The sequence below is a fragment of the Typopeltis vanoorti genome, chromosome 9, assembly GCF_054136105.1.
Source record: "Typopeltis vanoorti isolate ZY-2024b chromosome 9, IOZ_Tvanoo_1.0, whole genome shotgun sequence".
In the NCBI taxonomy this organism is placed as follows: domain Eukaryota; kingdom Metazoa; phylum Arthropoda; class Arachnida; order Uropygi; family Thelyphonidae; genus Typopeltis; species Typopeltis vanoorti.
Genome location: NC_143557.1, coordinates 65,622,261 through 65,694,349, shown reverse-complemented (window position 1 = coordinate 65,694,349; position 72,089 = coordinate 65,622,261). Strand labels below are relative to the sequence as shown.

The 72,089-nt window shown below is 36.5% G+C and overlaps 1 protein-coding gene across 1 annotated transcript; it reads right to left on the bottom strand.

Annotated features, from left to right (window-relative positions):
- Window positions 1–13,074: 13,074 nt before the first annotated feature.
- On the bottom strand, window positions 13,075–67,031 carry LOC150103102 (tubulin beta chain). Its single transcript, XM_090397324.1, has 6 exons — window positions 66,840–67,031; window positions 54,895–55,003; window positions 40,224–40,334; window positions 26,219–26,463; window positions 17,623–18,259; window positions 13,075–13,393 (listed from the first exon to the last, which is right to left on the bottom strand). The coding sequence occupies exons 1-6, from the start codon at window positions 66,894–66,896 to the stop codon at window positions 13,218–13,220; spliced, it is 1,335 nt and encodes a 444-aa protein (XP_090253450.1). The 5' UTR covers window positions 66,897–67,031; the 3' UTR covers window positions 13,075–13,217.
- Window positions 67,032–72,089: the final 5,058 nt, after the last annotated feature.

The window sequence follows — 72,089 nt, the reverse complement described above, 5'->3', positions numbered from 1 at the left end:
TCAAATTACTGAAGGGTTTCTATAAAATTAATTCAGAAGATATTTTTGAGAACAGGGCTGGTTGTGGGAGGACTAGGAGACATCCATGGAAACTGGGGAAAAGTGTGGTTAGTAAAGGTGTTAGAGCTGGGTTCTTTACTTTTAGAGTAGTGAATGAGTGGAATGCGCTCCCTGAGTCTGTGGTGGATGCTGTGACAGTGAATGAGTTTAAGGCGAGGTATGATAGATACTGTATGAATGTCAAACAGTTGTGATGAATATGATTTGGGGCCTCCCTCGATGAGTCTAATGACTTCCTGGAGTTGCCCGTAATAATAGTAATAGTAATAGTAATTTTAAGCATCTCTTTTTTTTTTTTGTTTTTGAAGCTAATGAATTATCAATATTGCAATATTTCCTCAGTTATACCATTGTGTTGTTTTATGTATAATATCATGCAGCTCTTACTTTTTCAAATCATCTGTTGTTCATGTTCTATTTTTTAATCAACTGTTGTTGTCACTGAAGATAGCCTGTAATATTCAGGCCGAAATATATGGCCTTAAATAAATAGTATTACTTATCATTTGTGTTTTTTCGTGTTAATTCAAGAAACCTCTCATGGCACAAGTATCTCTTAAACAACTGTCTTGCCAATGCTTTTTGCATGCTGCTTCCATCGTGTATCTTTATTTTCTGCTGAAGTGTCCTTCATATATTTCTAGTTAGCACTACTTATTATTTTTTAAAAGACTAGCTATATAAACTGAAGGAGTTATATAAGTTTATTTAGCAGAAGCTATTACAAACATGTAAGCTTTACAGGATTTAAACCTAATCAACTACTTTTTAAGCCTTTGTAGTAAATAAGCAGTGGCTTTTATTGAACTGAGCTACTGATGCAAGCCTTTGTCCTGTTAATTTTTTGATTTAATCTTTATATGAGCAAACCATCTAGATTTGCATGAAATAGTAGCAAACAAATGGCTTATAAATAATACATTGTTTTAAACATAATGACAATAACATTCCTGTATAGCCCAGCAATTTGTTATTATTATTATCATGTGTGTATTTATCATACACACAACTCGTCATACATTCAGATTCTCTGCTGACACCACACTCGCAGGAATGGAATATATTGGAATTAATGTATTCCAATCATTCACAACTCTCCATGCAAAAATCATGCTCCTCACTCTCTCACCATTTTATGAAAACCTCCTCAATGTTAATCCTATAACAACCCCTTACCAACTTGTACATCTATATCACTCCTATCCACTAAACTCTGCAAATTGCATCGAATCAACCTTTCTTCATACTCAATATTCCAAACCAGACTACTACCTTAGTCAATTGCCTCTGGACTCTTTCCAATATCTCCTCATCCTTTTGAAAACCAAGTGACCAAATCTATGCACAGTAGTACATATGTGGCCTAATCTAGGCCTTATACGATGGAACCAGAATCTCCTTACTTCTACAAGTCAGTGTCCTCTTCATCCTTGCCAGGATTCATTGTGTTGTCCTCACAATTTCGGCAATATATTCTCTAAATTTTAGATCCATTAGATCCATCACCTCAAGATCTCTTATTTCCCCCCACCTCCAATAATATATCCCCACCAAGCACAAAAACTACATCCCATATTTTAAAACTTTACATTTCACAACATTGAAATGTCATCCTCACTTCTGTGCTCTGTCATTTAGTCTGTTCAAGTCCTCTGTATGGCCATAACGTGTGCTCTACACCTCATAGTTCTTCTGAACTTTGTGCCATCTGCAAACAATTGAATATCCCCATTTAAATCTTCCTAATATCATTAACATATATAGGTTAAACAGCAATCCCTTCTAAACCAGATCCCTAAGGCACACCACTAGTGACTCTTCTTCTTCTAAGATATTGCTCCCACCATACACAACTTTGTGATATCTGTGAAATAGCCAATCTTCAATCTAGTGCAGTAATCTGCTATCCAACCCCATCTGCTCTAGTTTGACTATCAACTTGTCTTGTGATAATCTATCAAAAGCCTTTACAAAATCTAAATATACCACTGTGTATCCATTTTCCATCTCCTTTATCCAATGCAGCTGTAACCTTATTGTAATAGGTAAGTAGATTACTAAAATACACTAACCACTTGGCCAGCCTGGCTGAGTGGTTAGCATATCTGCTCTCCAGCCAAAGGCTGCAGATTCGAATCCCCGTGGGCATGGAGTTTGTGATTGTCTATGGAAATACTAGTGGTGGTGGTGGTAGATGGCAGATTGAGTGGTGGAGACAGAGTTGTAGAGCAGGTACCCTCCCTCAATGAGTCTTTGGACTCCCTGGAGGTGTTAAATAATAATATAAACATGACCCCCCCTTTGGCAAATTTGTGCTGTCTATCAAAGATAACACCACTGTTGTTAACCCAATTCTGGTTCTCATTAGCCTCTTCAGCACTTTAACTATAACACCTGACACAGAATAGCCTATAATTTGATGCTTGTATGAAGCAGCATAATCTTGCCTTCCTTCCACTCCTTTATTATTATTCAGGCCTCCATGGAGTCAAAAGACCCTTCGTGGGAGGTCCTTCCTAAGAAACACAAAGTCTATCAAGACTCATCGAGGGGAGGTCCCCGCTAAGAAACACAAAGTCTATCATACCACTCCTTGAACTCATTGACCATTCTCGCTTTACCACTCCATCAGGCAATGCATTCCATGGTTCTTCCATGGTTCAACCACCCTCCATGCAAAGAAACCACTCCTCACCCTCTTGCTCACAGTTTCCTTTCGTAACTTCCAGGGATGGCCTCTTGTCATCACTCCTTCTTGCTGTTCAACCAAGCGAAAGAACTCTCCAGTGTCAACCCTGTAATCGCCTCTCAACAGTTTAAAAGTCTCGATCATATCACCTCTCCTTCTTCTATCCACCAAACTCTGCAGTCCACATTCCCTCAGCCGATCCTCATAACTATCATTGTACAATCCTTAAACCATCTTTGTTATCCACCTTTGTACCTTTTCCACGGTTAATTTATCCCCTTCAAATCCTGGGGACCAAATCTGAGAACAGTAGTCCAAGTGTGGTCTGATCAGGGTCTTATACAACAGAATGATAACCCTTTTATCTCTGCAGGTCAGTGTCCTCATAATTGCAGCAATCCTCTGTGTTACCTTCACCACCTTTGCAATATGTCCCCTAAATTTCAGGTTTCTATCAATCATCAATCCCAGATCTCTTTTCTCCCCTACTTCCTCCAGTATAACTTTACCTTCACCACCTTTGCAATATGTCCCCTAAATTTCAGGTTTCTATCAATCATCAATCCCAGATCTCTTTTCTCCCCTACTTCCTCCAGTATAACTCCTCCCATAGAGTATGCAGTGTCCCATCAATGTTTCCCAAACCTCGAGACCTTACATTTTGCTGCATTAAACTCATCATACATTCAAATTCTCTGCTGACACCACACTCACAGGAATGGAATATATTGGAATTAATGTATTCCAATCATTCACAACTCTCCATGCAAAAACATGCTCCTCACTCTCTCACCATTCTGACACCCCCATTCATTTTCCCATCTATCTAGCTTATTCAAATCCTCTTGCAGGGCTGCCGCATCTGCATTATTAATAATAATCCTTCCCAGCTTCGCATCATCTGCAAACAACTGATATCCCCTTGCAATCCACTGACAATGTCATTGGTATAAAGGTTAAACAATATAGGTCCCAGTACTGAGCCTTGTGGGACCCCACTTGTAATCCTCTGCTTCCTTGAAACTGTCCCACTATACGCAACTTTCTGATACCTATCGGACAGCCAATCCTGAATCCAGTTGACCAATCTGACATCCAGACCCATGTGCTGCAACTTAAATATCAGCTTATCATGTGGCACCCTTTCAAATGCCTTCGCCAAGTCTAAGAAAATTGCAGTATATGCCTTTCCCTCATCTAATGCTCTTGTAACTTTATTATAAAAGGCTAGCATATTGCTAAAACAAGAGCGTCCTTTCACAAATCCATGTTGATTCTCACAGATAACATTACCCTCATCTGCCCAGTGCTGTACACGGTCCCTCACTACTTTCTCCAAGATCTTAACAACTACTGATGACACACAGACTGGCCTATAATTAGACACTTCCAGTCTGTTACCACCCTTATGCAATGGCACTATCTTACCTTCCTTCCATTCCCTGGGCACCTTTCCCGCAGCCAGACTTTCATTGAAAAGCCAGGTCAAAGGCACTGTCAGTTCCCTAGCACATTCTCTCAAAACTCGTGGTGAAATACCATCCAGTCCCACAGCTTTACTGACATCCAGAGTACTCAGTATTTGATTTGAAACACACTCTCCTCCTGTACCTCTAAACCTCGAACCTACCCTATTCCTCTAGCATTAAAACTGACTCCTCCAGGATGAAATACTCCAATAAAGTGTTCATTGAACAATTCCACTATGTCCTCTGCATCAGTCACTCTATTTCCATTTTTATCCCACTATGTCCTCTGCATCAGTCACTCTATTTCCATTTTTATCCCACAATGTCATTCTTCCACAGTCATTTCTCCTCCTACTGGCCACATATCTGAAAAATTCCCTAGGATTTTCTTTGGATCATAGGGCTAATCTCCTCTCATATTCCAGTTTCGTCTTCCTTACCATACTAGTCACTCTTCTGGCCTGTGTCTTATATTCTTCATGCATCTTCTCTTCACTTGTCTCCTTATATCTCTTACACAACCTCTTTTTCACATGCAATTCCTGTTTAATATTGTTTGTCATCCACTTTACTCCAAATTATGTCCTCTTGTTCACTCGTAGTATACAACTTACCATTGCTGCTAACAAATATTCTTTCATAATTTCCCAAGCACTAATGATATTCCAGCCTTCCAATTCCTCTCTCCATGAAACTTCCCCAAGTTGACATCTTAGACTATTATAATCACCTGGCTTATAATTCCACATATGTTCCCGTCTCTTTGATACTCCTGCATGCCTATTCATTTTCCAAGTCAAAACCATATGGTCACTCTCTCCAACTGGTGGGAGAGATGTCATCTCAGTTATTATCAACTCTTCTGATGCTATCCAAAACTCTTGTTCCCTCTATTACATGTTGCCTAAGACATTTGTCCCTCAAGAATTCTAGAAATTCCATTCCCTTATTGCTACATGCATCTTCCTCTCCCCAGTATCATTTTTCTTGCACTTGCCAAACTCAACTGTCTAAACATTTCCTGGTCCCCACTCTCTGTACTCCTGGGTCTATAGCAACACCCCACTAAATATCCTGTCTTGCCCACCTCTACCTCACACCATATGCTTTCAAAATCATTAGTGTCACTACTTTCCAAAGTCTCCACTCTTAGAGGACATAGGTCATCACTTATCATAAGCAGTACTCCACCACCACGCTTTCTCTTCCTATCCTGCCAAAAAATGCTGTACCCAGCGACTTCTATTCCTGTTATTATATCCTCTTCTGTCAACCACATCTCAGTGATCCCAATAATTTTTGGCCAGGCTGATGCTATCTGCACCACCAATTCCTCTCCCTTATTCGGGATACTCCTGGCATTAGTATATAGCATATAAATGCCATTGTTTCTATACCCAGCATTATCCCCTCTAAACTCCACTGGGCTTAGTGTTACTTGATGTCATTCTCCTTCTCCCAAGTACCCATTCCCACAAGAGGCCACCCCTGCTACCATCCTCCCTGGGACACACTGACATTTTCAGAATGGCAATCTCTCCAGATGTCTATGTCCTTCCTCATTCAAATGTAAGTGGTCTCTTGCATACAATTCCTCTCTTTCCTCAAATGCACTCCAAGCATCCACATATTCCAGTCCTCTCTTGTCACACATTCTAGCTATTATATCATTCAATATTACTGCTTTGGCACTTAATCCAGTGTGAGACTCACATTATGTCTTGAATATGAATGGGATCACCATTACAAGATGCAAGACTGGTTATAGGGATAGAGGATATTGCACTTTATGTACAGGATGTTTCAAATTAAAGTATCTCTATTCAGAGCAATCTGTAAAGGGAACCAGTACATGAAATGCAATCAAATTTGGTAGGTATCCTAACCAGATCATGAGGAAGAGATTTTGAAGAAAAAAAAATAGTTCAAAAATAACTGATAAGGGAAAATGGCATTGTGAGTGGGAGAAAATTACATTAATGTGAACAGGATGCTACGTGATTGTGGAAGGATTCAGTCAATGACAAACGAAGTTATTCCATGATGTTTATTTTGCTCAGTTAATAAAATAATGTGATACCAAAAACATATCACATAGAGCTGACATGCTACAAGATCAGGATGATTCATGGAGGTGATAATCAGTGTGTCGGCCTTTATGCAGGACCAATAGCTGATACTGCCACATAAATCAGCCTATAATTTGATGATTGAGTTCTTTCACCTCCTTTATGAAGTGGTTCAATTTACCTTCCTTCCACTCCTTTAGAACTTGACTCAATGTAAGACTCATATTAAACAAATATGTCAACTCCCTGGCACATTCTGTATATGTGGTGATATATCATCAAGTCGCACAGCCTTATTAATATCAGGTTTGATCAATTCCTCCATATGTCTCTTGCTTACTTAGTCAGTGAGTCTCTCCTCCTCTTCATCCACTGCTCTCAAACTCTCCATGATGTCACATTCACAAGGATGAAAGACTTTTATGAACTGCTCATTAAATATCTCAACTATATACTTCAGAGCACTTGTCCTTATACCATCTTCTCCAATCACTGCCATCTTACCATAATCATTATTCTTTTTGCTAGCTACATATCGAAAGAACTCCCTAAGTTTTTTTGTTTTTTTTTAGTTCATTGGCTAAGTGCTGCTCATACTGCCCTCTTACCAACCAAGTCACCTTCCTTGCCTGTTCTTTGTACTTCTCATGGAATTAATTATTATCACTCATCTTATTTGCCTCCATGCCTTTTTTTTTTTTTTCTTATTGCATGCTTAATCTCTTCATTCCTCCATTTCACATCAATCTTATTTAACCTTCTGACCCTTGGAATACATTTAGACATTGTTTCTACTTGATAGTTGTTAAATAGCACCCAACTCCTCATTTCATTCTATATTTGCAAGCTGTCTCCTGCTCCTCATAATCACTATTCTTGTAGTTCCACATATATCCTTTCCTGATAGAAGTCCTCACATGGCTGGAAACCACCCAGGTAAATTACTTCATGGTCACTCTCACCAAATGGAGGGAGTATGACACCTCATTTATAATGACATCCTCTGATGATATGACCAAATCCAAGACCTCAGTCTTCATGTGCCCTCTGTTACATACCGTCTGAGGTAGTTATCCCTCAAAAACTAGAGAAATTTATTTTCTTTACTTCAAGTTGCTATCTCATCATCCCAAGATATATTGCCATTATTAAAATCACCCTTTTTTTTGCTTTGCTTATACATTTCATAGTCACTACCCTCCATGTTACCAGGTCTATAGCAACAACTACCAGAGTATTCCATTCTATTTACCTCTATCTCACACCACACCGCCTCAAAACCACTGGCACTATTCCCCCCCCTCAAAGCTCGACCTTGTATGGACATAACTCTTTTTCTATCATCAATAGCATTCTACCTCCCCTTTTTACCCTATCTTCATGACAAACAAAAGATTTTTTTTTTTTTTTTTTTAACTTTTGTGTCTAGTGTACTGTACTACTCAAAGTGACATAGGGCACAATTTAACACTTTTCCATGAATTGAGATGCAGTACAACCATTTAAGGAGTAATGAATTTATTCTTTAAAGGTTTTTATTTTATTTTATTTTTGAAACAGTAATTTTAAATGACAATGTATCTGATTTGATCAGCTGTTGTGTTTCAGTCTTCTAAAGCAGCGCTTTCCAAACTGTGGGACGCAGTCCCCTTGGGGGCCGTGAAATAATGAAAACAAATTTAAAATGTTTTAAGACTAAGTAGATTTTTATCTTAAAAGAAACGTATTTAATTTTTATTTATTATTTCTTTTTTGTTATTTTTTTATATTTTAATGGTAAAAAAATCACACATTGGTGCGGGTTCACAAATTTTGCTTCCTGCATATTTCGGTGCTTAATGAAATTAGTAAATATATACTTATTTATATAAGTTTCATTTCGAAGGAGAAACCTAAGAATTGCAGTTTCAAATATTTCACCTGATATTGACTTTTTGTGTAGCAGTATTGAAACACATCCAGCACATTAAATTGTTATTAAACTTCTTTTATGTTTTTAATTCTTTCTTTATTACTAATCGCTTTATGTGCTTGTACTGCAAATGTACAATAACAATATATCTATCTATATAAAAATATGAGATAATGTGCCATGTCAAATGAGTATGTAAGATGCTAAAAATGTAATATTTGCATTTGATTTTTTTTGCAATATTTGCTGTGTATATTTTGTATTGAATATAAATACAATAAATATTATAATAATATATGTCTATATTATGATTATTTTTCGGGGGGGGGGGGGCGTGAAATATTTTAATTTTTCCAAAGGGGACCCTGGCATCCAGAAGTTTGGGAAGCACTGTCTTAAACAACGTATCTGAGTTGAACTAATTCCATCGCCCTTTCCAGTAAGGAAATAACAAATATTCATAATGTTAAATTATGATTATTTTTACACAAGCACATATATATATTTGCCTTTTATTAGTCCATTTTGATAGAGATTTCACTGGCCTGTTAGCTGTTTTGAACTGATTGGTTCTCTTCAGAGACCAGGCAGAAACCTTAAGAGAGCGAAAACTCTCATTCAATATTAAGGAACTTGAAATGTATTTTTCGTAAGCAAACTCTCAGTCAGTGCATAAAAGTAATTACTAAAATAAATAAAGAGCCAAAAGGCTTCAGTTCGACAACAAAAAATTACATAAGCAAAGTGGATATTAGATCCAGCATTATTTCAAAGCTGAATGTAGAAACTATGAAAGTTTCATAATAAAAGGCAAGTATATAGACACTTGGGCAGCACCTGTCTTAAGTAGTCTAGACTAGGGCAACTTAGGGATGCTGAGGAATGTATTCCTGCAAGCTCTATGGTCGACTTCTGAAACTTTCATGGTTTCTACATTCAGCTTTGAAATAATGCTGGATCTAATATCCAGTTTGCTTATGTAATTTTGCATCACCGAACTGAAGCCTTTTGGTTCCTTTATTTTAGTAATTAAGAATCTGCTATTTGTTTTTTTTTTTGCTGGCTATCCTTTCTGATGATTTCATATTCTTTTTTCTTTCCTGGAACCATCACAGGTACAAATAAGTCTGTTAATTTCTCATCTTGAAAATGACCCCCCCCCCCATCATCTTTCTTAAATTGACCATTTGTATTTATTATTACTACCCCAAGACCTCATGGAGTCAAAGACTCATTTGGGAGGTCCTTTTATCACACACACAGCTCATCATACTGTTCCTCGAACACATTCAAACTCCTTGCAGACACCACACTCTCAGGCAAGGCATTCCAATCATTTACAACTCTGCACGAAAATAACCAGCCTCTCACTCCACTACTCACACCCTCTTTATACAGTTTCCAGGGATGACCTCTGGTTCTTCCACTATTTTGTGTAGAACTTCTCCAGCATTGATCCTATAACAACCCCTTACCAACTTGTAGGTCTCTATCAATATCTCTCCTCTTCCTCCTGTCCACCAGACTCTGCAAATTACATCTTTTCAATCTTTCCTCATACTCAACATTCCAGAGGTCAGAAACTACCTTAGTCAGTCGCCTTTGGACCCTTTCCAACATCTCTTCATCCTTCTGAAAACCAGGTGACCAAATCTGGGCACAATAGTCCATGTGTGGCCTAATCAAAGCCTTATACAACGGAACAAGAATCTCCCTACTTCTACACATCAGTGTCCTCCGCATCATTCCCAGAAGTCTTTGTGTTGTCTTCACAATTTTGGCGGTGTCCCTTAAATTTTAGATCCTTATCCACTATCACCCCCAGATCTCTTATTTCCTCCACTACCAACAATATATTCACCAAGCATAAATTCTGCATCCCATCTTTGTTTTCCAAATTTTAAAACCTTACATTTTGCAACATTGAACTCACATCCCCATTTCCGTGCCCAATCACTCAATTTATTCAAGTCTTCTTGTAAGGCTACAACATCTTCGCTACTGTTCATGGTTCGTCCCAACTTTGCATCATCTGCAAACAACTGAATATCCCCATCCAAATCTTCACCAACGTCGTTAATATACAAGTTAAACAGTAATGGTCCTAAAACAGACCCCCCGAGGCATTCCACTAGTAACTTTCCTTTTCCTCGATATCGCTCCTCATACACAACTTGTTGATCCCTATCAGATAGCCAGTCTCGAATCCAATGCACCAATCTAATATCCAACCCCATCTGCTCTAGTTTGACTATCAATTTATCATGAGGTACTCTATCAAAAGCCTTTGCGAAATCTAAGTCCATTACTGTGTATCCTTCTCCTCTGTCCAAGGAAGCAGTCACTTTATTGTAATAAGTAAGTAGATTACACATGACCTCCCTTTAGCAAATCCATCAAAAATAATACCATTGTTGTCAACCCAACTCTGGATCCTAGTTGGGATCACAAGCTTCTCCAACAACTTAACAACCTGACACACAGATAGACCTATAGTTTGATGCTTGAGTTCGATCACTTTATGAAGTGGCACAATCTTGCCCTCCTTCCACTCCTCAGGAACTTGACCAAGTGCAAGACTCGTATTAAAAAAAAATGTCAAGGCAGGTGTCAACTCCTTGGCACATTCCTTCAGAATACATTGTCATATATTATCAAGTCCCACAGCCTTATTAACATCTAGTTTACTCAACTCCCCATACACCTCTTGCTCACTTACAGTCAGTCTATCCTTCCTATCATCAACTGCTCTCAATCTCTCCATGAAGTCACATTCACAAGATTGAAAGACCTTTATGAAGTGCTCATTAAGTATCTCCACCCGACACATTCTGCAACAGCTGTCTTTATACCATTTTCTCCTATCAATGTCATCCTTCCATAATCATTCTTTCTTTTGCTGCTACATATTGAAAGAACTCCTTAGGATTCTTTTTGGCTTCATTAGCTAACTGCTGCTCATACCTCTCTTTAGCTACCCTCACCAACCAAAGTCACCCTCCTTGCCTGGTCTTTGTAGACCTCATGGAATTGGTTATTTCCACCTCCCTTATGCTGCCTCCACAATGCCCTTTTTCTCTGTATCGCATGCTTAATCTCTTTATTCATCCATTTCACACCTACCTTATTTAACCTTCTCACTCTTGGAATACATTTAAACATTACATCTACTAGATAGTTTTTGAAAATCCCCCAAGCTGCATTGATCTCTTTTTCAGCTAACTCCTCATTCCATGCTATACCTGCAAGCTGTCTCCTGAGCTCTTTATAATCACTCCCCCCCCCCCGTAGTTCCACATATACCCTTTTCTCACAGAGGTCCTCACACTTCTGGCAACCACCCAGGTAATCACCTCATGGTCACTCTCACCAATTGGTGGATGATTTGACACCTCATTTATAATTACTACATCCTCTGATGAGATGACTAAATCCAAGACCCTCAATCCTTGCGTGCCCTCTGTTACATACTGTTCGAAGTAGTTATCCCTCAAAAACTCAAGAAACTAATTTTCTTTACTTCCAGTTGCTATCGCATCATTCCAGTCTATATTGCCATAATTATAATAGCCCATAATGATTACCCTTTTCTAATTTGCTTACACATTTCATTATCACCACCATCCACATTACCTGGTCTATAAAAACATCCAACCAAGTATTTGAATCCATTCATTCACCTCTATCTCACACCATATGCCTCAAAAACCACTGGCATGATTTCCCTCTTGCATCTCTACTTTATATGAACATAACTCTTTCTCTATCATCAATAGCACCCCCCCTCCCTTTTTACTCCTTCTGTCCTCACGAAACACATCATACCCTTCCATCTCTATTCCTGTCAGGATGTCATCCTCTTCCAACCATGTCTCACTTATTCCGACAATCTTTGGGTGAACAGACGCAATTAGTGCAACCATTTCATCTGCCTTGTTTCTTATACTTCTAGCATTTGTATACAAACACAACAACTCATTTCTGGATCTACAGCTAGTTCCACTGATACCACTCACTCGATGTGATCTCTCCATGCTCGACTGGGGCCATTTCCCTTTCTGCTTATTCATTTTAAAACCCTTTTCAATTCCAACTGTTTCCTCTTGATCCCAGGGCATCCCAATCCCTTCCTGTCTACACATGCTTTCACCTCCTCTCAGAGCACCCACCTTTCTCACACTGTGTGCCTCTGTCCACCCTGGGCCTCCTCATTTTAGTATTGGATACTAAGACTGTTCTCTCCCTTCCCCAGTTACTTGCCTGAATAGAACCTACACATATTGCTTAGGTCTTGCCTAGGAAATCACAGGCAATGAATGTGACCATGTGTACCATCATATTAAACCCATAGAGAATACAGACTGTTCTGTTAAATTTCAAATTCTCAGTTTACTTGTTTGTGTAGTAGCCAGTAAGTACTGGACAATAGGGTAGAGGCTCTAGCTGATTCTACTTATTACAGGTTGTGGAATATCAAGCATATTCAACATTTTAATCAATGTTTTCACAACGTAATCATTGTTCATAAAATTCGTGTAATTATATTCAGCTCATTGCTTAGCTATGCATTAAAAAATAAAATAAAATAAAATAAAACCAGAATACATTTTACCTTGAAACTGCTAATTAAAACCTTTAACACAATCTTCATATAGAGTAACAGGGATTGACATGTGACATGCATAATAAATAGGTTGTTTTTGTATAATGGGATTAAGGTGATAAAAATCAGATTTGTCAAATAAATTTATCCTAAAGACAAGAAAAAATAGGATAGTTATGTAAGGAAGCAACAAGACTATTTTAGTAATCCGTTTCCTTCTTAATTTTAGGTGCTTAATTTCTTCTAAAATAGAACCAAAGTATAAGCAAGACTCGATAACAAAAAACATTTTTATTGAAGAACAGGAACATTAACAAATGGTCAAAAACTGTTTATAAATTAAAGATTATGTATGTATTTATATATATATATGCACTATCTGGTGCAGAATATGAAATTTTAAGGCTTTGTATCCTTAGGCAGCTTGAGCTTCTTCTTCATCAAATTCTCCTTCTTCCTCTGCTGTCGCTTCTTGATACTGCTGATATTCAGAGACGAGATCATTCATATTAGATTCTGCTTCTGTAAATTCCATTTCATCCATTCCTTCTCCAGTGTACCAGTGCAAGAAAGCTTTTCGACGGAACATGGCTTAAAAAAAATAATTTCATTTACTTATTTTTAAAACAGATCTTACTCCTTAAAGTTAAAGGGATTTATAATTATCTTGAACTCAAGTTATTTACCAAGTTTCAACAATGAACTTATGATAGTAGTTTTCAAACTACATATAGGATGCAAGACTTTTTTTTTTCTTGGGGGGGGGGGGTTTGCAAAGTAATGGGGTAGTATTATGATGCATATTTTTAAAATCTTTCTTCAATCTTATATAAAAAAATTCTTTGATCAAAACTTTTTTGTAAAATTTACTTCAATTTGGTGTTTTGGCTGAGCTGCAAACTAAATATTTAGTATTAGTTTATTCTGACAATTCATGTTTTTTTCTCATCCCTACACTCTACCATAGCAGTTTTGTTGTCCATTTCTGCATTAATTTGCATCTTCACTAGATATTGTGCCTAAATGGTCAGTGTTTTAATTGTTCTTTAAATGCTCCTTCCCATACTGTTTTTTTTTTTTTTAATTACTGATTTTCTTACCAAATTTGTTTCGAATTTATTAATTTTAATGAAAGAATCTTGGAGACTTACATTCCATTTTTTTTAAGAGTACAATATCCATGTAGTATACTCTTGATATCAGGTCTAATGCTACTTTCTTTCATAATGTGATCCAATAGATGATGAATAACAGTAGCAATGTATTCCTTTGTTTCACACCTGATTTCACATAAAATCATTTTCCTGCAACTCTTTCAATTCTAACTGCTGACATACAATTTAAATGTAGACTGTATAATTGATCTGTCGCCCTTTACACTATCTAACTGTAGCATTCTAAACAGATTTCCTCTTGGCATTCTTGTCATATGCCTTTTCCAGATCTACAGAACTTAACAGATTGTTAAATCAATGTCAAACATGGTGTTAAAATTCTTACAATTTCCCAAATAGTTTCTTAAACTGAAGATCTGATCCTGCAGCCTCTGCTTGGCCTGAACCCAGCTTATAATCACTAAAGCGGATAAGGGAAATGCTACTGTGGTTCTAAACCAAACAGACTACACAGATAAGTCTGCCTCTTCACTTTTAGATCAGTCTACCTCCCTCCCTACAGAATATGATCCCACCAGCTCCCAAATCAGAACACTTCATAGGCTCCTTAGAAGGAGCCTATGAAGTGTTCTGATTTACCTCTTGGCCTGTGGATGTGACTAACAGACTAAAACCTTTTACCTCCCCCCCAATATATGGACTACCAAAAATCCATAGACAGAATATACCATTACGTCCCATTGTGGATGGTATTCCCCTATATACAAATTAGCCAAACATTAAGTCAAAGTGCTCACACAATATACTAGCAACAGAACTTCACACAAAAAAACTCAGCCCACTTTAAAGCCAGTATAGAAAACTGGCTATAGAAAACACTCTAACACACTGGCATAATCGTCAGTTTTGATGTCTCCTCCTTATTCACCAATGTCCCACTCAAAGATACCCTAGACCTCATCCAAGCCAAATTTCCTCCCTATATCTCAGCCCTATTTCAGTTCACCATGAACTGAAATTTCGTTTGAAAAGAAAATTCTACAAACAGATAGAAGGGGACAGCCATGGGTTCTTCACCCCTGGCCAACCTCTTTATGGAGACCTTTGAAGAAAAAGCATTAAACTCTGCCCCCCACAAACACACTGTTTGGCTATGCTATGCAGATGATGTGTTCACTATTTGGCTGCACTCCACAATTTCTCAACATACTTAAACAATCAACACCCCAGGATCCAGTTTACCTTGGTAAAGGAAACACATAAGAAAACAGTCTCCCTTTCCTAGACACTGATTACATGGCAGTCTGATGGATCCCTGGCCTTCTCTGTTTACAGAATACCTACACATACAGGTAGATACATTCACCAGCAGTCACCCCCCCCCCAACAACATGGGATTATAAAAATCCTATATAACAGGGCAAAATTAATCAGTTCAGATAATGCCCTAACCACTGAGCTTGAACAATATTCTTAATACCTTCTTAGCCAATGGCTACAACCCCCAAAAATATTAAAACCAATTAGCCACAACCCCCTCCCTCCCCTTACAACAGAGATTACTCTAAATCTATCACCATTCCTTAAATCTGGGGTACACCCGAAAAACTAACAAAAATCCTAAGAAAATGACCTCACAACTAGTTATAAACCACATAAGAAATTGGCATCTCTTATCTGCTCCACCAAAGACCAGTCACTTTCCCTAGTATACTCCTACCTGGAGTATACCAGGTCCCCTGCAGTCGCGAACTGTCTTACTACAGCCAACCAAACAGGCAGGACAGCCAATATCAGGGTATCTGAACACAAGGACTACAGCCCCCCAAAAATATTAAAACCAGTTAGCCACAACCCCTCCCTCCCTTCACAACAGAGATTACTCTAAATCTATCACCACTGACTTCAATTGCCTTTTTTTCAGCCTTATTTGCTTACTGTTAGTGCCTGCATGCACATATCATCTTTTTGTGATCCCTGAAGATGGCAAAGTAACATTACCAAAATATAGGAAGATATTGATTAAAGTTTTTAATTAGTATTCTAGTATACGTTTTCTTTCCCTAAAATCTTTATCTACAAGAATAACAATTAGATTTGTTATTATAAGGCATCTGTAGAGCCTGAAGCTTTCTTCTGTTTCTTTGGCTGCTGTGCAATCATCATTCCATTATGGCTTAGGAAAACATTGAAACTGACCAGATGTTTTAGGAATTACAGTTCTGGCTGCTCCTATAGTATACTGTGTTACATGATTCATTGCATCACTGAAGCAAGATGAGCAAGCAAAGGTATGAGGAACTCACTCAACTAAACTTGATGTTAAGACAATTTATAATGTGACATTCTCACAAAACATGAACTATTCCAGCCAATTAACAGCTCTTTGATATACATTTTTACTGAAGTCTTGCATTAAATCAAGTTCCAGAAGGAGTGGAAAGAGGGCCAAATTGTTCTGCTTCATAAAGGAAGTGATAAGTCCAAGGCTTAAAATGTGTGTGTGAGAGAGAGTCAGGATCAAGATTCTGAATTCAGTTGACAACAGGTGACATTCTTAGCAATCTGTTCTTATAACAAGATGAAAAACTGCAATTAAATTGGAATAGATGGGATTGGATAGGAGATTAACATACTGTATTGGAGATGTAGACAACTTGGTGATACCTATCAGACAACCAAAGGGAGAAGGGTGATATCCCAGAAGAGAAAGTCACTAGCAGTATGTCCCTGTTTTGGGACTACTGCTGTTTAACTTGTTTGTTAATGATATTGAGAGAGGTCTGAATGGTGATATGCAGTTTGCAAAATGTGCAAAGTTGGAGAGAACTATAACAGATGTTGTGGCATTGCAAGTGGACTGGAATGCACTGGCTGAATGGGAAAGTGGGATTATCAGTTTAATGTTGCAAAGCATAATGTGTTAAAATTTTGGAAGCAAAGATGCAAAGTATACAAATGGTTGGGAATATCAGAGTAAGTAGAAGAGATGAGGGAGAAGTTATATTTCATTCAAACACAAAATTATAAAGACATTTTTTAATATTTGTGTTAATAAATTACAAATATGTAAAACAATTTTTTAAAAATTAAGTACATTTTTAGTTATCCAAATCCAATATATACATATAGTAGAAACAAAAGTCAATTTTCAATGACAAAAAAAAAGTTTAATCAGATGAATGAAACTTAGCAAAGAGTTACGGCCACATAGCTGGAATGTGATTGTGCTGTCAACCACATGTGACCCTAGTGGAGGTAGTCAATACATTCCAGGAGACAAGACACATTTTACTTAAAACTTCCTTTACATTTTTTAGATATTGAAAAATTAAATATAGAATAGACCTATACTTATCTGTAGCAAAAATACAAAAGTAAAAAAAAAAAAAAAAAAAAGTACTTGTATCCCCCAAAGACCTTTTGTATCAAATTTTGGGAAACACAGATTTATATGATTAACTATCTCAAAAATACGTTTTTAAAATGTTCTGCCAATTTACAATGATTTTTGAGTTATTACACCCAAGCAAGTTTAAAGTTATTGCTAAGCAGGAAATTATAAAAGGAAAGAAAGTAACATTATGCAATTTTGAATGAATTGCTGACACAGTATAACTTAACTAATATCAACTTAAAGAATACCACTTTCAAAAACCACTAAAAGAAAAAAATTTAAAAAGGCTAAAATAAAAATTTCCTTACCAGTGAACTGTTCAGAAATTCTTTTAAAAAGCTCTTGGATAGCAGTACTATTACCAATAAAAGTGGCAGACATTTTTAAACCACGAGGAGGAATATCACAAACTGCTGTTTTAACATTATTAGGGATCCATTCAACAAAGTAACTACTGTTCTTGTTTTGTACGTTTAACATCTGTTCATCAACTTCTTTCATGCTCATTCGACCACGGAAAACAGCAGCAACTGTTAGGTAACGTCCATGTCTAGGATCACAAGCTGCCATCATGTTTTTGGCATCAAACATTTGCTGTGTTAACTCAGGTACTGTTAATGCTCTATATTGCTGACTGCCACGAGAAGTAAGAGGAGCAAAACCAGGCATGAAGAAGTGCAGGCGTGGAAAGGGAACCATATTTACAGCTAATTTTCTGAGATCTGCATTTAACTGACCAGGAAACCTCAAGCATGTTGTTACACCAGACATTGTTGCTGATACCAAGTGGTTCAGATCTCCATAAGTTGGGGTTGTCAGTTTCAGTGTGCGAAAGCAGATATCATAAAGAGCTTCATTATCAATGCAGTATGTTTCATCTGTGTTTTCCACAAGCTGATGAACAGAAAGTGTAGCATTGTATGGTTCTACAACAGTATCAGAAACCTAGAACAGAAGATAATTGAAGTTAAAAAAAAAAAAATTATAACTTAACAGAGCAAACATAATTTCAAACATGAAAACACCATTAAATCACAGAATATTAGGTATAACTTTGTACACATTTCCTGAAGAGAAACACCAATTTCTTTAAATTCCTAGCATTCTAATCTAAGATTAGATTTAGTTTAATTTGAAAAACTATAACAGACATAATTGACTCTACATTAATGTCTGTTTGCTATAGATTTATACAAGTATAATATATCTATAGGAAGCCTTAGGCATTAATGTAGAGTGATATATAGAGTAGATTTATATGAATATAATATATAACAAGCTTCAGTAGCTCAGTCGGTATAGACAAAGCACTTAGGTCAGAAAGACCTGGGTTCGATTCTAGTCCATGATGCAAGGAACCTTTATCGGGTCTCTTTCGACTAAAGGCAAGTTAACAGTTCTCATATGGAGGTGGAGGGTTTTTTCTCCCAGTAACTCGGATTTTTTATCCCTCAAATCAGGCAAACCATTACCGTGAACACACAAGGCTACAGTCATAAATACTTACAGCGAGGAAGGCAACAGACCTTGCTTCATAATTATCTCCCTAGTAATCAGCTGCAACCCTCTCAAAGAGAGAAAAACCACAGGATTAGGCTCTCCACATAGCCTTTAAAGGAATGCAGAGAACCGACCAGGGCTTCTGACCTAATCTCCAATCCTCACTTTCTTGTGGTGCACCCCGTTATGTATCTACCTGGATAATCAACAAACGAGGATGGACTGGCAGTTTGGGATTTAGTGACCAAATTGTATTCTTACTGGCTTAAACCACAATATAAAATGATGGTACAACAAGACAGAATTTCATGCCAGCTGGGGCGTCGCCGATTAAACAAGCCCCCCATCACCACCATTGTTTTTGCTAAGGAACCAACAAAACGTCAACTACTGGAAAAAATCATGAAACACATCCCAATTCAACATCAGTACTATCAACATAAGAAGCCTGAACGGTAAAGAAAAGGAGCTAGCTGAGGAATTGGATAAGTACCAGATCGACATAACAGGAATGACTGAAACTGGTGAGATCTTTCTGAGCAATAAATACAAAAGGTTATACTCAGGCAATAACAATCAGGAAAAAAGAAGGAGTAGCAATAGTATTCAACCCTAAATACAAGGCTAATCATGAATGGCAAGCAATAAAGTGGAGTGATGGACAAATAGACAATAGGACTTATTTGTGCCTATGGTCCCACAGAAGGTTCTACTAAGACTTTAGAGAAAAACAACTAACACAATGAAAAAGGAAAAGTTATTGCTTGTTGGAGATCTGCATAGCAGAGTAGGAAATGGTTGTCAGACACACAAAAATATTTTGGGAAAATTTGAAGAAAAGAGCAAAGCTAATAATAATTGTTGTATATATATGCTCAGAACATGGACTAGTTATTACTAACACAATGTTCCAACATAAAAATGTGCACAAATTCACATGGAGAGAAGAGGCAAGGAATAAGAAAAGTCTCATTGACTATGTTATTGTTGATAGTCATGTTTTCTTCCTGGTGCAGGACACCAGAGTGTACAGAGGATTTGAAATTGGAAGTGATCACCATTTAGTCTTGAGCAGAATAAAATTAAATTTCATATTGAAAAGAAAAACAAGTACAAGAAGAAAAAGTTTTAAAGCAAATAAAAGTTGAGCAACTCTCAGATGAGAACTGTAGACTAAAATACACAAACATTATTCAAGAAAAAATGAAAGCGTTTGAGAACAAGAACCAAACCTTGGAGATTCATTGGAAAATACTGAAGAAAACATTGTTTGATTCAGCCAGAGAGGCATGTGAGGAGGTTGTCTGCAAGGATAGAAAAATCAGAACTCCATGGTGGACACAGGAAGTAACACACAGTGAAAGAAAAGAAGAAAACATATCAAATAATTCCTGGCAAATAAGTCAGCTTGTGCTCTTAGAGAATACAAAGACAAATGTAAGAAAGCGTGGTGCTTAAGGGTCAAAGCTGTATAACTGATAGGAGACCTCCACATAGCCTTTAAAGGAATGCGAAGAACCGACCAGAGCTTCTGACCTAATGTCCAATTCCACCTTCTCGTGGTGCACCCTGTTGGGTATCTACCTGGATACTGAACGAACGAGGATGGGCTGGCAATTTGGGATTTAGCCGACCGAATTGAATTCTTATTGGCTTAAACCAAAATACAAAATGATGGTACAACATGACAAAATTTCATGCCGGCTGGGGCGTCGCCCGATTAAACAAGGCCCTCGTTGTTTTCACCAGGGCGAACAGCGAAAAGTCAGCTATTGGAACAAATCTGAAAGCACACCTCAACTCAAAATCACCAGAGTTAAAGATCGGTACTATCAACATAAGAAGCCTGAATGGCAAAGAAGTGGAGCTAGCTGAAGAATTAGATAAGTACAAGATCGACATAATAGGGGTGACTGAAACAAAAAAGACAAAAACTGGTGAGATCTTTCTGAACAATAAATACAAAATGTTATACTCAGGAAATGACAATCAAGGAAAAGAAGGAGTAGCCATAGTATTCAACAGAAAATACGAGGCTAATCTTCTTGAATGGCAGGCAGTCTCAAGTAGAGTGATGTGGGCAAATATCAGAATGGGGAATTGGACAATGAGACTTATTTGTGCCTATGGTCCCACAGAAGGTTCTACAAAAGTAGAAGTGGAGGAATTTTTTAATGCTTTAGAAAAAGCAACTGACACAATGAAAAAGGAAAAGTTGGTCCTTTTTGGGGATCTAAATAGCAGAGTAGGAAGTGATTGTCAGACATACAAAAACATTTTGGGAAAATTTGGAAAAAAGAGCAAGGCTAATAATAATGGCAAATACCTGTTGGATTTCTGCTCAGGACATGGACTGGTTATTACTAACACCACGTTCCAACATAAAAATGTGCACAAATTCAAATGGAGAGAAGATACAAGGAATAAGAAAAGTCTCATTGACTATGTTATTGTTGATAGTGATGTTTTCTCCCTGGTGCAGGACACCAGAATGTACAAAGGATTTGAAATTGGAAGCGATCACTATTTAGTCTTGAACAGGATAAAATTGAATTTCATATTGAAAAGAATAACATGTAAGAAAGTTTTAAAGCGAATAAAAGTTGAGTAGCTCTCAGATGTGAACTGTAGACTAAATTACACAAAGATTATTGAAGAAAAACTGAGAGTTTGAGAACAGGAACCAAACCTTGGATATTCAGTGGCCAGCCTTGAAGAAAACCCTGATTGATTCAGCCAGAGAGGCATGTGGTGAGGTTGTCTGCAAAGATAGAAAAATCAGAACTCCATGGTGGATACAGGATGTTAAAGAGGATGTGAAGGAAAAGAAGAAAGCATATCAAAAGTTCCTGGCAAACAAGTCAGCTTTTGCTCTTAGAGAATACAGAGACAAATGTAAGAAAGCGAAACACTGTATAAAACTACCTGAACAAAAGTAATGGGAGGACTTTGGCAAGAACATAGAAAATAAATATCAAGAAGGTGGTAAGATATTCTGGAGGTTGTTGAAGAAGAAGCTTAGAAATGGAGGCATGAGTGCTGTAAAAGGAGTTAGAGATGATAAAGGTGACATGAAAACAGGAGAAAAAGATATCCTTGAAGTACGGAGTAATTACTTTGAAAAACTTCTAAAAGAAACAAGCAGTGATGATAGCACAGTGGTAAAAAACACTGACCATGCATGCAGTCAGGAATACATATCCATACTTGAAGTAGAAAAAAGCCATCAAAGGCTTGAAATGTGGAAAGGTTGCAGGAGCAGATGATATTCAACCAGAAATGCTGAAATATGGTGGTATAAAAGTCTTACAGTGGCTGCATTGCATAGTTCCGAAGGCTTGGACAGAGGGAGGAATTCCAGATGACTGGAGCAGAGCTCTCATAGTAACCATAAAGTGAAATAAAACTGAATGTGAGAATTACAAAAGGTATCTCTTTACTGAGCGTTCTTGGTACAATATATGTAAGTATTCTTGAGAAATGGTTGAGAAGGATTGTGGAAGAAAAGCTTGGTGAAGAACAAGCTGGATTCAGGCCAAACAGAGACTGTCAGGATCATATTTTCACTTTATGACAACTAGTTGAGAAATCATGGGAATATAACAAAAGATCTGTATTTAAGCTTTGTAGATCTAGAAAAGGCACATAACAAGATGCCAAGAGAAAAGCTATTCAAAATGCTACAGTTGTATGGTGTCAGTGGGGAATTATATCAAGCAATAATTAATCTTCGAGTTGTAAGTCAGCAATTAGAATTGAAGGAAGTACAGGATGATGCTTTAATGTTAAATTTGGTGTCAGACAAGGATGTATATTATCCCCTCTATTATTCATTATCTATATGGATCACAGTATGAAGGGAAGTGGTATTAAACCTAATAAACAAAGCTGGTATGGTACAAAGTCAACTGAATAAATTTATATGGAATAAGAGAGAAATTAGTCAAAACATTAAATTAGCTGTATACAAGAGTGTGTCCAAGCCAATTTTAACTTATGAATCAGAGCTGGGTTAGAAGTAAAATCACTTGACCAAAGACTAGACTACAAATACAAGTGTCCTGAGAAAGATTAGGGGCGTGAACAGATGGCATCAGTTGCAATATCATATTAAAAATTAGAATATTAGGAAGGAACTTGATATTATTAGCATCCAGGAATATGTTAGCAGAGCTAATCTCAGGTGGTATGGTCACTTAAACAGAATAGGAGAGGATAGATTAGAAAAAAAAAAAAAAAAAAAAAAAGTGTTCTCCACCAGGTTTGGCAGGAAGACCCAGATATAGGTGGATTTATATGGTAAAAAGTGCCTTAGGAGATAGAAATATAAGATCTGATAATGTTAGGGTCTTGACAGATTGATTTGGAGGACAATTGTAGATAGGAAGTTATTAATGAGGTAAAATTTTCAAGCAGTACTATCATATCCTGTACACCCCCCCCCCTCTTGAGGGTACAAGTCAGGAATTTGATTATGATAATATACCACAAAGAGAAGATCACAGGATAATGATATATCCATTTTACTGGAGTAGGATAAGATTGCACATTTGGTCATCTATTATTAATAGCCTTTTCAGAATCAGAACAGTAAGAATGAAGTTTGCTGAACTAAGAGCAAACAGCATAATTTTTAAGTGTTGATGATAATCAATATATCATCAACACTTAAAAATTATTGAGCAGTGTGAAATTGACTGGAGTCACCTTCCCCTTAATATGCTACACTTAACTGCTCTGTCAAAGCAAAGTGTCTTTTTTTAATATACCATTAATGATAGGACAGTTGATCCTATCTGCATAAGATAGGATGTTTTGCAGTGAAAACCCACCTCGTGAGACTAGCTAACTTCCTGTCTCTGGTAGTCCTTTTGTTCTCTTGTCCTACATAAGAACAAAAGGACTGTCAGACAAATCAATTTCATTTCAAATCAATTTTCCAACCAGAAGGATTATGGTTAATCTATGAAGAATCTCCATTCATATAGCATGTCTAAATTATGCAGTGTTGAGCAATCTTTGCCTACAAACATCAAAACCTGATATCTTTTCCTAATAAAACCCCCAATGGCATCCTCCATGACCACAATCCACCTCAACTGTCCCAACTACATCCTGCAGTAAGGTGTACGTCGATCTGAACACTTATGCAAAAATCATCCTGTGGTTTTTACTATGAGTGGTTTTTACACTCATGGTAAAAACCACTATGCTGCAAAGGAGGTGTGGAAAATGTACTACAGGAGTCCAATATTTAGTGGATGGAACTGTCATTAAAAAAATGAATATAATCTTTCATTTTCATAATATTAGGAAAATAAGGCCAGCAACAAGTTGACTTCAAATTTAAAGCTCCAATTAAAATTCTGAAGACTTTACCAAAGTAGCAAGAGCTGGAAATACCAAATTTGGAGTACACCTTTCTCTTTACACACAAAGAAGTTGCTTTGTATAATTCTGTATTCCATTTAATTTGAGAAATAATTAGTTTACATTTATATACTTTTTAGTTTGGATATTGGCTAATTTCTCTTATTTCACAAAAAATTACTCTAATGGCTCCCCACACATCAATCTTCCTTTGTTTCCTTATTCTATTAGTTCTCCATTCGGAATGCAAGCAATGTTTTCTGTTCCCATCTTATTTTTTTTTTTTTTTTTTCATTTTTATTACTGATTTTCATACCAATGAGTATGACATTTAACTGTATAAACATATGTACAAGGTAAACAGCTCAGCTGAATCAATTATTATTATTTTTATCAGGTTACCATTTTCCCATTATGTGATCCATATAGATAAATAAGAGTGGAGAGAGCAAACACTTGTTTTACACTGCACCTCTTTGAATGCTGATTTACAATTAAAAACTAGATAGAATTTGGTATAATGTCATTTATTCCATATAACTAGCATTTTGAACAGCATCTTTTAACTCTTTTCCATTTGTAAGCTTTTTTCAAAAGCCCTCCAGAACATTCCATGATTTCACGGTATTTATCTTCTATATTCTTATCAAAGTCTTTCCATGACTACAGTTTACTTTTACACTTCTCTGAAGTCTCTCAGGGCACCCGTTGACTTACTCATACTTAACTAGGAACTTTCAATATACTTTCTTTTTCCAGAAGTGCCTTCAATTTCTTGAATGCACTATGAAGTTTAGATTTTTCTACCCTAGCATACAAGTTCACCATACACCTACCTAGCTGAATCAAAAACTTAAATATTTGAGCATGGTTTATAGCTGAAAACTGCTGATTACAACTTATACATTTTCCTTTTCAAAATGATATAAATACCCATCATGTTCCACCACAACCACACTCTTTTAAGTCAACAGAGAATATACTTTGATCAGCTGAGTCCTAAACTGTAAACTCATTCAGTCAGTATCCAGGAAAATACTTAGCATGAAAAATGGTGAGAAAATGGACATTACATCAGAAGACTCAGTCAGTTCCTGCACATTTCTTAAATATTATATATGGAGATCTCCTGGTTTTCTAGCTTCAATCGTTCAGCATCCTCCCATAATACATGGATCTCTTCCTTTCAGATGTGTGCACTGCATAGTGACTCCTGTAATGCATAGTAAACTTTAGACCTTCAGCAAGATATCAGTGGAAGTTATATCTGTACATAAGCCTATTATAAAAAGATTTTTTTTTTTAAAACTCGATACTGTACCAAATTGATACAGTGGCGTAGCTGGAGCTTTTTCCACCCGGGGCAGTCTGAGTTTGCCGCCCCTCTCAATACACACCAAAAATATTACAAAAAGTCAAAACGACATAGGGAAAGAAATTAAAACACTATGTTTATGTTTATTTTAATTGTAAGTATAGTTGTTGAAAACGAATTATTAATTAAGTAATAAAATTACTAAGTTAACATAGTCCGCGCAGTTAGCCTAGTGGCTTTGCGCTTCGCAACCATATGCCTGGGGAAGGAGTGTCCTAGGTTCGATTCCCGTCCACGACGTGAGGAGCTTAAGGATCTTCCTCAGCCATAGCCAAGTTAGCTGGTCTTGGGCGTGGGCAGCAGGGTTTTTTCCGCCAGTTTATCTGGGGTTTTTCATCCCGCAAGCAGGCAAACCAGCCCCGTGAACACACAGGTTACAGTCATAAATACTTACGGCAAGGAAGGCAACGGGAAACCACCTTGCTCATAATCATCTCTTCCTAGAATGGTAGCTTATAGCTACCCTCCCGCGGCCGTATGGCAGATGGGAACCAGAAGAAGTTAACATAAATAGAAGAATTGTCGAAAAATAAAATTATGTCTCAAGTGAAAAATGCCGCCTGGGGCAGACCGCAACCCCCTAGCTACGCCACTGAATTGATAACAATTATTTTTTTGATTTATTAACGATAAATAAATACCCATCAGCAAATACGTACCTTAGGTGATGGAACAACACTAAAAGTATTCATAATTCTGTCTGGATATTCTTCACGAATTTTTGATATCAGAAGAGTTCCCATTCCTGAACCTGTTCCACCACCAAGAGAATGGGTGAGCTGAAATCCTTGTAGACAGTCACAGCCTTCTGCTTCTTTTCTTACTACATCCAGGACTGAATCCACAAGTTCTGCTCCTTCTGTATAATGCCCTTTGGCCCAATTATTTCCAGCTCCACTTTGCCCTGAAATAAATATTCAAGATATTTTATTGAAAGTTTATTTTCCACTTGGTTAGAGTATAATAAATTTAGTTTAATCCTTTATCCAAGTGTGAGCAAACAAAGTTTGCGCCTGAAAGTATCTTCAGGACTGGGTTAAGGTGGTACACACCAGGGCAACTCGTTGCAAAGGTGGAGCAAGCTACCAACACTCCTATCCTAGTATCTCCTATAATGCAAAACACATCTCCTTGCGGATATGGGTATTGTTATGCATTAAGGGAAGGGCCACTACCCAGACCGGTTTCGACCTTTATTGAGGTCTCTTCAGTGGGAGCCAGGCCCAAGTCGAGATATCAGGCAGAAGCATTTGCAGGTCATCTCCACCTATAGGAATTGCCAATTGGTGTGCCACCCTTTTTTAATAAATTACTCTGGATTTAGAGAAAGATGTCTCTTATTATACTCTAACCAAGTGGAAAATAAACTTTCAACATCTTTCTCTAAATCCAGAGTAATTTATTAAAAAAGGGTGGCACACCAATTGGCAATTCCTATAGGTGGAGATGACCTGCAAATGCTTCTGCCTGATATCTCGACTTGGGCCTGGCTCCCACTGAAGAGACCTCAATAAAGGTCGAAACCGGTCTGGGTAGTGGCCCTTCCCTTAATGCATAACAATACCCATATCCGCAAGGAGATGTGTTTTGCATTATAGGAGATACTAGGATAGGAGTGTTGGTAGCTTGCTCCACCTTTGCAACGAGTTGCCCTGGTGTGTACCACCTTAACCCAGTCCTGAAGATACTTTCAGGCGCAAACTTTGTTTGCTCACACTTGGATAAAGGATTAAACTAAATTTATTATACAAGATATTTTAGTTAGAACTAATGCAGTAAAGAACCTGTACTTGTTAAGCATGGCTTTGGCTAACTCATAAACACTTAAGTTTTTTTCTAAAGCTGACTATATTTTTAGAATTTTGTTTATAAACAAGTCAATGTGTGATGATTTGAAACAATCAAAAAAGCATTAATGCTAAAAAACTTTACCGTAAAAATGTAGAAGCATAAAAAAACATCACTGAAGAAAATTTTACTGTAATTAATATTTTTAGTTACTGAAATAAGAGCCAACAGGTTTCACTTCGGCGAAGTAAAATATTCAAAATTAAATGGATATTGAATACCACATTATTTCTTAGCTGAATAAGAAACTCAAAGATAGGAAATCTAATCTAAGAGTTTCGTGCCGAATATAGAAAACTATATAAAGTTCGGCGAAACCAAGCGTAAGCCAACACCTGGTAGTGCAATGCTGGGCAACTCGTAGTAAAGGTGGAGTAAGCTTCAATCACTGTCTTTATACATTTTCAAAACATACTGACTACAAACTGGTATTCACCACAAACCAAAAATTGGCAAATCTTCTAAAACCCAAATCTCGCACACACACACACACAAAGAAAGAAATATTAGAACACCAATAACATAGTCTACAAATTTCCCTGCCAAAAAGACTGTGATATCACCTACATGGGTTCTACCATCAGGTCTTTATGGGCAAGACTACAAGAACACTTCTGTGACTTTAACATCCATATTCCAGAACATTTAAACACTAAAAAATGCAACAACATCAAAAAGAAAAATAGAATACAAAGTACAGGGAAAACAGAAATAGCAGTTCACGCCCTTGAACAGAAACATACCCCACAAATCGACAAGGCCATCATAATAGACAGACAAGACAATGAAATAATGCTTAGAATATTGGAAACGACAGCCATAAAATGTGACGAGAACTCAATCAACGTCCACCGACCCTACATAATCTCCGAGTGTTGGAAGCTCCACAACATAAAAATTAGGTCACAAATCCGACCAATAGGCGATAACACAAACACGTCAAAGGCAGAAACACCAAGCTGACACGACATAGAATCCACTTCCTCCATGAGTTCAGACGACGACCCACATGGTTGAAACAGCTTGCACCCCATCAACTCTCTCCCCAGCCCCATTTTCCCATAAACCCTTCCCCTTCCTCTAAAAAACACTCCTTTTTCATCATTTTTTCCCCACTTTACAAAAAAGTGCCCCCCCCACCCTTAAAAATAACATATGTATATATTATATAAAAAAACATGGGTTTTTTCAAATTAATTCTCCCACATTGCCTATTCCCCTTCCCCTTTCAACACCATAACAGTAGAAGTATGCACACTGCAGAAAGAAGACAGGCAACAACATCCAAGAAAAGGTTATGTGCGAATTTTCTTCTATTATGCTATATATATTTATCTCTAAAATACATCTGCAATGCCCTAAGAATTCTTGAGTAAAAAGCCAATGACATTTAAAAAAGGGGCACTCCTAAACGAAAGCAGGCAAAATAGCCGTAATAATAATAGTTTTTAAGAGAAGTAACATGGGAGTTTTCCCAGAAATAATACCTATATTTTAATTAATGTTCGTAACTAGTCTAAGATTATTTCCTGCAGTGTTTAAAATAAAATTAAAACCAGTTACTAGCTGTCTTCATAATCAATAAGATTTTCCAAATCAGATATAAGTTTATAAAAATCTTTTCTAAAAATATCCTATTTAACATAAACCATTCAACTGCATCAAATGACCATTTTTTTTGCATTCTTTCAAAGTAGTTATTCTACACATTTATGAAACTCGTTAAGTTAATACACTTTCCAAGTGATGAAAATACAAATGGTTTTACTAAGTGAATCCTTCTGCAACTACTTTTCTGTCCTTCCCCCCTCTTCTTCATGTAGTTTGAGATACCTTTTAAGGGTATGTCAAAAACATACTTATAGATCTAGAGATCTAAACTTCCATTTTGAAGGTGCAGCAGTAAAAAATGGTTATGCCATAGGCCCGAATCTGTCAGTAATCAGCAATCAGGTTTCCAGTCGAATGGTGCCTCGAGAGTTGGAGTAGTGGATGTGAGAGACACTGTTGAAGCCACAATATGATAAGGGAGCTGGTCATGTGCAAGAGTATCTTCTCTTCTCACTGCATGCCCCTACTCTGGACATGCTGCAGAAGTACTTGCCATAAGCAATAACCAATGCCAATCATCTCTATCAACATAAGTTCCTAATAACCCCCTTCCACTCTCCTAACACCTTTGATTTCAACTAATTCTCCGTTCAAATATACTGCTGAGATCACCTCCTTTATTGGTAACTCAATCTTGACCAAGTTTCCTCTAACAGAATGTCCCATCAAACCACTTTCAACGTTGTCCTCTGGCCCCACAAACTGCCAAGTGGAGTGACCTCCAGACCTTTTCATGGTCACACAACTGTTCCACTGATCCAAACACCTGCCTGAGAAGTTGCAGAAGCCATTCTTGCTGACAATGAAGGTAATCATTATCATCATCAAATTCCTGATATATACCCTCAAGGGGTGTACAGGATATGATAGTACTACATGAAAAATTTACATCATTACTAACTTCCCATCTACAATTTTCCTCCAAATCAGTCTGTTAAATGTCAAGATTCCAATATTATCAGGACTTATATTTCTGTCTTCTAAGGCATCTATATCTTGGTCTTCCTCTGGGTCTTTTTCCTGCCAAACTGGCAGAGAACATTGTTTTGCTAATCTTTCCTCTCCCATTCTGCTTAAGTGACATACCACCTGAGATTAGCTCTGCTAATGCATTCCTGGATGCTGACAATGTCAAGTTCTTTTCTAATATCCTCGTTTGTAATATGATATTGCCATTGATGCCATCTGTTCATGCCCCTAATCTTTCTCAGGACTCTCATATCTGCGGTCTCTAGTCTTTGGTCAAGTGTTTTACTTCTAACCCAGCTATCAGATCCATAAGTTAAAATAAGTTAAACACTGTCTTGTATACAGCTAATTTGGTGTTTTGGCTTGACAACGAAGGTCTTCATTTCTAATTCCATCCAAAATTCCTGTTCACTTTCCAAGCCTTGGTTCAACAAAAAGATGTACCAGTGAGGTTGAAAAAAACTCAGCTTATGCTAAAGCATGTAATAAAATCCAAAATCACCATCAATCAATTCCAATATGACTTTGTAAGGGCTAACAGCAGAAATTTATCCAAATGAATGAATGGCCATACCTTGCAAAGGCAATGAATGCAACTTCTGCTCACCTGCACTTCCATCCCTTCATCCAGATGGTGCCATTACAGGAACTAAAGATAAAGCTGAACTGGCTTTGCTCTTCTTCAAATCCTATATAGATGACTAAGGTAAATTACTTTACCTTAGTCATCTATTTATTTTTATTTTTTTTTGGCAAAAAAGAAATCAGAAGAATATCAAAAAACTCCCAGTAAAGTTTTCCAGTCCTGATGGCACCTCCAGTTGTATTCAAACACGTGTTCACGCCCTCCTTATACTGCTTCTAGGGATAACCTTTTGTTCACCCCCCAATCTTTATCCTATAACAACCCCTTACCAACTTCTATGTCTATCATATCACCCCCTCTTCCTTCTATCCACTAGACTTTGCAAATTGCATCATCTCAACCTTTCTTCATATTCAACATTTCAGAGATCAGAAACTATTTTAGTTAATTGCCTCTGGATTCTCTACAACATCTCTTCATCCTTTTTGAAAACCAGGTGACAAAACCTCCACCTCCAACAATATATCCCCACCAAGAGTAAATTCTACATCCCATCTTCCTCCCCCCCCCCCCAATTTTAAAACCTTACATTTTGCGATGTTGAACTGTTATTCCCACTCCTATGCCCATTTGCTCAGTTTATTCAAGTTTTCTTGTAAGGCCATAAGGTCTGCTCTACTCCTCATAGTTCATCCCAACTTTCTGCAAACAAATGTATATCTGCATTCAAATCTTCCCCAATATCATTAACATGCAGGTTAAACAGCAATAGCTCTAAAACATACCGCTGAGACATGCCACTAGTGACTTTGCTCTTCTGGGATATTGCTCCTCCATACTCAACTTGTTGATGCCTATCAAACAACCAATCTTCAATCCAGTGCACTAGTCTAATATCCAACCCCAATGTTCTCTAGTTTACCTATCAACTTATCATGCAGTAATCTATCAAAATCCTTTGCAATACAGTGTATCCATGTCCAAATCTGCTGTCACCTTATTGTAATAAGTAAGTAGATTACTAAAACGTGACCTCCCTTTAGCAAATCTGTGCTATGCATCAAAGATAACCTCACTGTTGGGAACCCAATTCTGGATCCTGATTCTCACCAACCTTTTCAACACCTGACACACAGATTGGCCCATAATTGATGCTTGAATTCTGTCACCTCCTTTAAGAAGCAGTACAGTCTTGCCTTCCTTCCACTTCTTTGGAACTTGATCCAATGTAAGACTCATATTAAACAAAAATATGTCAAGGCAGATGTCAACTCTCTGGCACACATTCCTTCAAAATATGTGGAATATATCATCAAGTCTCACAGCTTTATTAATATCAAGTTTGCTTAATTCCCCATATACCTCTCCCTCACTCACAATCAGTCTCTCCTCCTTATCATCCACTGCTCCCAAACTCTCCATGATGTCACATTCACAATGATGAAAGACCTTTATGAACTGCTCATTAAATATCTCGACTATATCCTATGCAGAAGTTGTCCTTATACCATTTTCTAGAATCAACGCCTTCTACTATAATCATTTTTTTTTTTTTTTTGGCTTTGTTAGCTGACTGCTACTCATACTGATCTTTTGCTACCCTTACCAAACAAGTTGCCCTCCATGAATGTTCTTCGTATTCCTCATGGAATTGATTATTACCACTCCTCTTACGTTGCCTCCATAATGTCTTTTGTCTCTGTATTGCATGCTTAATGTCTTCATTCATCCATTTCACACCCAACTTATTTAACCTTTGAAATACATTTAGACATTGCTTCTATTAGATAGTTCTTGAATATCACCCAAGCAGAAATGATCTCCTTTCCATCTAATTCCTCATTCCATGCTACAGCTACAAGCTATTTCTGAGCTTCTCACAATAAGCCTTGTAGTTCCATATATACCCTTTCCTTACAAAGTCCTCACATGGTTGGGTAATCACCCAGGTAATCACTTCATTGTCACTCATCAACTGGAGGGAGACTTAACATCTCATTTATAATAACATCCTTTGATGAGATGATGAAATCCAAGATCCTAAAATCATTGTGTGCTCTGTCGCACACACACACACACACTACCTGAGGTAGTTATCCCTCAAAAAAAAAAAATTTTTTTTTACTTTTGGTTGCTATCTCATCATTCCAATCTATATTGCCATAATTAAAATCACCCATAATGATCACCCTTTTCCTGCCTGACTAATTTGCTTATACATTTCCTGGTTACCACCCTCCATGTCTATAGCAACATCCAATAAAGTATTTATTCTATTCACCTCTATCTCGTATCATACCATACTACCTCAAAGTCACCACCGGTGTTTTCCCCCTTGCATCTCTACCTTGTATGGACAAAATTCTTTCTATCATCAATAGCACTCCACCTCCCTTTTTGCCATTTCTATCCTCAGAGAATACATTATACCCTTCTATCTCTATTCCTGTCAAGATGCCATCCTCATCCAACCATGTCTCACTTATTACAACAATTTTTAGGTGAACAAACTCAATCAATGCAATCATTTCATTTCCCTTGTTTCTGATACTTCTAGCATTTGTATACAAACATAACAGCTCATTCCTGGATTTACAAGTTTCACTGATACTACCTATTAGATGTGAATATACTTTTCTCCATCTTCTCCATACTTTCCTCAAGCTATTTCTTTTTTTCCTTACTCATTCCAGAACCTTCTTCAAATCCAACTGTTTTCCCTACATCCCTGCTCACCCTCTTCCCTTTTTGTCTACACATGCATTCAAATTCTCTTGGAGCATCAACAATTCTTATGCTGTGTTCTCCTGTCCACCCTGAGTATCTCCATTTTCCAGATCTCATTCCTTGGCTTGACAGTTATGTTCAACCTCTCCAGGTATAAAAACACATCATATCAACATTCATTGTGTAGAATTTATGAAAACAAAAACACTCACGTTAGAATAATTATTTTACTTACAATTAAGAAAATAATGCTCAACATTTTGATCTCTGTACTGAAATCATCATCAGGAAAACATACAAATGTATAGGACATAATCGCAATGCATGGAAGCAAAGAGCCATATCAAATAACCATCACCTTAACAATGCTCTTGAATAATGCAGAAAGTCATCAATAGCCAATTTCTATATTACTTAGATGCCTACCAGTTAAAGATCACTAGTATGGATTCTGCCAATTTAGACCCATGGCCTATACTATTGGTTACAGGATGCCCATGGAAAGGTTTAGAGAAACATGCTATTGCTCTTGACACAACCTTCAAATTTCATCCTACTTAAAACTAACTGATGTCACTTTCTAATTTCAAATCCTCTGTATATACACGTATCCTGAACTACCATGAAGATATTGCTATCAACAATAAAAGACCTACTCTAATGACTTGAAAAATTCCTCCAATTCTTTCATAGGAGCACCTGAGATCACATATAACAAATAAGTTGTTATTGTCCATTTCCCCAGTTTGTGCACACTTGAATTTGCACTCCAACCAGGAATGCCATCTTCATGGTTGGTTTTGAATGCTATTGTAAAAATAATCATATTAAAAATTCTGAATATTTTTACGTATTAATTATGCTTGTTAGTTTTTGTTTTCATACACGCAGTGTCTGCACTTGTGATGTGCTCGTTATGAAAATGTTATATTAGAAGTAACATGTAAAGAAGTAAAAATATTGAAATACTTACTAAACTGATTATTTGTGTTACTTATAAGAAAGTTTGTATTTTAAAATGTTGAATTTTGTGTTTTGTGAAAGACTTTCTCTTAGCGCTGATGGATACAGCGAGTCAGCTATTTTATTGCAGTGCGTGGTTTCTGACTTTTGTGAAGTGCGCATGCTCCCGGAGAGAACTTGATGTGTGATTGACAGCTGACAAGGAGAGCGTTACGTATCCAAGTTACAGTTGTAAACAAGAGAGCGTTCGGAAGTTTTTTAGAACACTGGCCGAGGAATATTCAAGTTGGAAGGAACTTGATTTTTTTGTGTGCGGCAGTCAAAGGAAATTTCATATTGTATTCTGAAAAGGGAATAGTGAAAATAATAGGTTTCAAGTAGGACTAAGTAAAGAAATAAAAGGAAATCTTGAAACTATAAGTTTTTTTATAAATTGGCCGGTAAATATTCAAGTTAGAAGGAACTTGATGTTTGTTTTTGTGTGTGGCAGTCGGAAGAAATTTCCTAGTGTATTCCGAAAAGGGAATAGTGAAAATATTAGGTTTCAAGGTGAAATAAGTAATGAATAAAAGGAAATCTTGAAACTGCAAGTTTTTATAAACTGGCTGGTAAATATTCAAGTTAGAAGGAACTTGATGTTTGTTTTTGTGTGTGGCAGTCGGAAGAAATTTCCTAGTGTATTCCGAAAAGGGAATAGTGAAAATATTAGGTTTCAAGGTGAAATAAGTAATGAATAAAAGGAATTCTTGAAACTGCAAGTTTTTATAAACTGGCCGGTAAATATTCAAGTTGGAAGGAACTTGATTTTTTTGTGTGTGGCAGTCAGAAGAAATTTTATAGTGTATTCCGAAAAAGGAATAGTGGAAATAATAGGTTTCAAGGAGGAATAAGTAATGAATAAAAGGGAATCTTGAAACTGTAAGTTTTTTTTAAAGTGGAAAAAGTTAAGACTGTCATTTAGTATTGTGAATGAAAGAAGAACTTGTTGCTTACATTCTAAAGTGAATGTTTTTCTTAGAGAAAATATTGATAAGGAAAACCTATAAGTATTCAGGATGCCTGAAAGTGAATGTTTAGAAAATATATTGATTAAGAAGATTTATAGGTATTAAGGATGCCTGATCTGATGAGTATTGCTACTAAAAGGAAACAAGATTTAGTCGAGAAGACTTTTATGTGTGTTACATTGATTGATGAAAAGGATCCTGAAAATGAAGCCTTGTAACTTTTGGAAAAGAGCCTTAACAGAAAGAGAAAAAGACTATGAACATTTTTTTTTGTGATTGTGAAAGAAAAAGTGTTTAGTCTTAAGAGTAAGTTTATATTTTTAAATAAGGCCTTGGATCCATATAATTAGTTATAGTTATGTATTATTGCTAGAAGTGTATATATATTGTTTTAGTTTTATTAAATGTGTTTATTTTGTACTTGGTTTTAAGTCAATGATTAGTTGGATTCTGAAAGAGTGAGTTAAAGTCATTGCACCAATTGGAGTGAACTCTTTGTGCAAATATAATAACATATAGGGACACTCGGAGTCAAAATAAAAATAATTGTTAGTAAAAGAAATTAATATAATATTTCACCTCATAAGTATATAGAGAGAATAATAATATACATAAAGAGGGAAATATATATAAAATACACTATCACTACTACTTCCTTTCTTTGATCGTCATTGCCCAAACATAACATTTATTATTTAGTAGGATCTCACCTATTTCATTCTTTGAATCAGTAAGAGATAATTATGTCCACATGGCACTTTTCCTGTTCAGCAAGTTTGATTTCCTTTCTAACTGATACTCCTTATGTTGTGGTTCCTATCTTCAATTCTTCTAATATTAGGTTTGTTCTTCTAGATATTGGATTGGAGTTTGTTTCAGTAGTTGACTTTTCACTGTTCACCCTGGTTCTCCTACACAAACAGATGGGGGAGGGGAGGCTTGTTTAACCAGGTGACACCCCACCTAGCATTAAATTGCATCATGCTGTACCATCATGTTTATTTCTAGTTTAAGCATAAAGAGTACAATTTGGTTAGCCGAGGCCCATCACCAGCCAATCCTTGAATGCTTATATCCGTCCCATGCAAAATAACATTAAGACTCTTCCCCCCCCCCCCCCACCAGCTAGCAAGGGATTGAAGTTTGCTTCTTCCTCTACTGTCAACACAGAGTGTTAGATATCTGTTTTTAGCCTGTAACCCCCCCCCCCCACTGGGTAAAGGCCTCTCCCATTATGGGAGGGTTGGGTCTACTCCCATGGTGATCCACTCCATTTTGGGAAAGTGCATATATAGTTGTATGAAAGTGAAAGACAATCACAAACAGCCATGCCCATGGCAGGATTCGAACTGCAGCCTTTTGGTTGGAGAGCGTAGTACGCTAACGACTCAGCCAGTGTTAGGTATTTTGATAACAGTATATCCATAACAATTAAAAGACTGTAAATAACATTTATAAATAACAGCCAAGTCATTTTTCTGAAATATAACACTAGAAACCTTTAAAACAGCTTTGATGTTTTTTTCTGTTTTTTTTTTTTTTGACTCCCAAGTTATTGAAGTGCTTTACTTCAAATCAAAACATTTCATTTATGATTTAAATGTAAAAATTAAAACAAAATTCATTCTAATTTTGTATAAAAGCATTTGCTACTGTAGCATTTGACTTAAGCTTGACTTCAAAATTCATAGCAAAATGTTACTTATAGGAATAATATTTCACACATATAATGGTTACAGGCAAATTCATCAAAAAACAGTTAATCGAAAGACAATTCATCGAATGCAATTCATCAAAAAAGCAATTTGCCAAATAAACAATTCACCGAACGACAATTTAACGAATGGCAATTCGTCGAAAAGGCAATTCATCGAACGACAATTCGTCGAAAATGCAATTCATCGAAAATTTTGCGATGAATTCTTTCATAATTCATCGAAAAGTCATTTTTCTTGCAAAGTATTGTTTAAATATCTTCAGTAACAATGTGGAACGTTACTCATGATACAGACAACATATTTAAGTGGTCATTGAAACATAATAATTATTTTCTTGCATTTTAGAGCATTTAATGTAAGTGTACATCCTTTTTTATTGTACAGTTAGTGATTTATCTGTAGAGAAGACAGGAGTACCACATGCACTTATCTCCCGAATAACCTCGAAAACATGTAATTGCAGTTAATAAGGGGAGGAATAGGCTAAGAAATTCGTTCTACCAAATTATGTCACAATAAGTCTAGTCGATTGAAATTAAAAATTTCATTAAATTTCATCCAGCCAGAGCGAAATTGCTAATATCATTTAGGAACTTCTTTACAGAAATGTCATGATACAAGCGATCCATTACGAACTAAAACTGAACCGTGCATTCAGCTTCTTGTTCTGAAAACGTCTGCGAATTCTGCTAAATCTGCGAGTTATTGTATACATAATTTCGACACTATTCATTGTAGCCCCGAATATAGCTGAACTGAAAACTGGAAGGGTTCGACATTTTTTTGTAAAAGTTTCAAATACGGAATCTAAATAAAATTTTTTCATTAATAAATGTAATAAATAAATAAATTTACTGAATGTAAGCTAATAGGCCTAATACTGAGATGACTAGGCTTTTCCTCCTGGAAATAGGCAAATCGGACAAGAAAAACAATAAGAATCGATATTGTTCTGTAATTATTCCTTAGTAAAGCAGCATTGCTATACCAACAATCATTATATTGAGGAGGATGAGGGAAAATAGTATTAATCATTAATATTACAACTACTACTACTAATAATAATAATAAATCGATTCTTTGATGTAAACATTTTTCACGATATAATAATAAAATATACAGGAATTCAGAGTAAAAATATTGGAAAACTTGAAAAAAATTCATTCCTGAAGATTTTTCAATCACGTTTCACTTATTTACTCCTGTTTCTGTTATTCCTCAACGACAGGAGTGCTACATGCACTTATGTCCCGAATAACCTCGAAAGCAAGTAATTGCAGTTAATAAGGGGAAGGATTAGGCTAAGAATACTGATGAGTGTATGTGTAGGTATATTTCTGGGTTTTCAGGAGGTGATCAGTGCAGATTGTTAAAAAATAAATAAAAGGTTAAAATATTCTCTAGGAAAGGAAAATAATAAAATAAGGAATGATGAATAAAGAGTCTTAAAAAACAAACCTGTAAACCTTTTAGAAGCATACTCATCTGGTGTTATATTTAGATCAGCAGTGGTTGGAAGTCTTATTCGACTTTTGAAGGATGCCAGTGGTCGGCAGATCACAGTTAGAAAACACAGTGCTAAAGGAAATTGGAATTGGGTTGAGTTGTTTTGAATTAAGGAAGAAGCAACTGGCCTTAAATCCCTGCGTGTTTTTCCAATTCAGTTCACTTGTTTTTCGGCAAGAAAAAAAAAAACCAAGTTTCAGAGAGGAAAGCCTTCCATCCTCGTATGAGACAGGCTAACTCAACTTCAGGTTAAACGCCCTGATAAAGGTGCTTGACATCCTTGATAAATGTAGATGCTGAAGTCCTTTTCAGCAGTTTTATTAAATGAGCTGTAGAATTTTTCTCTTCTCGGTTTCTGCAGTTTTGTAGAAAATAAGTTTAGGATGGAGGACTTTTTTTTATACATTCATGCCGAGTTTTTTTGTAGTCTTCCATTTTCCAGAGATGAGATGTTTCTTAAAGTTGATTTTTCTGTTTTGGAATTTTCGAGTTGGTTCGAAAATATGGCTCAGCAATGCGATCATGCATGATCGCATTGTTGAGCCATTTTTCCACGAGGAGACGATTACGAGAGTGGCATACCTAAATATGCTAGAGAAATTTGTGTTTCCCCAGATTGAGAATGTGTAGGACCTCATTTTCCAACATGATGGAGCAACTCCACATTATGGCGACTGCGCGTACCCTACTGCTTGTCGTCACCCCGCAGTCCCGGTTTGATTTCGATCAATTTCTTTTTTTGCGTATATTTATATTTGTGTATGTGTATAAATAATTAAGTAAAAGAGTTTTTTTTAAGGGGAAGGGGCGGAAAAATATGCTACTGCACGTGGTGACAAAATTTCTAGGGCAGGCCCTGGGGCCAGTCCTGGTGAATATGGTGTTTGAGGTAGATATTGTAATCCCAAGTTGTATATTGTCTGTTGGATTTCATAAACAGGTGCATTGTCCTGCAAAAGCAACACGCCTCTGCTTAGTTTCTCGAACCGATTTTCCTTCAATACCTCCTTCAATTCCTTCAGAGCTGCTGTAACAGTTTCACCTTTCTTGAGGTAAGGTAAGGATTACACCATCCATATCCTAAAAGACAATGGCAAGAAATTTCCCTGCTGACTGTTTGATTCGAAACTTCTTTGATCATGGAGAACCTTTGTGTCTCCACTCCATTGACTGTTGTTTGTTCTCTGGGTCATAGTGACGAAGCCATGTTTCATCAACGGCTAGATATGAGCTAAAAAATTTCACAAGGATGAAATCCCTTTATGAAATATTCTTTTAACATCTCAACTATACCCACCTCAGTGGATATCATTCACTGCAACCAGTATGCCCCGCCAAAAAATCGCTTTCCGTACGAAGTAGGATAAACAGTAGTTATAAATAGTAGAATAATAAAAAGATATATACCTCTCAAAATAATCCAAAACAAACCAAAAATAAATAAAAAAAATTGCACACACATCTTCGCCCCCACACGCCTTATAATTCCTTTTTCGGTGAACTGTATTTTCGATGAATTGTCTTTTCGATTAACTACTCATCGGTGAATTGCTTTTTCGATGAATTGCCTTTCGGTAAACTGTTTTTCGATGAACTCTCCGGATACCCATATAATTATACATTTGTTATATACCTGTATTTGAAAATGCAAATTTTAGTTGTCTTATATAAATTAAGTGCATGCATCGTATTAATATTTTCTGTTTCTGAATTACTAACTTAAACTTACCAAATACAAAGTTATCTGGCCTAAAAAGCTGTCCAAAAGGACCTGAACGAACAGAATCCATGGTTCCAGGCTCAAGATCCAACAAAATTGCTCTTGGGACATACTTTCCTCCTAAAAATAGAATAAAAAAAGTATATCTGAAAAATTAAAAATTTATGGAAGGGATCACAGATATGAACACAGTGGTATAATATAGCTGAATATAACTAAGCGCTTTCTATAAATTAAGGCTAAATCAGCATCCATCCAAGCTACAACAGCATAAACACCTGACTTACCAAAATGTTTATATTTTAAAGTAAATTCAATGCTGATACCATATGTGTGATCAATTTTATGTTTGCAAGGAGAGAAATCAAAATAATGAGGAAACCCACTCCAAAATAAATCTGAAACAAACTTATTTGGGGGGAAAAAATTATTCACATAGGTGATCACTACCCCAGATGGAATGTGGATGTATATCCACACTTACAGCTTACATTCTTGCTCCCCTACCCCATTTTTTTTTACATATATATTTATACATAAACCATAATAAGTGACATGTTCAGTTCTAAATTAAACAATCTTCATTAACATCTTTTAACAAATAATGACTAATTTTTAGTTACACAAAGCTTGCTGTTTTTATAACTTGTTACTGAATGCCACCCTACATATTTTCAATCACTGAAGATTTTTTTTTTTGTCTTCAATATATTCACATTCTCTCAATGCTTGTTTCAGCTACATGTAACAAACTCCTCCTTACACCCGAAATTAACTTGGAAGTTTCAGTTTAGTCTCTTCAGTCTTAGTTAAATTCAAATTACAACTAGCCAATTTTCATAAGAAATAATCCCTCCATGCACTGTCTGAAGATAAATTCTTTTGGCATCTATTTAAAAAACTAACAAGTAAAAGTTGTAAAGCTGTAATTTAATATTAGCTTGACCAGAGACAATAATTTCCCTTCTGCTACAAACAGAGCTTTTTAAATTAAACCAACAATCTGCTAAGATCCATTAGCTGTCTTAATATGGAGTCTTGAACTTAAGTTTTCTGCAACTAAAATATCCAAATCTTGTTATTCATAAACCTTTTTTTAAAAGCATGTTCATAAAACTTTATTCTAATCCAAGGAACTCTCTTCCATGTACAAATAAGCTTTTATAAATCATACAAAGATTTGAAATGAGCCTTTGCAGAAAAACTATTTAAATTTTTAAACTCCAATTAAAAAAAAAAGAAAAGAAAAAGCAAACTGCTGTTAGTAAAGTGCCTACCAAGCATTTGTCAAGCAAAATGAAGTAATAACAAACCATACAAACTAGTGTGTGCGCATGCATGTCTACACAGACACACACACTGTAGTTCCCCCTTTTCCGTGGGTTCGCTATCTGCAGTTAACCCTGGTCCAGAAATATTAAATGGAAAAACAGCAATAAATAAACAAACAATTTATAATTACATCAGCAAAGTGAATATTAGAACCAACATTATTTCAAAGCCGAATGTTTCTAGAAACTATAAAACGTTTCGTAAGTTGACCTGAGAGCCTACGAGAATACAATCCTCGGCATCCCCAAGTTGCCTTAGCTTTCACCACTTGACTTAGTAGCTAAGGCAACTCGGGGATGCCGAGGATTGTATTCTCGTAAGCTCTCAGGTCAACTTACAAAACGTTTTATAGTTTCTAGAAACATTTGGCTTTGAAATAATGTTGGATCTAATATCCACTTTGCCTATGTAATTTTACATTGCCGAAATGAAGCCGTGCCTAATTTATAAACTAAACTTTATCATAAGTATGTATGAAGGTGCTCTGAAAAGTTCTTGGCCTAACAATAAAAAAACGAATTTATAAATTTAATAATTATTTTTATTTTTCAACATATCTCTCTTAAGATTAATACATTTATTCTAGGGATGCTCCAGCACTATTATCCAGTCCTTGTAGTGGTTCTCAGTAAGATCTGCAAAATACCCCTCTACAGCTGCAATCACCTCTTGATTCAAAGAAAAACACTGACCAGCAAGAAGAGTTTGTTTTGGGAAGAGACAGAAGTTAGAGGGAGCCAAATCTGGGAGAATAGGGTGGATGTTCCAACAATTCATAGTGCAGATCCCTTAATTTTCCCATTGCCAAAACACCTTTGTGGGCAGGAGCATTGTCCTGATGAAAGATGATTTTTTTCTTCTGCAAACCGATCCTTTCTCACGAATTTTTTTCGCCTAGTCCGGTTAAAAGATCTGAATAATATTCCCAAGTTATTGTTTTACCCTTTTCAAGATAATTAATAAACAAAATGCCTTTAGCATCCCAAAACACCAATGCCATGACCTTTCCTGCTGAATGGAACCGACTTTGTCTTCTTTGGTGTTGAACAACCGGCTTTTGTCCATTGTTTTGACTGCTGTTTGGATTCTGGTGTGTAATGGTGAATCCAAGTCTCATCCATAGTAATAAATCGACACACAAAGTCAGTTTTATTCTTGTTAAAACACTCCAAGCACTGTTCAGAGATTTTCATGCGAGTGCGTTTTTGATCTGCTGTGGGCAAGCACGACACCCATCTCGCACAAAGCTTTTTCATTTGCAATTCTTCATGCAAAATATATCCTACACGTTCTTTTGAAATGCCCATAGTCCCAGCAATTTCACGTACATTGACTCACCGGTCATCCAATAACATATCGTGCACTTGAGCAATGATTTCTGATGTTGTTACACTTTTTGGATATCCTTCATGTGGATCATCTTCAAGGCTGGTATGGCCACGTTTAAACTCAGTAGCCCATTTCTTAATTGTTGAAAACTAAGGAGAAGAGTGTCCATAAACTTTTATGTACTTCGAATGAATTTGTTTTGGCATTAAACCTTCTTTTACAAAGAATTTTATAACTGCATGATACTCAATTTTATCCATTTCAAGGGATACAGACAACACTTTTGCTTCAGACAGCTGTATAAATGAACTACTTGATAGAATGACTTGCAATTTCACATGGATACTTATGACAGATGTACCAATTTAGAAAAAAAAATCTTGCCGATAGAGTTGCCATCTATGGTCAAGGCCGAGAACTTTCCAGACCACCCTCGTATGTATGTATAGAAAAAAGCACAGTATATATAGGGTTTGGTACTACCTATGGTCTCAGGTATCCATGGGGTGTCTTGAAAATTTCCGGCAGATAAGGGGGGGGGGGAACTACTGTATTCATCCCATACACAAGGTTGAGGGACCTATAGGCACATCAGTGCCATGTGCACAGTGCAGATGAAGACTGAAATGAATATGATTTGAGACCAGTGGTATGCTACTTAGAGGATGAAAATGATAAAAATAGTCCTGAGATGCTCCAGCATTGGTTGGGAAAGTAGAAGAGAAAAAGTCATTCTTTGTGGTTGGCGGTGAATGACTAGAGAGGAAACCAGCCATCTAGTTACAAAGAGCCAAAAATAGACTAAGATATACCATAAGGTCACAGTTTCCTAATTTTGTATCTTTGGCAAACAACTCCACATTCTTCACTGAAACCTTTCCCAATAACATTAAAATATAAGTTAATAAATGGCCCTAAATGGTGTATGTTTTATTACACACCATTAATGATTTCCCTCTTCCAGGACCAACTCACTAATATCTGTCAATCGGCCTGTTATCCATGTCCTTTTTCACTTTCTCTAGCTTAAATACCAGTTTGTCACCTTGGGATATGTAAGTAAATTAATAAAAAAAGCTCACTAACAATTGTTAAAATTTTTTGAGAAAAAAAAAAGATACTTATTGTCCTTACTGTAAGAAATAGTAACAAAGCTTGTAAGTGTCATGAAGTTAATAAATTAGTTATCTGTGGTTCCAAAGTTTAAATAGGCAATGCAATCTTTATACAATTTTTTTATCTAGTTATGGGGGGGGGGAATAACACATGCACGCACAAACACATTCTCATTTCTTCTACTACAGGATATGTGAAAAAAAAAAAAAAAAAGTCTTCTTCTCTTTGTTAGTTCACTTGTCACAATTAAGAATATATATGAGAGAACAGACCAAATCTGTGATTAATAAATGGTTTCCATGGAGGTCACAGTAAGAAACCATATTTTACAAAAATCAACACTAAAAGGATCAAAACTATGAAAATAGGCAGGAACACAGAAAACTTCAGTTGCATTCTGAATGGAGAGTCTATAGAACAAGTAAAATATTTCAGGTATTTAGGCATCTTTTTTTCAATGAAGATGGAAAATTAAATTTGGAGATCAGAAAGTGGAGGAATGATGATTGCCAATTCACTGGAGAAGTGACCATGGAAGTGCCTACAAGTACATTATTATTAGGAAACTCTAAGGAGTCCTTAGACTCATCGAGAGAGGCCCTAAACATCATGTCAAGAACTATTCAGCATTTGCACAATATCTATCATACTTTGTTTTGAACTCATTCACAGTCATTGAAAGTTTATTTTTCACTTGGTCAGACTATAATAAATTTAGTTTAATCCTTTATCCAAGTGTGTGCAAACAACAAAGTTTGCACCTGAAAGTATATTCAGGACTGGGGAGTCCTGAAGATACTATCTTCAGGCACAAACTTTGTTTGCACACACTTGGATAAAGGATTAAACTAAATTTATTATCCTTCACAGTCATGGCACCCACAACAGACTCTGGCAGCTTATTCCACTCATTCACCACTCTCCAAGTAAAAAACCTAGTCCTAACACCATTGCTCAGTTTCCATGGATGGCCCCATAGTTCTCCCACCACCAGACCTGGTCTAAAAAATTTCCTCTAAATTAATCTTGTAAAAACCCCTCAGTAATTTGAAAATCTCAATCACATCACCCCTTTTTTGCCTATCAACCAATTTCTGTAACCCACAGATCTTCAATGTGTTCTCGTAAGGTTCATTCCATAGACCAGCTACCATCTTGGTCACTCGCCTGTGGATCCTCTATCTCTTCCCCATCACCAAGAAACCCTGGTGCCTAGATCTGCACACAGTAGTCAAGATGGGGTCTTATCAAGGCTTGATAAAGAGGAACAATAACCTGCTTGTCTCTGCTCATCAAAGTATTCTTCAGTAACCAAGTGATCTGATGAGCTGATTTAGTCACTTTTGCTGTCCCCCCCCCCAAACTTCAACTCTCTATTCACCAACACTCCCAAATATCTGGCTTCGTCAATTTCCTGGAGTACAGTTCCACCGATGTGGTATACTGCTGCTAATCTTTTTCCCCAAAAAATGCATAACCTTACACTTTGCTACATTACATTGACATCCATTCATTACCTTAACCCAGTCTGCCAATCTATCCAAATCATCCTGCAAAATTTTGACATCATGTGTATTCACTATTCCTCTACCCCAACTTTGCATCATCAGCAAATAAATTTTTGCTGATGATGCAAAAAAAAAAAAAAAAAAAAAAAAAAAAAAAAAAAAAAAAAAACAGTTCCTTTCCTATACCATTAATGAGCAAATTAAATAGCAGTGGTCCAAGAACAGAACCCTGTAGCAAGCACACTACTAGTTACAGGCCTTCTTTTGGACTCTACTCCTGAATAAACTACTCTCTGATATCTCTCCATCAACCACCCTCCTATCCATCTCACCAACCTTATATCCATTCCCCCATGTGCTGCAGTTTTACTGATTAGAATTCCATGTGGTATCCTGTCAAAGGCCTTAGCAAAGTCCAGCAGTATCACTATAAACCCATTACCCTCATCCAATTCACCCATCACTGTATTATAAAACATGAGCAAGTTACTGAGGCATGATCTACCCTTTGACTAATTTCTCCAATACCTTGACAATGACTTCTGATATGCTGATCGGTTGGTAATTTGCAACAGCATTCTTGGAGGCTCCTTTATGCAATGGAACTATTTTCCCCTCTTTCCAACTCCTCGGAACTAACCCAGAGCTGAGACTTAAACAATATGCTCAAGGGCACTGACAATTCCTTTGCCACTTCATATAAGACTCGAGCTGGTATACCATCCAATCCCACAGATGTATTCACGTTAAAGTTCTGTAATATACTATTCACCTCGATTCCTGTATAAGCCACTGGTTCCCTCATTCCTCCAATATCACCACCTGGATGATATACTCTTGCAAAGTGTTTGCTTAGTAATTCTACTATTTCGACTGATTCAGTTACTTCGCTACCATCTGCATTCGTTAAATCATTCTGCTGTACACATTTTTTCTTTTACTTGCAGCATATTGAAAGAACTGATTGGGATTCTCTTTAGCTTGTGTTGCTAATTTCCTTTCATAACCTGCTTTTGCTTTTCTTTCCAAACTAGTTACCCTTCTGGACTGTGCTTTGTACTGTTCGTGTGCCTGCAGATTACCTTTCTCCTTAAATTCCCACCGCAATTGTTTCTTTTTATGCAGCTCAAGCTTAATGGTGTTATTCATCCATTTAACTCCCACTTGATTTACTCTCCAGACTCGAGGTATGCAGTCAGCCATTACCTCCCTCAAACACTCCTTTACCACTTCCTATGCACTATCAACATCCAGCCCTTGCAGTCTTACATGCCATGGCACTGATCCAAGTAATCTTCTAAGCTTGTCATACTTACCAGCCCAATAATTTCACATATACCATATCTTAATTGAAAATTCCACACATTTAGCCACCTGCCAGGTCAAGACCTTATGATCACCAAATGATGGCAGCATGGTCATATTTGTTATAGTCAAATTCTCAGATGCAATTACTAGATCGAGCACTCTCGCATCCTCTAGTATATTCCATCACATGCTGTCTCAGGTAGTAATCCTAAAATCCATTATCATAGTTGAAATCTCCCCATAATAATTACCTGTCCTCCACTCATTGAGTCTATTTGCCTATACTATCTCCATCATCTATTCCATTGCCTGGTCTATAGCAGCACCCAACTGCATATTTTGTTCTGCTGGTCTCAATCTCACACTGAATAGCCTCAAATGTTCTATTTTCACTATCATGCAGTCAAACTATTCTCTTTGGCTGCAGTTCATCGGCTATCATCAATAACACCCCCCCCCATTCTTTCCTGAATCCACTATACCCTTCACATTCTATCCCACTAACTATATCATCTTGTGTTAGCCACGTCTCACTAATGCCAATAACCTGTGGCCAGGAAAAGCAAACCAAGGCCAAAAATTCCTCCTTGTTCCTAATACTCCTGGCATTAGTGTACATAAAGTGCAAAATCCCCCTAGTCTCACCCCCCCTATCTTGATGCCTTATACTAACTATCCCATTCTAATTTGTTATCCTTTGTACAAACTCAGGCATATTATACACATTCTTACACTCAACTGCCCCCATTAAGAGACAGTGCTGAAACACTGCACCTGTGAGATTGAGGTTGAAGTGAGTCCGTAAGAGAGGGATCACCTATGAGTCTTACTGCACACCTCTGCTTAGTGGGAAGGATTTTAAGGGAAATTTTAGGTGCACCACATCAAACATGTGAACAGTATCCTAAACATGGGACAGTTTGTATATAGCAAAGACTTGGTTGGGTATAAAATCCATTTCCTTCCTCCCATGTGTGCTTTCCTCCTTCCAGTCAATGTTATCATAGTTGAAATCCATTTCAACTATGATAACATTAATGGTGTTATTTCCTTTGCCTTCCTTGAACAAAAGAGAATGCCAAATTTCTTGGATGCTGAGGAGGCTAGTGATGTGATGTGATGTGTTTATGCCAGGAAAAACTGGAGATAAACGTTAGTGATTTGTGTTCTCAGCTTACCTTTAGTGATTGCTAAAGGTAAGCTGAGATCCCAGGTCTGAGCTGGGATCTCTTTTGTGTGAGAAAAGAGAACACTGGTTAGTGGCATAGAACGTTAACAAGGTTGTCCTCATCCCATTGAAAGATACAGTGGTATGTAAATCCATGTTTAAGGCACTAGTTGTATATTATCTTGTAGCCTGGGATGTCAGAGTACTATCCTCTGCAAAGCTGTGGATGGGATTAGCGGTTATTATGAGTAGGTCATTTATGTACAGGCAGTGGCAGCTCGCGGCTTGAAATCATGGGGGTGCTGCAACTTTTGAAATATACATACACACTGTAAGTACAGTGTATACGTGTTTGGATAAAATATCAAAATTATGGTAAAAATTTAAAAAAAAATTAAACATGAAAAAATATTGTTTATTATCGATAAAATTCTACAGTTTGGTATAATTCAAAATTACTTAAAAATAAAATCCATTCCTTTAATTGTAATGTCGAAATATTTAAAGAGACAGAGTAAACACAATAAGCACTACGAACACTCTACTACTGGTGCAAACTGCATATAAACAACAGTGGAACTGCGCAATGGACAGTGTCACATTATGCTAATAGCTCGCATCTCACTATGACGTGCATATGCTTGCGTGCGTAGCAATATGACATTGTGGTAAACACAGTGCTGCTAGCGTCCTTTGCCCTCCTAAGTGCTACAAGATGGATTTTTATTATTTTTTATACAAAATAAGAGAATTGTATAGGATTGTTGATGATAAAATTAAGTATTACAAGCAAATATAAATAAATATATTTATATATCGAGAAAAAGTGGGATTGCTGCAGTTCCGCAGTGCCTATGCACGAGCCGCCCGTGTACAGAGAAATGAATAGATGACAGGACAGAGCCTTGAAGCACTCCAGCATTTGTGGTGATCAAAGAGAGGAAGCCATCTACCATGACTCACAGAGAACAACCAGAGAGAAAGCTCGCTACCCAATTACAGAGGGTGGCAGGGAGACCAAAGGATGGAAATTTGTTTAGTAGGCCTCAATGCCAGACACAGTTGAAAGCTATAGAAATGTCAAGGGTGACAGCACAAGTTTCTCTGAACCTGTCCATGGTACATGTTCAGTGGTGGGTGATGCAAACTACAAGATCGGTGGATCTTGAATGGCAGAAATCCGAACTAGTGTTCACTGATTAATCCATGGGCCTCTAAGTAGTGGAGAAGTTGCTATTAATGACTATTTTCATTACAGCAGTAATGGAAATAGTCATTTCACCGTACTTTTCACCATTCCACTCTTTCACCAACCTTCAATGTGATTCTTCTCTCAGATCAGTGTGTTTAGAAGTTGTCACAGTGCATTTCTTATATTTGTGCTTATAACAGTAGATAAGTGTAGCGATAAAGTTAAAAGAAACCATAAGCTTTTCAATTTAGCTTTATTTTAGTGAGGAAGGCATGTACATAACTGATATAGGCTGCAAGCTAGGCATACCTAGCAAAACAGTTGGTATAATTGCTAAGAATAAAAATAAAACAGAAGTGTTTGAGGAAATTAACACTATGCCAGTGCATACTAAATTTATTTATCTATATTTTTGTATATCCCAGTGTGTTATTTAGCTTTCACATGCACTTGCAACTAGTGTGAACACTAGTTGCAAGTGCATGGTGCTTGGATTCCAGTATGGTAGAAGGAGATTTCCCTTTGACTAGTACACACACACACACACACACACACACACACACACACACACACACACACACATGCACGCACACATTAGTGCATTATTTACATTTTTTAGTGGCCAAATGCATTTGCAAGCTAAATAAAGGCTAGGTACCTAACCTGGCAAATAAGTGGTGGTGGTGAGGGGGGGGGGGGGAAACACCTAAATTTTGGAGAGGACAGAGGTGATTTTTGATTGGTCGGTAGTTAGCCTTTTGTCACACTTTTTTGGAATAGGATGGATATCAGATTGCTTCCATGCACTGGGATAAGTACCAGATATGTATAAGCAGGATTGGTGTTAGCTCTGGAGCACAATTGGGAGATGCCATCAGGACCAGAAAAGTTTTTAGTATTTAGTAGTTTTCTGATGTCAGAAAACTATAGGAGGCATATGGTGCTTGGATTCCAGTATGGTAGAAGGAGATTTCCCTTTGTCACCTATGCAGGAGTTTGATGCCAGAAAGTCAGTTTATCATTGGGCAAAGTAATAGTAATGCTATCAGGGTGGGACAGAGGTGGAAGGGCAGAAGTTACATTCAGTGATCTTAGCAAACTACCCGAAGGCACAGCTTCTGTTTGGACAGAAGGTGAGTTTTCTGCTGACGACCTTTATGAAATCAGATTTGGATCTATTGATGACTGATTTGCATATGTTGTGTGCTTTGATATAGGCAGTGCATGAAACTGAGTTCTTGATGCAAGCCATATTGCAGTAAGCTGAATTTTTTTCTTTGATTGCTTTGACACATTTTCGGTTGAACCAGGACTTGCAAAGTGCACATGGATATGAGTTGAAGTGTCAGGTGAGTGGAAGCAATAGACCAAAGTAAAGAGGAGTAGAACTTGTGAGGTCATCCTAATTGGCTCCTTTGTAGTACCAAAGGATGCAAAGTCAGGGAGGAGAGGTGTTCTGTGAGAAAGGAGACTTGTACAAGAGTTTGGTCTGAGTTGCCAAGAGGAGAGGTGACCCTCTACAGTGCACCTGGAAGAACTGTCAAAATGAGATCCAGAGTATTTGGAGAATGAAGAGGGTTATAGGGAATTTGAGTGGGTAGAAGTACAATTTGTATTAGATCATTACTTATAACAAATGACTTCTGCTTTTCGTCCTGCTTGGTTAGTGGTGTTGGAGAAAGAGAGCCAGTTGAAATTGTGGATGTTGAGGTCACCTAGGAAGATGACCTCACTATTTGGATAGCTGCAGGTGGTCAAGTTTCATGGATAGGAACGTGAAAAGATCTGAGTGGTTATTAGTATCTGGAGACCAGTAAATGTAACAAATGAAAGTTACGAAATGGGACAAAGAAACATCAAGCCAGAGAAGGTCAAAAGCAGAGGATTCTAAATTTGCCAGCCATTCTCTGGCAGTCTATGTCATTTCACAAAGGTGCAGGTGCCACCCATGTGGTGAAAAGAATTGTGAAGTGTAATTTAGGCACTAGAGGTGACAGTAGTAGATGTAGCTATGATCTGAGTTTCTGTCAGTAATAAGATGTCTGGAAGACTGCAAGTGACGGTGGACATCACTTCACTTATGTTATTGCCATAGATTTAGTACAGTGGATGTGAAAGTGAGTTTTTGGTGAAGAGAGTCTGATATGGTTTGTATATTGTGGCTAGTTGTGATGTGACTTTTTTTTTATATGGGATTAGTTTGAGGGAGATTCACTTTTGTTGCAGTGTCACTGTTATTGTTTGTGAGAGTCTTCATAGGTTTGATCATACGATTTGATGAGATGAAATGATATAGTGGGGATGTGCAGGGAGGGAAGATAGTAGAATCTTATGCACGACTTCCATACAGTGAGAAACCAGTATCCGTGCCATGACATAGTCTTGATAATGGCCCCTGCATACCACTACTCTGGCAGCAAGATTATGCACCAGTTGATTAGGAAGCCCCCTGACTCGTTATGACAGGTTCGGGCCTGTGCATTAACTGGCAGCTGGCTTGCAGTACCACCAATGGAAGAGTTTCCGGGTTCTCTTAGTATGTTTGTAATAGCCTTGAGGGCTATCACTTTAGACTTCCAATAAGCTAGGGTGGTATTTCACCAGGAGATGACGACACCTACCAGCTAGTGGTAGATGTCGTCATCTACCACTAGTAATGATAGTAATGATATTTTAATAGAAATGACTTTTAAATAGAAATGCTATTTAAAAGCATTTCTTTAGGTACCTTACATCCTTAACCAGATCAAAGCTTAAATACAGATCCTTGTTATATTCCAGTAGTATGACTTTGTTTTAGTCACACTGATCTCGACAGACCATATTTGATATGAATCCTTGTTTTGTTTCTCAAAAGTTTTCTGAGTTTCTTCCTAAATATGCTTGCATAAATCCTACTTAGCACATTAAGTAAAGACAATTTCTCTAATTCATACATTGTTTTATTTCCCTTTTTTGTAGAATTGTACTATACTTGCCAATCTAATCATCTGGAATTTGACCTTCCACCCAAGCCTTTTTTTTTAAATTATGCAGTGTAACCAATGTTATACAATGGAACCATTACCTTTGCATCTCAAAAGCCACATCAGTGCTGACTGATGTCTTCACAATTTTAGCAAAAGACTTGTTTAGGCCCTATGTATCAGGATTGTAATACCTTTACACAGGTATTACATTTAGCATCAAAAGCTAAACAAAGTAATAGTAAACATGTAACAATCTTTCTGTCTGAACAATACTTATGTAAATAATTTATACTAAAATGTGACAATAAATTTTCAGATTTTTAAATAGTTGCAAACACCAAACAGAAGAGAGCTTATACAAATCTATCACTGCACCTCTCATGACAATTGTGAAATTAAGTAGAAATAGTGGATATTTAAGATCCAACATTATTTAGAGCATTAAAGAGTGTGAAATTAAGCTTTTGAAGTTGTAATTTATGATGATAATGAAAAGAAAAGAATGTTCAAATTAACAATAAATCACTATATTATTAGGTAGTACCTACACTATTAGGAAGTGAAATTGCTGCATTGGGTTCATTTACCTGTAAACTTAACATAAGTGAAAAAAATGTTTGAATAATGATATCCTGAAAGGAATAATGGGAGGAGGGTTTTTTGTTTTGCTTTTTTTCTGCTAGAATAAAACAGGGAAGTAGAGTGTTATTGATAACCAAAGGAACAGTAGTGATTTCTGAGGCAATATGGTACAAAGGGGATGGATGAATGTTGCTAAAGGCAAAAGAATGTAGAAGATCGGGCAACACGCAAACAAATGGTGATTGTTATGAGGTATTATGGTAATATATTAGAATGTGCAGATGTGATGCAAAAAAGAATTACACAAAGATTGAGCATCTTCTGCCTGATCATTTCAGAGGCTGTTATTGCAAAGTGATCATTGCAAGGATAGGATATTTGCAGAACTACAAGGCTGGTGATTATGACAAACTCAAGAGAAACACTTGGAGCACTAATATGGAATGAGGAGTTGGAAATATGATATACAGAGCAGTCTAGAAAGCCAACTCAAGTTGGGAAGGCAAGTGAAATTTTAGAAACAGCAGTTAGCTAATAAACTAAGAAAAATCCAAGAGTTCTTTTTACATGTGGCTAGGAAAGAATGAATATGGGAGGATGCTGCTAGTTGATGAGAACAGTAGACTGGTCACCACTGTAAAGGATATACAGTTTGCTTTAACTATAGCAAACACTGCTATATCAAACTACTGAGAAATCCCAACCATAGCCTTACATGTACAATGCACTATAAAAAAACCATGGTCTCTATAAGTCTAAAAGAGTAAAAGTCAACTATAGTTTAGATATTGTTTTTTGACAATTCAAAGTATTTAATCTCTAAATTTAATTTAAAAAATAAATAGATCCGGTGTCCTTAAGACAGATGAAAATTTCCAATCAGCATTTCCTCAAACATTCAATTAGAACATCGACTGCAATAATCTTCTTTTATTTATTTACTAAATACTTGTTGACGGTCTGAACTCCTCCAGTTTAAAGACTCACAGTTCTACATTTCTTTTTTTGGAATCTTCTATTAATATTCTTCTGACTGTCACATAAAACTTATAAACTTCATAAGAACAAAATTTCTCCAGTCTGCGTTCTTAAACTTCCATTAGCTATCTCTTATTTTCCCCATTCCTCGATACCGAATGCTCTCTGCCAGCTGTCATTCACACATCAAACTCCTTGGCGGGCATGCGCACTCCATGCAAATGGCAAGCAAGAAGTTATGTATAATGGCTGACACGTTGACTCTTAGCGTAATGAGAATGTCTCCATAAAACACAACACTTAATCATTTTAAACTACAATAAAAGGAACAAAAGTAACATAATTATCAGGTTCTGTACTGGTAAGTACATCAATTTTCAAATGATTTACATTTTATTTTGACAATAATAATAATAATAATATCAATAACAGGAACATCGCAAGTGCCGATGTACATGTTATGAAACCAAAATTAATGATACACATAATAAAGAAACAATTGTAAAACGATTCATAATTATAAATTATGATTATTTTTACAAAGATATGCAGTTTGCTGGAGAGAATAATGATGAAGAGAATTATGTTAAAGTTTTATGGGATCTGAATAGACAGTGGGTTTGCAGATCAATGCTACATAATATATATAATTGGGGATATTTTCAAAGTGGGAAGAAGAAGACATCTGTGGAGATGATGGATAAAGTCCCAAAATTTAGGAATCATATTGCTAGAATTGCACGGTCATAATTGATTATGGCAATGAGAAAAGCAATGACATGTAGAAATAAGGTTAATGGTTTCTCTGTATAAGGCTTTAATCAGCGCATGATGAATTATTGCGCCCAGATTTGATCACCTGGTTTTCAAGGAAATTCAGATCTATTCTAGAGAAGAACTACTAAGATAATATCGGCTTGAATGCTGGATATGAGGAAAGGTGAGATGAAGACATAAGTTGTGGAATTTTTTTGCCAGATTAATGTGGATAAGATTTTCTGCAGAATGGAGGGAGACAGCAATAAAACAAATGGCCATCACCAGAAGCTGCATAAGGAGTGTGTGAGAAGTAGATTTTCTTCATGGAGAGTGAGAAAAACCAGTGAATGAGTTTAAAGCACCATTCATTGAGCTTCCCATAGCAAGACTCCATGGAGGCCTGCTGATGATAAAAATAACAATTCTGAATAAATCTTACCAGTTGCTTCATTGTAGTATACATTGATTCTTTCAAGCTGCAAGTCTGAATCACCATGGTAAGTTCCAGTTGGATCAATTCCATGTTCATCGGAGATCACTTCCCAAAACTAAAGAAACAAGAAAAAAAAAAAACAAGTTGACACTTATAAAATGATTTCCCATATATACAAAGCAAAAGTCCACTGTAATGAAGGTTCACAAAGATTAGTAAAAATGTTCTAGGAAATAAACTCTCTTAACTGACATAGTATCTAGAAAGGTTAAACTGCCCATTAATCAAAACAGAAAATACGGTGCTGGAAGTTTATTTTTAACTTGGTTAGACTATAATAAATTTAGTTTAATCCTTCATCCAAGTGTAAGCAAACAAAGTTTGCACCTGAAAATATCTTCAGGACTGGGGTAAGGTAGTGCAACACCAAGCAACTTGAGCAAAGGTGGACCAAGCTCTCATCACTCCTTGTCTCAGTATCTCCCATAATGCAAAGCACATCCCCCTTTCGGACATGTGTCCTGCTATTCATTAAGGGAAGGGCCACTACCCATACCGGTTTAAACCTTTATTGAGGTCTCGTCAGTGGGAGAGAGACCCAAACGTGGAGATACTAAGGCAGAGGCAATAGGAGAGGTCATATTTACCTATAGGAGTTGCCAACAAGTGTACCACCTTATTATTGAATTACTCTGGATTTAGAGAAATATGTTGGAAAGTTTATTTTTCACTTGGTTAGACTATAATAAATTTAGTTTAATCCTTTATCCAAGTGTAAGCAAACAAAGTTTGCGCCTGAAAATATCTTCTGGACTGGGGTAAGATAGTGTAACGCCAGGCAACTCCGAGCAAAGGTAGACCAAGCTCTCATCACTCCTTGTCTCAGTATCTCCCATAATGCAAAGCACATCTCCTTGCAGACATGTATCCTGCTATGCATCAAGGGAAGGGCCACTACCCAGACCGGTTTCAACCTTTATTGAGTTCTCGTCAGTGGGAGGCAGACCCAGACATTGAGATACTAAGGCAGAGGCAATAGGAGAGGTCATATTTATTTAGGTTAAGTTCCAAAAAAATTTTTTAAGATTATATAAACAATGACATATCCAACAAAAATATTTTTTTATTTAATTCAGGTAATTCATGTAAGTTAAAAAAACAAACTATGAGACAAATACATAATATAAATTGTATGTAAACTTCATTGCATATAATGCATAAATGTTTTAGGCAAAATAAAATAAAGTGTATATTTTAATCTTCATCACTCTCTTCAAAGGTAATAATATTATTATTCGTGACACCTCCAAGGAGTCCGAAGACTCATACCAGGAAGACACCTATTGTACAATTCTCCCCGTCTCCACCACTACACCGATCCTCTACTACCAATCATCAACATCAGCGCCATATGCTGCCTACCACCACCACCACAGCTAGTATTTTTTTGTCTGTAAATTGCGTGTGTTTTGAAGGGCTGAGCATTTTGTAGATGTTCTTTATTTACGAGTGGCCAGGCGTTGTCGTCACTTGAAATCTCTTGGACATCATTTGTATAATTCTCATTGCATACTTAAGCTGATTTAGTTATCAAGAAGTCAGTAATAAGACCTTGCTTACCACTATGCTGCAATTTTTTTATTAAATTCATAATACGGAGCTAAACAAATATCCAATTGTCTCATGAATTTTCCGGAGCGCTCCATCGAGAGATTATTATCCATAAAATAACTTTCTTGCCAAGTTCAATCCTTCTGCTAATTTCTTTAAACTGAATTTTTTAACGGATTCATCGCAATCAGAATCTTCAGCAGAACGTTTCCCTGCCATTTGGTTCGATGTCATCTATTAATTGTACCAGTTCCTCCTCATTTAAATCTATTTCCCCATCAATTAATTCACTAATTTCATTTTCAACCATATCGCAAAAGTGGCCATTACTATAAAAATAAATTTTTTATAGTAAAAAAAACATTACATATTGTATGTAACTCACCAAAAAATAAAGTGCTCAGCTTGAGATTAACACACACACTTATGATTTTTAATGCGCTTTCCTGGCAGAAAACAAAGACAATTTTCAAAATAAACACTTTATACGGTATAATAAATTTAGTTTAATCCTTTATCCAAGTGTGAGCAAACAAAGTTTGCGCCTGAAAGTATCTTCAGGACTGGGTTAAGGTGGTACACACCAGGGCAACTCGTTGCAAAGGTGGAGCAAGATACCAACACTCCTATCCTAGTATCTCCTATAATGCAAAACACATCTCCTTGCGGATATGTCTATTGTTATGCATTAAGGGAAGGGCCACTACCCTTCAACATCCTTCTCTAAATCCAGAGTAATTTATTAAAAAAAGGGTGGCACACCAATTGGCAATTCCTATAGGTGGAGATGACCTGCAAATGCTTCTGCCTGATATCTCGACTTGGGCCTGGCTCCCACTGAGGAGACCTCAATAAAGGTCGAAACCGGTTTGGGTAGTGGCCCTTCCCTTAATGCATAACAATAGACATATCCACAAGGAGATGTGTTTTGCATTATAGGAGATACTAGGATAGGAGTGTTGGTCGCTTGCTCCACCTTTGCAACGAGTTGCCCTGGTGTGTACCACCTTAACCCAGTCCTGAAGATACTTTCAGGCGCAAACTTTGTTTGCTCACACTTGGATAAAGGATTAAACTAAATTTATTATACTCTAACCAAGTGGAAAATAAACTTTCAACTTTATACGGTAAGCAATTGACGTCCATGCATGCTAAAGGGTATTTCCCCTAATATAAATTCACTACTTATAACTACATGTGCGATATGGGCAGATGCAAATTTGACGAAGATAAAATTTGATTTTTAAGTCATGCGTTGAAAAATATATGAAAAGATAAAGGGTTACTACAGTTTGTAGACCATCTTATATTGAAACCACGTTAAACAAGGCATACTACAATTTGTAGACCGCGTTGTATAAGTACCGCATTATACAAGAGTTACCTCATCATCATCATCATCATCAAATTCCTGCCATGTACCCTCAAGGGGTGTACAGGATATGACAGTACTACATGAAAAAATTACATCATTACTAACTTCCTATCTACAATTTTCCTCCAAATCAGTCTGTTACTTGTCAAGACTCCAACATTATCAGATCTTATATTTCTATCGTCTAAGGCACTTTGTACCGTATCAATCCACCTATATCTTGGTCTTCCTCTGGGTCGTTTTCCTGCCAACCTGGCAGAGAACACTTGTTTTGCTAATCTTTCCTCTCCCATTCTATTTAAGTGACCATACCATCTGAGATTAGCTCTGCTAACGCATTCCTGGATGCTGACAATGTCAAGTTCTTTCCTAATATCCTCATTTTTAATATGATATTGCCATTGATGCCATCTGTTCACGCCTCTAATCTTTCTCAGGACTCTCATATCTGCGGTCTCTAGTCTTTGGTCAAGTGTTTTACTTCTGACCCAGCTCTCAGATCCATAAGTTAAAATTGGTTTGAACACAGTCTTGTATACAGCTAATTTAGTGTTCCAACTAATTTCTTTCTTATTCCATATGAATTTATTCAATTGACTTCCCACCATACCTGCTTTGCTGATTCTGTTGTCTATTTCTATATTTAGTTTACCATCTTCAGTAAAAATTGTGCCTAAGTAGCTGAAATGTTTTACTTGTTCCACAGGTTCTCCATTCACAACACAGTTGACATTTTCAATGATTCTGCCTATTTTCATTGTCTTTGTCTTTTTATTGCTGACCTTCATATTTATTTATGTTCATATCTATTACAACAGCTATTCAATTTAGTCAGAGAATCTTGCAGACTTGTAGCGGATTTATTTAGAAGTATAACATCATCCGCATAAAGCAAAGCAAAGTTTTGCTTTGCTATCTGCATAAATCAAAGCAAAGAATTTCAAAATACAGGTAACAAGAGTTACCTATATTTTGAAATTCACATTTGCAATATATCACCAAGTGATAAAACTGTTATTCAGTCGACATATCTTCTGCTAGTTTCAGATCCGAGTGACTGCCAATTGTGACCTGCAAGTCCACCAACAAGATCTCTTATCATGCTCATTAAATGATACTATTAGGATTATAGGACTGTCTTTTCGTAAGCTGTATTGTTACCTTTCATATCTCTCTCTATTTAGTACATTACATTTATATTATTATTATTATTATTATTCAGGCCTCCATGGAGTCAAAAGACTCATCGTGGGAGGTCCTTCCTAAGAACATAAAGCCTGTCAAGACTCATCGAGGGGAGGTCCCCCCCCCCCTAAGAAACACAAAGTCTATCATATCAATCCTTAAATTCATTGACCATTCTCGCTCTCACCACTCCGTCAGGCAATGCATTCCACAGTTCAACCACCCTCCATGCAAAGAAACCACTCCTCACCCTCTTGCTCACAGTTTCCTTTCGTAACTTCCAGGGATGGCCTCTTGTAATCACTCCTTCCCGCTGTTCAACCAAGCGAAAGAACTCCCCAGTGTCAACCCTGTAACTACCTCTCAACAGTTTAAAAGTCTCAATCATATTACCTCTCCTTCTATCCACCAAACTCTGCAGTCCACATTCCCTCAGCCGATCCTCATAACCAAAATTGTACAGTCCTGAAACCATCTTTGTCATCTGTCTTTGTATCCTTTCCACAGTTAATTTATCCCCTTCAAATCCTGGGGACCAAATCTGAGAACAATAGTCTAAGTGTGGTCTGATCAGAGACTTATACAACGGAATGATAACCCTTTTATCTCTGCAGGTCAGTGTCCTTCTCATAATAGCAGCAATCCCCTCTGTTACTTTCACCACCTTTGTAATATGTCCCTTAAATTTCAGGTTTCTATCAATCATCAACCCCAGATCTCTTGTCTACCCTACTTCCTCCAGTATAACCCCCTCCCATAGAGTATGCAGCATCCCATCGATGTTTCCCAAACCTCAAGACCTTACATTTTGCGGCATTTAACTGACATCCCCATTCATTTGCCCATCTATCTAGCTTATTCAAATCCTCTTGCAGGGCTACCACATCTGCACTATTACTAATAATCCTTCCCAGCTTTGCATCATCTGCAAACAACTGAATATCCCCTTGCAATCCACTGGCAATGTCATTGATATAAAGGTTAAACAATTTTTAATTATTTAATTACATTAAAAATATTTAATGTAATTAACTCTGAGTAGTTTATATCAACTCGAATGATTAACTAGGTTTGACTTACGGACTATTCATTAAAACTGAATGTTACTCCAACATAGTTTGCCATCTTTATGGCTGACAGCATCTTCAGGAAGATATATATATATATAAAAACTCAAATGTTTCCAACAGCCATTATTTCTATAAATTGAAAAACACTGTATTGACAGTTTATTCATATGTATCATTAGGTACATCACGTGCAGTCTATACATTACTGTATAAACTCTGTATATGATTGCTGGCATAAGAGGTTTCAAACATTGCATACACTAATTAATGGCTTCCAGATATCATGAAATATAAGTTTCTATTTACTATGCAGTGTGAGCGAATGACCTCTGAAGACTCCTTGCATAATCCGATGAAAGTATTTTCTAAGTAAGGAATGGAGACAAAAATTAGGCATTATCAGAACCTTTCATCGGTGAGAATCAAAAATTAAATAAAATTGATGTGGAGTCACCTGCTTCTATATACAAGAGGCCTAGTTGTGATGTTACTTATGCAAATTTGCTTGCTTGTGCTTGGATAAAGGATAAAAAGAATATAATTTATTGTAAGATGTAATTGAGGATAGTTGGGCATGTGAAAAGTAAATGTCTTAAGCAAAAAATAAATAAGGATATTTTTTTCAAATTGAGGAAACTAGAGATGTGATTTGTTTGTACTAAGAAAGGCTAATAATAGTAAATACTGGCCTGGTTGGCTGAGTGGTTAGCATATCCACTCTCCAACCAAAAGACTGCAGGTTCAAATCCTGCCGTGAGCATAGTGTTTGTGATTGTCTGTGAAAATACTGGTGGTGGTGCGATAGTGTAGATGATGATGGTAGTTGTACTTTATTTACTCAATATAACATGCACTTTTTTCTCCAAAATGAAAGTTAAAAAAATCATGGTGCTTCCATTCTAGTAGCCTCATACTGTTATGGTGCGATCACACCGTAACAGTACGAAAGCAACTCCGGCTAGTGCGGCCTTTTAATGCGCAAGGCACGAACGGTATCGTTGATGTGGCTAGACGGGATTTCTGACAGAGGCGTTGGTGCCCGCACATCACACCTGAATGGTGCAGGCACCCAATCATCCGCAATGTGTGGCATAGGAAGCAGCTGCCACATAGTCTCTGCCTTGATTCTTCCATTTTAGTGACCTCATCGGCGGAGTGATCACACCACGACAGTACGAAAGCAACTCTGGCTAGCACTGCCTTTTAATGCACGAATGGTATCATTGCAGTGGCCAGATGGGATTCTGACTTAGAGGCATTCAATTATAATCTCATGGATGGTAGCTTCATACCACTGGTCACTCGACCAAGCACATGTACCAAGTGTCCGAACCTGTGGTTCCTCTCATACTGAGCAGGATTACTATCACAACGACTAGTCATCAGTAAGGTAAAACTAACCTGTCTCCCATCTTGAGCAGGCAGTACTCTCTTAGCACTTGCACTCACCCATGTCTGAAGAACCTAAAGTCGTTCAGTTCATGTGCTTACCACAGCATGACTAATAGCCATACTCGCCACTCTTATTAGTCACAGACCTGTATTATTATTCTTACCAATTTGGACTTATCGTTCGTGCTGTCGCTAACACCAGGTCAGCGCCTGCCATGGATAAGGCCTGTCAAACTTGCACCTATCTGATATTATTTACCATGCTAATATTCAATATCCTTTGTCTAACTTACATACTAGATAGCCTACTAACTTATTGTCTAGCCTCACTTAATAACTACCCTCCTCTTATTCCTAATCAGGAATATTATTCTCAACCTACATATACATTAATCAGAGTAAATCATGACGGCTTGTGGGTGTGGAGCCAAATCCCCCAGTCAGAGGATGAGTCTCAATAGATCGCAGTATGGTGGCTGCTCCTCTAAGCATAACACCCAGACCAGTATGTAGGTCATCTGTGAACGATTTGGTGCCCACGCGTCACACCTGAATGGTGCGGTGTAGGAAGCAGCTGCCGCATAGTCTCAACTGCTGCCTTGATGTTTCCATTCTAGTGGCCTCATTTCCAGAGCGATCACACACCGTGACAGTACGAAAGCAACACCGGCTAGTGCTACCTTTTAACGTGCGAGGCGCGAACAGTATCGTTGCAGTGGCTAGACGGGATTCTGACATAGAGGCATTCAGTCATAATCCCACAGGTGGTAGCTTCGCCCTGGTCTAGCTGGTTGAGGTTGCGTACTATCTATTGAAAATAATCATTAGGGGGAAGCCTGATGAGTGCAAGATTGCAGAATTTATTATTTGGTGAGCAATCTTAAAAAGATAATACAGGATAATATATAAATAAAGTTTAAACTAGCCAAATTTCAACTGATTCTGGATAGAGAATCAGTTGAAAGATTCTAGCAAAACTCCTGGTGGAAGACCAGGTCCGACACGACCCGTTTGAGTATCCCGTAGAGAGAATGCCGAGTGCTACTCTTAAAAATGCGGGGAATGGCCATCCCACCCACGCACCTCTGCACACAAGCCTATCATAGGCAATTGGCTATCTGACTTCCTTTGCTTGAATTGGGAAGAGGTGAGAGTACCCTTAAAGACTCTCACTGTGCCCCTCCGCGTGGTTAGCCTAGTGGCTTTGTGCTTCGCAACCATATGCCTGGGGAAGGAATGTCCTGGGTTCGATTCTCGTCACCGATGTGAGGAGCTGAAGAATCTTCCTCACCATAGCCAAGTCTAGGGTGTGGACAGCAGGGTTTTTCCCCCAGTTTATCTGGGGGTTTTTCATCCCACAAGCAGGCAAACCAGCCCTGTGAACACACGGATCTACAGCCATAAATACTTAACTCCCGTGAGGGGGCTCAACTCGCCCCAATAGGGACGGGGAGAAAAGGGAGGAAACTCCATATGAGTAAATAAATAAAACTGTGCTCCTATGCACATACACCGTAGGGAGATTCTTTTTTAGGGATCCCATTTTTTGAAAACAAAAAACCGGGACACAATTTTGTAGAATTAAGGGTTAAGAGAAATAAATTTTATTCGTGTTTTAAAATAAAAAAATTAAATATTTATTTGAATTTGATTTATTAATGTAGATAACATAAATGTTTATACATACATCAAATAAATAGACTTCTAATAACAATACTTAAACACAGATGACAATACTTAAACACGTTACACTTAAATCAAACATTAATATGTATATGAAATATAAAGATATAGAATAAAGATATAAAATATTAATATATCAATAAAACGAGAACTACAATGTAAATACAATAAAATATAAACAACACGAATTGTGTAGATGCATAATATCTGAAATTATATGAAAAATTTAATTTAATTTAAAAATTTAAAAAAATAAAAATAAATTTATAATTAATTTTTGTAATTTTTGTAATTATTAAATTTTGTAATTTAGTGAAAACATTAATTTTACCTTTCCTTTTTAATCCACCAAAATTTGTGTTGATATTATCTGCTGAAATGCCTATTATTTTATCAGTATTATATTTTTGGGCAGCATTTAAAATGTGATCCCAAATTAGTTCAGAAGTTTCTCCAGGAAGTCTAGAAAATTCTAATATTTCTGTTAAAATCCCTTTATCATCAGTGAAATACCTCACATGGATAGGTACAATCTTAAGATTAATATGATTAGATGCATCTATGGATATGCAACAATATTTTACATTTCCTCAGATCTTCCAATATTTCACTTTTTACATGTAGCAATAAGACATTGGTAATGATAGCCTTGCGCTTCATTTGTGCACATGAAAATTTCTTATTCAAGAATTTTTTTAAAATAGAGGACGTACAATCCATAGATTGGAAACTGTGATTGTGTTTAACTGCATGAAAAACAAATGTAGCCTCTTGTGCAACCAACTCCATTTCTTGGCTACCTAACTTTTGATGCCCAAAAAATGATGTCAATGATTGACTTGAACTTTTTGCAGACACAGCAGACTTATGCTTTTTTGTATTGACATGGTCAGCTATATCTGCCTTACCTACATGGCCAAAGTTAAATTCTGCATGGCACACGCTACATTTCACTCTTGAGCTATCATCACAATCAGTGACGCACCCAGAGGGGGGGGGGGCAAGGAGGCCCGGGCATTCCCCAAAGAAAAGGAAAAAACACTAGAAAAATTTTCAAAAATCTTTTCCTAATTAAAATTCATTTTTTTTATTTATGTCGTGTGCTACTTATGAATTAGAGATCACTGCAGATGCTCAATTATAGGTCGTATGCGATGTGTAGTGTGTATTCGCAAAACGTCTACTCAACTCCTCCCCCCCCAAAGGTTAAATCCTGAGCGCTCGGCCCCCTCCAAGATTAAATCCTGAGTGCGCCACTGATCACAATCACTGCTTTTTGTTATGAAAATGAAAGGAAAAAGATCCTTCAATTTTTCATTGAAATTACACTTTCTTTTGGGCATTTTGTAACAAACGGTAACTTTATTAATTTAAAAAATACAATATTCACAATTAATACGAGAATGCAAGAATACGAAATGAACAGTTCAAAACTAGGTTATATCACATACCCTGTAGCGATATAAAAGCAATTTAGCGCCTGACGCGTGAAGTTCGCATAGCGTACGATATTCGCCGGTCCGAAATGTTTGTGTTTTTTTCCAAGATTTGTTAATGTAAATAAAGAATAAAAAAATTGGCAAAAAAAAACAGCCGCTTTCTGATTTTTAATTGGTGCGTTAAGGGTTAAAACCCTAAAACCTAAAACAAAACCCTAAGTGTTTACATCACACAGTCAAAGTTACGTCACAGCCATGGCTTGCTTTTATATTAAGATAAAATAGGGATAAAAAATTTTTCAAATATAACAGATAATGTTCAGTAATTTAAAATGCTTGTTTAGGATTACCCAGTGCATCTATCACATTTCTGAATAGAATGTTTTGGGTTTCCAAGGTGCTCATGTTTACAGTAAAGGTTTAAAAAAGGTATTAATATTTTGTAATATAAACACATCAGTCGGCTTTAATTAAAAATAAATGGTATATTCTGTTGTCTAGGTTTATAAACTAGTGCTAAAATAAATATAGAACAAAATAAAGTGCATTAAGAAACAAATCTATTGCTATACATTTTTATATTATATATTATTTGCATTTATTTCCGAAATGTAAAAAGCTAACTTATGGATAGCTTAGCAGAAGTACAGCGATTATTATTACGTGACACCTTCAAGGAGTCCAAAGACTCATCGAGGGAGGGCACCAACTCTCCGTTTCCACCACTCAATCATCGTCTACACCAGCGCCATCTACTTCCCACCACCACTAATATTTTCACAGCCAATCACAAACATCCATACCCAAGGCAGGAGTTGAACCCGCAGCCTTTTAGGTGGAGAGCGGATACTAACCACTCAGCTAATCAAGCCTTGAACTTCAATTCTGGGACATGAAATTTAGTGCAAAGATCAAAATTTTTTGTGAACAGCGAAATAACTATTTTTCTTTAGAAAAGATGATTGTAAGTTAGTCACTATGATACCGCATATTGATATCGACAAACATTCACAGTGCAATCAAAAGTATTCAAAAGTTGTCTGAATTTACATGCAGATTGAAAAAAAAAAATTAATTGATTAAATAATTTGTCCTCAGACTACTTTCCAGAAAAGCTCTAGCTATATTTTGCTCATATTCTATGACCAAGAACTATGAGCGAAACATACACTGCTTTTTTAAGTCGGAAGGTTCAGAGTCTTCAGTTTACAGTTATATCAAGCGGCAGCAATGAAATTTTAGTCAACATTATTACTAAAATCTTAGTCCAATGACTTATCGACATGTTCTAAATTGCAAAACCTCGGTTTATCTTTTCAGAATGTTTTTCATCCAGAATGGGGGAGGGGGGGGGTTACAGGGCATTAGCACTACGGTAGTTCGTAAACTAAAAGAAACTCACTCAATACACAGTATGCATACGTGATAAACATTGAACGTATTTAATATATAGTAAAGAATCATATTCGCTGAGATTTTGCTCAAAACATAATGACATTGCTTCTTATATTATTCTCTCGAGAACGTGATACTGTGCAATTTTTTAATTTTTCTAAAATGAAAGTTTTATTAAGTATTTATCAGAATCATACAAGAAAGAAGAAATCCGCTAGGGGGTTCAATTATTGAGTAACGTAGCTATCAAATGGCATTCCAAGGAATAGCCGGCGCGAGAACTCGAATTTGTTGTTATTTGTTGTTACTAGTGACAGACGCCATTAATTTCTCAATCTCCATTAATACTATCATAAAATGTTATTTGCTTAAAAATTTTCATGCAAATAACATTAAAGAGTATGCTATCGCAATTATTCGCATAATGCTTTTCTTTCAAATATTTACATTCATCGAAAAACAAAACATAAATAAATAAAAGGAGGAAACAAATTAAAAACACGTTCATTAGGAAATTCGGGAATTCACTGTTCAACATTCAGTTATTATTAAATAATTAACCTTTAAATAATCATTTGATTCAGTTCTGAAATTACTAATCCTTACAAACCCTATACCCTTTAAAAGAAAAAACGCTGTTTGTAGAAACTAAATTTGAATCATTTTGTTAAATAATATAGTAGATTCGGTATATCACTAACCAGGTTGATCTGCACTACACACCTTCCTTAGAATAAATCTGGAAACTATGGTTAAACTGAAAATTAATAATTATACATATATATGAAAAAGAATAAATACCTTTGCTCCAATTTGATTGCCGCATTGTCCCGCTTGAATGTGCACTATTTCACGCATATTGTAGGCTAAAATAAATTAAAAACGAAACGCTGAAGAAACTAACGAAAATTGCTTCTGGACACGGAGTAACAAGACTGCAAGTTTGCAAGAACAGCCGCAGTTTTTAACGGTTGCAGGTTTCAAAAGTGTGTGACAGAGTATTGGTTGTTTTAATATTCTTGCGCAGCGGGGCTATTTTAAATAGTGAAAATTTCGAACGTATCTGTAATAAAATAAATCGATTATACAAGATGCGAAAAAATCATATAGGCATATTACATAAAATTAACATGTTATTATGTCTTTTGTCTTTCTGATAATAGATATTTTTAATTAAAACTAGGGACTATTTTTCTAAAGAACATTCTAGAAACTTATTAGCTAAATACGGAAGCGCGGGTATTTGCTTTACCAATCGTAGTTAAGCGTCTGCTAGTAGACCTGCTTTGCAGAATTTGGGCATTAAAGGAGGTATAAAAACTTTGCAAACATTAATATGTCGTTTCAGTGAAAACTGGGATTTCAGCTTTCAGTTGATTGAAATCAGGACTTCATACAATGCGTCTACGGACTCCGTTGAGATGCTTTAATAATAATAATAATAAACGATAAATATGCTCATATCATTATTATTATAAGTTCTCTCTCTCTCTTTTAATATATATATATTATTGTTCATAATATATATATATATAAAACACGAGTGGCAGAATTGTACCTTAACAACAAAATTATTGTCTTTTGTTTTTAAACACAGTATACATATATACATATTTTCTTGCATTTAGGCGCGAAAAAATAGTGATTGATTAGGGACAGCATATACCCAAATAACGATCCCGTTATTACACACACACACACACACACACACACACACACACACACACACACACACACACACACACACACACACACACACACACACACACACACACACAGCAATCCCTCGATTAGTGCGCCTAATGCGTTCTTTAAAACAGGCGCATTAATTGAAAACGCACTAATCGAATGTAATAACCTATGTATAATTCGTTCCTCAGATTTCTTTTTTTACCCTTAATTTTTTTATAAAAGAATTAGAGTATGTCTCAGGGCCTAGTTAAAGGAAACCATGAAGATGAAAGACAATAAAACATATTCAGAATATACTGCTTATTAACAAAGAATTGAGCTAACATAGTTTAGCTAGCATTCTGTTTATTTTTTTCATACAACTGACGATATGGCCCTATTGCCTCTTGTGCAAATTTTACTGGTTCTCTCTTCCCCAGGGTCAGTTTCTAAGCATTGCTGCTTAAAAACTTCGATTGTACAAAAACTATTTTCAAATTGTTTCTGTGAAACCTCTTTGGGCTTGTCATTGATTAAATTTTCTTCATATTCTTTAGGATCTTCCCGCTGTGTATCTAAATTTAGCAGGTCAGAATCATTCAACTTCTCAGAACGAGATTTAATTAATTTAGATTCATTTGAAAAGCCTCTAAAATCATTTGCACAATTTGGAAGAATGTGTTTCCAAACGGCTCGCATATTGCTAGCAGTAATTTCATTCAACTTTGCGACTTTATAACCAGGCTGAGATTTCTCTGATTTGGCTAGAAAAATCTTGGAAGGCATTCGCTTCCAAAAAAAGGCCGGTTTCATCGACATTAAATATTTGTTGATCACAATAGTCTCCTTCTTACACAAATTCTTTTACTCATGATTAAAGGTTAGGAAAATAATTTAATATAAAAAAGTAAAGAAAACAATCGCACGAGATATGATCAGCAAAATGCTATGTAAAGCAGACGACATAAATTTTGGCGGTAAATTTGGAACATAGTGTACATGGAAATAATGTAGCATGCCATTAAAAAATAACTGTAAAATGTTTCAAATCGGTAACCAAATTATTTCATCCTGGTAAGTGATTTTTTAAATAGCCATAAAAAATTTATAGATCGAAAATTTTTCTGGAACATTTATTTTTAAGATACTATCTTAAAAATAAATGTATATAGGCGCATTAATCGAAGGATTGCTGTGTGTGTGTATATATATATATGAGAGAGAGAGAGAGATATTGTGTCTGTCTGTGATATATAAGTAGATTAAATAAAAGTAACGTTATTATTGCTGATTAAAGATTATAATTTCTGACATAAAGGGTGAAGCAAAATGCTTTTCATACACCTCGCTATCTGATAGGGAAACAGTGAGTGGAAAAATTTATGAGCCAATTGCTCGCCCTGAGCGGGCTTGAATATTAAACATCAGAATTGTAGTCTAAGATGGCTTTTGGTCTTTTATGTTAGAAGTAATCCGTTGCTTCGTAATTTGCAGCTAATTGAACCAATTTGTTGGGGTGTACAGATGCTTTTGAAAAGAACTTTGTTGCTATAGTTTGCAGAAAAGCGTTAATTGATTAATGCTTTCCTGAAAAATTATTGCTGATTCTTTTCTGACCGGTTATTTTTAATAATTACAACTAGAAACTATAAATACTTTCCTGTTATAATTCAAAATATAAGCTGTTGTAATACATCTCTGTGTATGTGATTATATATATATATATATATATATAACTGTCTAAAAAAATCTTTTTCTTAAAAAAGATTTTTTTAGACAGTTACTTTTTATTTTTTTATTAAATAAAATATATTCTCTTTTGTCCAATCTACAGTTACTCGCCAGAGAAAGAGAAACATATACGATGTGTGTGTGTGTGTGTGGAGAGAGAGAAATATATATTTATAGTATTTCTGTACTAGAGGAGTGGAAGAGAGCGGTAGAAATTATCAGAGTAAGACTATGTTGTATATGTTTTTGTAGTTCTCGGCAGTAGCGCACTCAGGATTTAATCTTGGGGGAAGGGGGGGGGGACGAGTTGAGCAGACAATTTGAGAATTCACACTACGCATCGAGCATGTCTGTCAATGGTTTTTCTTTCCCATGTTTCTTGCATATCTGATAATTTCATCAATCCCAACGTGATTTTGACTAGCGTTATGGTCGTGGTTCCTCCCATAGGATAAGTTCGCCCACTGTTTGTAGGTCTCTCCTTGGCATTTTGCCAAGAATAGTCGATTCATGCGGAAGGGGAAGAAAGAAATGAAGGATGTACGAATTGATCGCCAACATGCGAAATCACGTGCTTTCTTGTCTGTCGCTGTGTATATGTATAAGAACTATTCACGAATTTTACGTGGTCGAGAAAAGAGTGCCAACTGTTCCGAAATTGATTCCTGTGCTTAAAGAAAAAATTAATTATTCTTGGAAAAGAGAAACTTTAAGGAAAATACTTCATGAAATCGGATTTTGTTATAAAAAGTCCCAGAATAAAAGAAAACTTATCATGGAGCGAAGTGACATTGTTTTATCTAGAACGCAGTATTTGAGAGCAATAAGACGTTTCAGGGAGGAGAAAAGACCGATTGTGTATCTAGATGAAACTTGGATTGATAGTAATTTAACTTATGGAAAATGTTGGCAGTCTAGAGAAGAGTGTGGAGTGCTACAAACCGGAAATGCCTCGCGGCGCATAATAATTTTGTGTGCGGGTGGAGAAATGTTTTTTTTTTTTTTACCGAATTCAAACTTACTATACAAAGCCAATTCAACTACTGGAGATTACCATGGGCAAATGAATTCTACGATCTTCGAAAAGTAGGCAGAAGAAAAACTGATTCCAAACCTTCCTAAAAAATGCTGTTGTTATAATTGATAACGCTTCATATCACTCTATTCGATTAAACAAAGTTCCAAATTGGTTCTAATAAGAAGCAAGTTCTTATGGATTGGCTCTCTGCAAATAACATTTCTCATTCCCCAGATATGCGAAAAATTGAATTGCTTAATTTGGTCAAAAGAAACTCGCCCACAACTAAACTATTTAAATTCTACAGATGCTCAAAGAGAATGGATTTCTAGCTTTGAGGCTACTACCATATCAATGATATTGAGTATGTTTGGGCAGAAGTGAAAAGTTTCATTCGCCATCGCAACGTAACTGGGGATATTGACATGTCGAAACTTTTTAAGCTTTCAGATCAGGCGATTGAAAGTATTACAGTTCAAAACTGAGGAAAATATTGCTCTCATGTCACCTCATTGGAAAATATGTATTGGGACAGAGACGGAATTATCGAAGAATTATGCGAACCTTTGGTGATCAGTTTAAGTGAAAGTGATGGCGATTCGGACACCGATTCAGATGACTGAAGATTAAAAGGATTTGATAATGGTATTTTTTTCCAACTTTTTTTTTTGCATGGGTTTGTTAAAAGAGTCACAACAAGTCATAAATAATTAATCGGTTTAGGACATTAAAGTGTCTCAGTTCTCTCAACTGTAAGTTTAGAACATCTAAGTTCATTTGAAAAAATTTCTGTTTTTCTGTATAATTATTTTTATTTTATAGAAAACTTTCTTAAAAATAAACTTGTTAAATTTTTGTTTTATGCTATACCTTTTTTTTAATTTTGTTAATACTCTACGTACATTTTTCCTACTGTTATACAAGAATAGTTACACTTTAAAAACAGCAATGTTCGTAAAAGAAAAGCTAGATTTTCTGACCTGTAATAATAAACAAACTCATCCCAGAAGACAGATTGATTACCCTATTATCGAAATGGATTCTCCTTTTTCTGACATGCGCAGAAGTGTCGAATGATCTCTAATCGGTGGGCTGTCATTATCTTCTTGAAGAATATGCCAAGTTTATTGCCACTTGAGATGTCTAATTCTTTCTATAACACCTGAGATTTCATTCTTTTTGTAATGTCAGAGACTGTAGTTTAATTTCTTATCCAAGCATTCTATTTGTGATTCAGTCTCGTGATACTAAGCAAGCATATTTTATATTACACAATTTTGTTCGTAAGTTTTGAGTTTACATTTATGGGTATGAAATACAAGGAGAATGCTCTAGTTAAAATTTCCTTCTTTCAGTCAAAATGGTAATTGAATTTTGAATATGGGTACAATTTCCAATTGTTTTCCAGCTAAGCCGTGTTCATCTTTTGACCACTTCCATGATATTTTGATCTACTGATATTCATTGATAGTGGCGGCTCGTAGCTTGAAATAGTGGTGGTGGTGGGGGGGCTGCTGCAACTTTCGAAATATACATACACACTGTAAGTACAGTGTATACGTGTTTGAATAAAATATCAAAATGACGGCAAAAATTTAAAAAAAAATAAACGTGAAAAAACATTGTTTATT

Bases quoted from the DNA above. Each gene is read 5' to 3' on its own strand.
- LOC150103102 (XM_090397324.1), bottom strand. From the start codon at position 66,896: ATGCGTGAAATAGTGCACATTCAAGCGGGACAATGCGGCAATCAAATT. The intron at 26,464-40,223 runs GTAAGTTTAAGT...TATTTATTTCAG, and splicing joins GCCAGATAACTTTGTATTTG to GGCAAAGTGGAGCTGGAAAT. The intron at 18,260-26,218 runs GTACGTATTTGC...CTTCTGTTCTAG, and splicing joins GTGTTGTTCCATCACCTAAG to GTTTCTGATACTGTTGTAGA.